The sequence below is a fragment of the Paroedura picta genome, chromosome 8 (genome assembly GCF_049243985.1).
Source record: "Paroedura picta isolate Pp20150507F chromosome 8, Ppicta_v3.0, whole genome shotgun sequence".
Classification (NCBI taxonomy): Eukaryota; Metazoa; Chordata; class Lepidosauria; order Squamata; family Gekkonidae; genus Paroedura; species Paroedura picta.
In genome coordinates, this window is record NC_135376.1 from 4,572,677 (window position 1) to 4,633,624 (window position 60,948).

Genomic DNA, 60,948 nt, shown 5'->3' on the forward strand with positions numbered 1-60,948 from the left:
AGGCTTCAGTGAAATTGTGAATAGATCATAGAATCATAGAATCATAGAATCATAGAATCATAGAATCATAGAATCATAGAGTTGGAAGGGGCCATACAGGCCATCTAGTCCAACCCCCTGCTCAACGCAGGATCAGCCCTAAGATAGGAGAAGAAGAACACCAGTTTTTTTACACCCTATTTTCACTACTTGAAGGAAGTCCGAAGCACCTTATAAACACCCTTCCCTTCCTTTCCCCCACTACAGGAACAATTTCTTTAAGATAATCAGTCAATTTAGTGGAACTAGCCAACTCCATAATTTTATACTGCCATTCATAAATTGAAGGCATTTCTTCCCATTTCCATTTTTTAGACTATATAATTTTCACTGCCGTGGAAAAATATCCAATTCCCCCCCCCCCACACACACATCTTTCTTCAACAAATTATCTAAAATACCCAATAAATAGAGATCTGGTCTAAATTTGACCGTTTTACCCATTTAAAAAATTGGGAATTTGCCACTAAAATCATTTTGCCTTTTGACAATTCAAGCACTGGTGATAGAATGTGCCTAGCTCTTTCTGACATTCCCAACATCTATTGTTGACTTTCCTACCCATCTTTGATATCTTAAATCGCATCAAATATCTTCTGTGGTCCATTTGAAAATTTGGAACCTTGTTCCTAAATGAATTGCCAATCTTGGAGTTGAATTTCATGTCCCACGTTCTTAGCCAAGTTAACCTGAAGTGCTTAATAATCAGTGTCAGAATTCAAGCATTCTCCATATGCTCTGCTTCATCAAATGTTCATTAATTTTCAATAAATGAGTTAGCAATAACATAGGTGTACTTACAAATCCAAATTCTTTTTTTGCCTTTAACAAATCTATCCCTTACTTGAGCATACAGGTGCCAGCCTTTTGATATGCTTTCCCCCCCATAATTATTCTAAGATTTTAGTTTGAATTCTGTCTTTCCATCGTCTGTCAGTTCTACCAACAATTCTTTGTATGTAAGTTGTGATTCCTGTATACCCATCTGACTCCTAGATGGACTTCATGAGGAGACAGCCATGATGGAATTTATGTCTAATCATTTCACCTTATATTTTCTCCACACCTCGTTTAATGCAAATCTTAGTATATGGTGACCATACTGTTTATTTATTGTTCTGTTCCCATACCAGATCTAGGCATGCCAGCCATAAATGGCCATCTGCAGTTGTCCACCCACCCTGAACCTTCAGCTGCCCAGTTTTCACCCCTCATTTTCCATCCAGCTTGATGTCATAGTAAAGAGCGGCTGCCTCTAATCTGGAGAAGCTGGGTTTGAGTCCCCACTCCTCCACAATCAGCCAGGGGTGACCTTGGGCTAGTCACAGTCCCGTTAGAGCTGTTCTCACAGAGCAGTCCTGTCAGAGCTCTCTTAACCCCATCTACCTCACAGGGTGTCTCTTGTGGGGAGAGAAAATGGAAGGCAATTGTAAGCCGCTTAGAGACTCCTTCAGGTAGAGAAAAGTGGCATCTAAGAACCAACTCTTCTTCTACTTCTCTCTCAACCTTACCTCCCTCACAGGGTGTCTGTTGTGGGGAGAGGAAAGGGAAGGCGACTGGAAGCCGCTTTGAGACTCCTTCGAGTAGAGAAAAGCGGCATAGAAGAACCAACTCTTCTTCTTCTTCTTCAGAGTAATATCAGGGCTCTTTCAGCCTCCCCTCCCTCACAGGGTGTCTGTTGTGCAAAGAGGAAGGGAAGGCAGTTGTAATTCACTTCGAGACTCCTTCAAGTAGTGAAAATCAGGGCATAAAATTCAACTCTTCTTCTTGACCACCCCACCAAGCTGGTAGTCGCTGTCGGAAAAGTAAGCGTGTGATAGAGCCTAATGCCCCACTTTTACGTCGGCTGTCCCCCTGATGTTGACATCTGTGAGCTAGTTATGGGGGAGGAGAAAGCAATTTAGTCATCAAGACAGTACTGACCTACTCAATGGAGCATTTGTATCTCCAGTTCCTGTTTGTTCGCCTTTCGCTGTGTGGGCTCAGATCCTTGGGGATAATGAGTCACATACATTTGACCGGGAAGGCTAAGAGCTGGAGCAGATGTTGAGGTGCTCACCCACAATGACAGCCGTACTCCACATTGTTGTCACTCGTCTATGGTGGAGCTCATCTCTATTTTGGGGTTTGTCCCCAATATTACAAGTCATGACACTAACTCAGAACCTTCTGTTGCTGCAAATCACAGCAGCCTGGTTGCTAATTGGTATAGACAGCAGTGAGCATGGGATGTCTGATCTGGAACAAATAACACCCTTTATTGGGAAGGGTTCCCAGTTGCCCACAGAGTGGGAGACCTCCAGCCGATTGCCGCTTTTCTCTGTCGTTGCTCAGCTGAAGGGCAGGTGGAACATGGGGTCAAAGGGAGGGCACAATTATCCTGGTACGAAAAATTAAAAAAAGAAAAATAATGCCTCATCTTTCCAAGATGCTGGTTTTCACAATATGGAACTCACATACTTGCAGTAGTAACTCTCTTAGTATAAACTTTAATACCTGCTTAGTTCCTTGGAGAAACTCCATTTACTAGTGTCCTTTGTCCAACAGACACGAACCTTCTCAGGTAGGCATTCTCTGTCTTCGTCTCATAGCGTGGGCTTCCTATAGAACGGTAGGCTGCCTTCCGACTGTCTTCCCATAGAGAGTATGTGCCTTTATCCTGTGCCTTCTGAGCTATGATGCTATTTTTGTGATCGGCAGTCTGTGAGAAACTGTGGTTGCATTTTTCTGTGTGTGCCCTCAGTTTCTGTGGTTTTAAGATGTTATATTTTAATTGATGGCTCTGGGAGCCATCTCCAGACCATGGAGAGATGGCATATAAGCGTTTCTACAAACAATTGTTTTGCTAAAGGTCTGGCCAAGACAGATTGGAGCAGCATATTGGGCTGGGATTAGAATGTATGTATGTAGCATGTACCAGAGCAACAGACATCTGTGTTTCCCTTGTCCTGCTTTGTTGTTTGGGGTTACATTTGACATTTAGAAGTCTGCACAGAGTGAGACAGAATCCCCCGAACTGGGAAGGAATATTGCATTAAGATAGTGGTATTCAATTTTCACCCAAGAGGCATCATGAACATCAGTAAAATTTTATTTGGAGTGGAGATATAAAATTCATGAATGTTAAATTTGTGGGTTCAGAAGTGGATGCAGACACTGGTATTGAACTGACCTCTTTATTAACACCCCAGCATGGTACAAGCAGAATGGAGAACTGAACCACATAACCCCACAAACACCTCAACAGATATACACAAGCCACACAATAGATCTTTCCACCACTATTGGTCAGTTTCACTTTAAATTAACTGGATCCGGCAGATGGGATCTAGCTGTGCCTTGGTCCCTTTTGTGCTGGCTAGGATCCTACCTCGGAACTCAAGCTTGGTCCTCGGCAGGGCTACAGAAACAACAATGAGAACAGAACCAAGAATAAGCACAGAGCATAGGGTCATGGGGGAGGCACCGAATCAGAGGAGAATTTAAAAAAACCCTTCTGTACTTAACAGAAATTGATGCAGGTAGCGAGAAGGGCAGCTCTAGGAATCACTAGAGACTCTGTGGTGAAATGAGAGTAGTTCTAGGAATTCTCAGAGACTCTATGGTAAAATTGTCAGAGACTCTATGGTAGCAAAGGGAAAACAAAGGAAATTGGCACAGGAATTGATGAGGGTAGCTCTAGGAATAATCAAGAGACTCTATGATAAAACTATAGAGTTTCTTGATGATTCCTAGAGCTACCCTCGTCAATTCCTATGTCAATTTCCCATGAGTATACAAGGCTGCTAATTTCCCCCTTTGTTTCCCCTTTGCTACCACCCCAACAGGCAGTAAGCAGTGAGAGCTAGGAGTGGGGGTTCCCCTGCTCCCACGAGGAGCTGAGCAGCACTGACAAGTCTCAGCTTCCGAGTAGGCAGGCTGTATCACATCATGCTGGAAAAACCAGACCATCCACCCTTAACGTAGTACTCCCACCACATATTCCAGATTTCGTAACAGATGGCAGAAAGGTTTTAAGGCTGGCTCACTGCACTGGCAAACACAGTAGCAACTGAGCCTGAGGGGAGTATCTTTGGTTAGAGAAGGTGAAATCAGGGTCTGAGGTTTGAGAAGAGCCAGGACTACACATTTTGCTTTCCACAATCTTATCAGGCGCTTATTATATCAGGAAGGAAAACTTTTGCTTGGCACAACTTGAATTTTTCAATGGCACAAATATGCTGGGGAAACTGTCACTGCCCTCTGCCCCCAAAACTGCACATTTTGTGTCTGGTTGACTTAAAAAAAAAACTTCTGGTAAGAAGTGCCAATTTATACATCTCACACAGTGGCCAACCAGTTCCTCTGGAGGGTCATCAATAGGATATAATTCAGAGGTGGTCTGCCTCAGTGTGGAGGCCCCATCTGATCACCATGGCTAGTTAGCTACAGATAGGCCTATTCTCCATGAATATATCTAGTCCTTTTTTAAAGCTGTCTATGCCTGAGTCCTAGAGCCTCTTGTGGCGCAGAGTGGTAAGGCAGCAGATATGCAGTCTGAAAGCTCTGTCCATGAGGCTGAGAGTTCAATCCCAGCAGCCGGCTCAAGGTTGACTCAGCCTTCCATTCTTCCGAGGTCGGTAAAATGAGTACCCAGCTTGCTGGGGGGTAAAGGGTAATGACTGGGGAAGGCACTGGCAAACCACCCCGTATTGAGTCTGCCATGAAAACGCTGGAGGGCGTCACCCCAAGGGTCAGACATGACCCGGTGCTTGCACAGGGGATACCTTTACCTTTACCTTTATGCCTGAGTCCATCAATACATCCACTGGCAGCAAATTCCACATTTTAATCACTCTTTGTGTAAAATAGTCTTTCCTTTTGTCTGTCCCATCAGATTCATTGGATGCCCTTGATGTCTTGTAATTTGGGAGAGAGAGAGAGAGAGAGAGAGAGAGAAAGTCCTTTTTGTCAACTCTGCTCATCCTGTGCATAATTTTATAGACCTCTATCAAGTCCTCCCCCTTTAGTCTACAGTGAAAAGTCCCGGACTCTTTCCTCATAAGAAAGATGTCTTCCTCATAAGACTCTTTCCTCAGCCTTTCCTCATAAGCAAGGTGCTTCCAAAGATAGATCATTAGCCAAAGCTCTGTGAACGCCAGCTGGAGAGGGAGCAATGCTTTCTGGTTAGGAGTGTTTGGGCACCTATGTGCCATCTCTCTTCTCTGGGGAGGAAGGATGGCGGAAGTGCTGTGGTTACACCGTGAAACTTGGTGTGGATCTGGTTAGCAAGCGTTCGCTCTCTGGCTCACTGTGTCGGTTGTTTGGCCTTCCAGTCAGGGCTGTCTTAACACAGGGCCACGCTGGGCAGTTGCCTGGGGGGACTCATGAGCATTGGGGCCCCATGCTAATCTATGCATGCACTGCAAAACGACACCTTGAAGACCATTGACTTCAAGCCAATTATACAGCAATTCTCTGCAAAGAAATTTTTACAAATGTTTGAACACTAGTAAGTTCATTCATTCATTCATTCATTCATTCATTCATTCATTCATTCATTCTATTTGTATACCGCCCTCCCCGAAGGCCCAGGGTGGTTCACATGAAACAGAACAGAAACAGCCCAGATAACTTAGATTAACAATGATGAATTGTGTGATCTTTGGCTGTATGATGTACCAACTGAGTACCATTTATATGGTGACATTTTTTTTAAAGACTCATGTTGTATGGTCCAAATGAGAGCCAGTTTGGTGTAGTGGTTAGGAGTGCGGACTTCTAATCTGGCATGCTGGGTTCGATTCTGCGCTCCCCCACATGCAGCCAGCTGGGTGACCTTGGGCTCCTCACAGCACTGATAAAACTGTTCTGACCGAGCAGTGATATCAGGGCTCTCTCAGCCTCACCCACCCCACAGGGTGTCTGTTGTGGGGAGAGGAAAGGGAAGGCAACTGGAAGCCACTTTGAGCCTTCTTCGGGTAGGGAAAAGCGGCATATAAGAACCAACTCTTCTTCTTCTTCTTCAAATGTTGGTGTTGATTAATCTTTGCCACACAGCACATTTTTAAACGTTTGAACACTGACTTTGTTGGTGGTATCGATAAACCTAAGTTTAAGTTTAGCGATAGTTTGATGTTTTTTTTTTACCTGTGAGTGGTTGTGCAGGTAGGACCTCAGAGTGCCATTCTGCATGGGGGCCTATAATGCTATTAAAATGGCCCTGCTTGCAGCCCAATTTGATTTTTGCCTGAGTCCAGAAACATTGAACCTACAAGGCTCTGTTTGAGGTTTCCTGTTGTTTGAAGTTCTCTAGTGATGCTCATACTTCTGTCCCTCCACGAGCAGATGGGACTCAAATGATAAGAGTGCTAAGAAAAGCTGAAGGCAGAAGGAAAAAAGGAAGACCCAACAGGAGATGGACTCAGTCAAGGAAGCCTTTGGCCCTTGGTTTGCAAGACCTGAACAAGGCTATGAACGACAGGATGTCTTGGAAGAGATTGATCCAAGGGTTCACCATAAGCCAAAAGCAACATGACAGCATGAAAACGCAAACATGCTGACTTCAGGGGGAGCATTTTGATTCGCTTACTTCATTTGCTAGTGCAACATATTTGTCAAATATGGGTGTGGCCTAGGTTTGCCAGCTTCAGATTGGGAAATACCTAGAGATTTTGCTAGTGGAGACTCAGGAGGGCAGGGTTTGGGGAGGGGAGAGACTGTAATGGGATGTAATACCATTAGAGCACACCTTCCGAAGTGGCCATTCTCTACAGGTGAACTGATCTCTGCCACCTGGAAATCAGTTGCAATGGCGGGGTTGGACTAGATGACTCTGGAGGACCCTTCCAACTCTATGATTATATGATTCTAGAGGCCGGCAACCCCAGGATGACCTGTTAGAATCATCAAATCATAGAATTGGAAGGGACCTCCAGGGTTATCTGATGCAACCCCCTGCAAAATGCAGGAAATTCACAACTGCCTGCCCACCACAGTGACCCCACTTACAATCTGCATAATTTCACAGAATCAGTAACACTGAGAGGTGGCATCTGCTTCAAAACTTCCAAGGAAGGAGAGCCCAGCACCTCCCGAGGAAGCCTGTTCCACTGAGGAACCGCTTTAACTGTCAGGAACTTCTTCCGGATGTTTAGCTGAAAATTCTTTTGAACTAATGTCAACCCATTGGTTCTGGTCCGACCCTCTGGGGCAAGAGAGAACAACTCAGCTCCATCTTCTCTATGACAGCCCTTCAAGTATTTGAAGATGGTTATCATATCACCTCTTCTAATCCTCTCCGGGCTAAACAGCCTATTCGTGGCTGGTGTCCAGCCAGGATTCTGTAATGGCTAAGTAACACAGAGGCCAGAGTGGTAGAAGGCAGACCGAGTCTACACTGGCCTAAGTTTGTCTCTGCCAGGCGAAGGGATTGTGGTGGGATTCTCATCTTGCACAGAGACATCCGTTGGGGATGTGATAGCTCTGCTAAACTGGCAGAGGGTTTGCTCATCATCTATACAATGAATCAGTGCATGATCATGTCAGTCTCGTGCTCCACCGAGTTGCTTCTGACCTGGGATGACCCTATGAATTAAAGATCTCCCAGATAGCTGGCTCATGAGCTTGCTCAGTTCTTGCGAACGGAAGGCTCACAGCTTCCTTTGCTGAGCCAATCCATCTCGTGAAGGAAGCCACGGCCTTCAGCTCGCAAGACCTGAGCAATGCCGCTAATGACAGGGCATTTGGAAGGCGTTATTGACTTATTGATTGATTTGCAGTCAAGTCATCCCTGACTGACGGCAACCTTGTGGGGTTATTAAGTCAAGACGCATTCAGCTCACGCCTTCTTCTGATGGCGTGATCTTTTTCTTTCGTTCTTTTTTAAAAAAAGATTGCCACCTTCTAATTCAAGGGCGGTCAAACTGCGGCTCTCCAGATACCCACAGACTACAATTACCATGAGCCCCTGCCAGCATGGTGCTGGGCAGGGGCTCATGGTATTTGAAGTCCGTGGACATCTGAAGAGCCACATTGTGGCCTCCCCTGTGTCTAATTGATCACACAGCTATTGGAAATTGGCTCTAGTGCCTTATTGGAGGCCAAACGTGCTGATCTTTATTTCTTCTTTGTATAGAGTTCAGCTGTTTGCTTATTTAGGCTTGCTATTTCACCTGCCACGGAATACAGTAGAGTATAAAGTAAGCTAAAGAATTAAGCTCTTCTCATAAGTTCCCTGCGGCTTTTGTTTTTGCTGTAGCTAAATCAAAAAACAACAACAACAAGAAAAGATTGATATGTTTTTGGATAACGTCACACTAGGCCAGAAGGACTGATCCTGCGTAGAGCAGGGGGCTGGACTAGATGGCCTGTGTGGCCCCTTCCAACTCTATGATTCTATGATTCTATGATTCTATGACCCTGCATATTCCCTGGCCCCAAGGAAGTACATCTAGCCTCAACTCAGTCCTGGCCCCCATTGGGTGAAATGAGCTCTCCAAGGAGATCAGGGCCCTGTCGGAGCTGACTCAGTTCCGCAGGGCCTGCATGGTGGAGCTCTTCTGCCAGGATTTTGGTTGGGACCAGCGATCTGTCACATCAGTTGGGGTCTCCCCAAGGAGAATTACGCCTGACAATTTGCATCAGGAAGGAACTGCATGGTTGCACTGAGATGTCGGTAGTTTTAATTTTACAGTATGTTTTATCAATATTTCAGTGTTGTGATTACCTCCTGTTGTTCACTGCCTGACAGGCAGACAGGCAGACAGACAGACAGGCAGACAATAGTAGCCCTGGGCTCCCTTGGAGTTCTCCATCCAAATACTAGCATGGGCCCACCCCGTTCAGCTTCCGAGATTTGATAAGATCAGGCTACCAGGTGTGGACATTAACTCATAGGATTGCTATAAGCTGAACGTGACACTATGGCAGATTACTTAATTGTAGGGTTAACGGGCTGACCCGCTGATAGTAGGCAGAGCATTTACATCTCTCATTTACAAAGTCATAATTGTGACTTTGTAACTTGTTTATGAGCTCGGTGGCAAAATGAAGAATACCATGTCGACCATTGATGGATCTGGATTGATTTAAACTTCAGGGTTTAAATCAATCCAGATCAATTTATTTTATATCTGATTTTGTCCAGAAGACAGCCCCAGCTGCCTCTATAAACCTAAGGAGAAAGCCATATTTGCATGTTGTTGTTGTTATGTGCGAAGTCGTGTCCGACCCATCGCGACCCCATGGACAATGATCCTCCAGGCCTTCCTGTCCTCTACCATTCCCCGGAGTCCATTTAAGTTTGCACCTACTGCTTCAGTGACTCCATCCAGCCACCTCATTCTCTGTCGTCCCCTTCTTCTTTTGCCCTCGATCGCTCCCAGCATTAGGCTCTTCTCCAGGGAGTCCTTCCTTCTCATGAGGTGGCCAAAATATTTGAGTTTCATCTTCAGGATCTGGCCTTCTAAAGAGCAGTCAGGGCTGATCTCCTCTAGGACCTACCGGTTTGTTCGCCTTGCAGTCCAAGGGACTCGCAAGAGTCTTCTCCAGCACCAGAGTTCAAAAGCCTCAATTCTTTGACGCTCGGCCTTCCTTATGGTCCAACTTTCGCAGCCATACATTGCAACTGGGAAGACCATAGCCTTGACTAAACGCACTTTTGTTGGCAGGGTGATGTCTCTGCTTTTTAGGATGCTCTCTAAATTTGCCATAGCTTTCCTCCCCAGGAGCAAGCGTCTTTTAATTTCTTTGCTGCAGTCCCCATCTGCAGTGATCTTGGAGCCCAGGAAAATAAAATCTGTCACTATCTCCATTTCTTCCCCTTCTATTTGCCAGGAATTGAGAGGGCCGGATGCCATGATCTTTGTTTTCTTGATGTTGAGTTTCAAGCCAACTTTTGCACTCTCCTCCTTCACCCGCATCAACAGGCTCTTTAGTTCCTCTTCACTTTCTGCCATTAGAGTGGTATCATCTGCATATCTGCATATTTGCATACAATATCAAAACTAAGAGAGCCTCTTGTGGCGCAGAGTGGTAAGGCAGCAGACATGCAGTCTGAAAGCTCTGCACATGAGGCTGGGTGTTCGATCCCAGCAACCGGCTCAAGGTCGACTCAGCCTTCCATCCTTCCAAGGTCGGTAAAATGAGTACCCAGCTTGCTGGGGGGTAAATGGTAATGACTGGGGAAGGCACTGGCAAACCACCCCGTATTGAGTCTGCCATGAAAACGCTGGAGGGCGTCACCCCAAGGGTCAGACATGACTCGGTGCTTGCACGGGGGATATCTTTACCTTTACTATCAAAACTAAAATAAAAATGTGTGTGTATGAGTGTATGTGTTAAACACACAAATATTAGACCTGAATGTCAAGGAAAAAAAAGACATTTGGGTAGAATCATAGAATCATAGTGTTGGAAGGGACCTCCAGGGTCATCTAGCCCACCCCCTGCAGAAAGCAGGAATAACCTACCTGCTCCCCAGAACGTCCAGCGAAGCGAGGTAATGTGTGAAGCAGCGCTTCTCTGAGCCAGCTTTCTGATGTGCCGCTGCATCAGCTTCTTGCGACACGATATTGCTTTGTCGTTTCCGACAGTGACTCAGTAAAAGAGCTTCACCTTGTCAAGCTCTTATCAGCCCATACCCATCTCCTGCCAGCTCAGTTGACGTAAACAGAATTAATAGCAGCAGAGAAGAAATCTCTCTCTCTCTCTCTGGTCTCACCTCCTGGCAGCTCGAGACATACTTGATGGGACAGTGTCATATCTCCTGCACAGATTCAGCCTACCTAGCCTCATCTGCTCGCCAAGCAACGGTTCACAGATTTCAAGCTGTTCCAAACAAAGAACAGAGAATCTGTCCCTGGAGGTACAGAAGAAGCAGCAGCAGCATGCCTGGCCTCAACCAGGGCCGGGGCCTTCTCGGTCCTGGCCCCGACTTGGTGGAATGAGCTCCTGGGTGAGCTGCGGGCCCTGCGGGAGCTTTCGGCGTTCTTCAGGGCCTGCAAGACGGAGCTCTTCCGCCAGGTCTACGGTCGAGGGCGGGGTAGTGAGGAAGATCGGCAGCCCTCACCCCCCCCCCCGGTGATAGGCAGCAGTCAGTTCTTGTCATCTTGACCCTGTTTTCCATCCCTCCAGAGGTTGAGCTGGGGAGTTTGGAGGTATTACTGCCAATTTGTTCTGTTTTACTGTGACTTTTATTAGCCGTTTTAATGGGGTTTTATCAGGGGTTTTACTGTACATTTGCAACCTGCCACAAGCTGGTTTCGGGAGTGGCAGGAAATAAACAAACAAACAACAAATAAATAAGCAAGCAAACAAACAAACAAATAAAATAATAAAAGAAGAGCTGGTTCTTTATACCATTTTTTTTCACAACCTGAAGGAGTCTCAAAGCGGCTTCCAATCACCTTCCCTTCCTCTCCGCACAACAGGCGCCCTCTGAGGTAGGTGGGGCTGAGGGAGCTCTGAGAGAACTGCCCTGCGAGAACAGCCCTAAGAAAACTGCGCCTAGCCCAAGGTCACCCAGCTGGCTTGCAGGGGGCGGAGTGGGAAATTGGGCCTGGTTCTCCAGTAGAGAGGCTGCTGCTCTTAACCGCTACACCCTGATGGATTCACGTAGGTCACACAAAAAGAAAATCCCGAGTCATTATAATGACGTCTATAAAAATATTTTTTAATCACTTGACTGAAGAGTCTGATGTTAATGATAGAAACCAACGCTGTTTGCTTGGAGAATCTTCGGTTTCATTCAAAAGAAATTTCGGTGCAATTATTCTTCACCACGGTGACTTTCACAGTGACTGCAGATCCCCAACACCCCACAAGAATGGGGCCACGTGTGATCAGAAATGAGATTTACTTCTTGTAAGACTCTTGTACCCGGTGCCCTTTTGTTGTCATGCATACATGTAGGTAGCAGAATGTTCTAATGGCCCCTGGATGGGCTGGCCGGGGCTAGCTTGAACTTGTGAAAGGCTGGCTGCTAAGCACGGTCGACCCTGCACAGTATTTGGATGGGAGACCACCAAGGAAGTCCTGCTACACAAAGGGAGGGCATGGCCAACCACCTCTGTTTGTCGTGTACCCTGAAAACGCAACAGGATTGCCATAAACCGGTTGTGTGAGTCAACACAGTACATTGCTTTAGGATGCTTAGGGCTAATCCTGCGTTGAGCAGGGGGTTGGACTAGATGGCCTGTATGGCCCCTTCCAACTCTATGATTCTATGATTCTATGGCCTGTATGGCCCCTTCCAACTCTATGGTTCTATGATTTCTTGGAGAGAGCTGTGATCGCCCGATGCCAAGAGACTGAGAAACCTGGGCCCCAAGGAAGCATGCTTTGCCCTGGCCCCTGCTTGGTGGAAGGAGCTCCCGGATAAAATCAGGGCCCTGACGGAACTTGCCGAATTCTGCAGGGCCTACAAGACAGAACTCTTCCACCAAGGTTATGGTTGAGGCCAGTGGAAACCCACCAACGCAATCCAGCAAGGATTTCCTTATCTGCCCCCCTCCCCCACAAAGGTGGCTATATTAAATTGGTTACATTTCAATTGTGATCAGAATGAGGTTTTAAATCATTTTAATGTTTATTTATCAAAGAATCGTTTTATTGTCCATTCGTATTTTAGGGTTGCACACCGCCCCGAGATGACTGGCTTGAGAGGGACAGTATATAAATTAAGAAATAAAAAAATAAAGAAGAGTTGCTTTATATACCCCGCTTTTCACTGCCTGAAGGAGTCTCAAAGCAGCGTCTAATCGCCTTTCCTTCCTCTCCCCGCAACAAACGCCCTGTGAGGGAGGGGAGGCTGAGAGAGCCCTGAGAGAAACTGCTCTGTGAGAACAGCTCTATCAGGGTTGTGACTAGCCCCAGCTCACCCAGCTGGCTGCATGTGGAGGAGCGGGAAATTAAACCCGGCTCTCCAGATTAGAAGTCGCCCCTCTTAACCACTGTACCGGCAGCATTTCCCACCAGCTGATAGAAGCTAAGAGACAGGCCGCTGTAAAGGGAAACCCCAGTATAAATCAGTAGGGCCTTGCTCCTTTTCCAAGAGGGCTGTGGGGATCACATAGGTAGAAGGACTGGGACACAGCACTGGTGCCGGGATCCAAATGTGGCAGTTTCTGGGCAGTGGAGGAGGAGGAGTGGAGGAGGAGGAGGAGGCACAGGTCACCTAATTAACGTGCGTTACTTCATCCGGCTAACCCTGCCATCTATTTAGCCTTTATAAACGTACATAGCCTGGCACTGTCCTAGATTAGAACAGAAAAACATACTCATCTGGAACAGAGGGGAAAGCTAGCCCGAAGAAGAAGAAGAAGAAGAAGAGTTGTTTCTTATGTGCTGCTTTTCTCTACTTGAAAGAGTCTCCAAGCGGCTTACAATCGCCTTCCCCTTCCTCTCCCCACAACAGACACTCTGTGAGGGAGGGAAGGCTGAGAGAGCCCTGAGATTACTGAAGAAGAAGAAGAGTTGGTTCTTAGATGCCACTTTTCTTTACTTGAAGAAGAAGAAGAGTTGGTTCTTATGTGCTGCTTTTCTCTACCTGAAGGAGTCTCCAAGCGGCTTACAGTCGCCTTCCCATTCCTCTCCCCACAACAGACACCCTGTGGGGTGGGTGAGGCAGAGAGAGCCCTGAGATTCCTGCTCGGTCAGAACAGTTTTATCAGTGCTGTGTTGAGCCCAAGGTCACCCAGCTGGCTGCATGTGGGGGAGCGCAGAATCAAACCCGGCTTGTCAGATTAGAAGTCCGCACTCTTAACCACTACACCAAGCTGTCTCTCTTTGACCCTTTTTGGGTCCAACTGTGAAGTAGGTGAGGCTGAGAGAGCCCTGACTGAACTGCTCTGTGAGAACAGATCTAACAGGACTGTGACTAGCCCAAGGTCATCCAACTGCATGCGGAGGAGCAGGGGATCAAACCCAGATCTCTAGATTAGAGTCCGTTGCTCTTAAACGCTACAGCAAGCAGGCTGGAAACTGAGAAGTGGAAACTGGGAGGCAGAAGGTTCGAGGGGGCAGCTGCACATGCCTGTCAGTAGCAAAGGTCAGGAAGAATGAAGGTATATCTTGTGGTTGCCAGCCTCCAGGTGGGGCCTGGAGACCCCCCAGGATGTAAGTTGATCTCCTGATTTTCAAGAGCAGTTCCCCTGGAGAAAACAGCTTCTTTGGAGGGTGGTCTCTCCTCTTCCCAAATGTCACCTTTCCCAGGACTCCCCCCCACAAATCTCCAGAAATTTCCCAGCTTGCAGTTGGCAACTGTAAGACAGGTTGATTGGAAAAGCTCTGACTGGTCGGATAATAACTCTTCTCCCTTTTGGTCTTGTCTGACAGCTGGCAAAGCAATATGGAAATATTTACACCATATGGATCGGAACTGTCCCTGCGGTCATCTTTTCTGGATTTGAAGCAGTCAAAGAAGGACTGGTGACCTATTCGGAATACTTTGTGGATAGACCGATGACTCCTTTGCTGAGGGCGATAACGAAAGAAAGGGGTAGGTTCTGAAAACGAAATATTCCAGCGAAATGTCTTCTTTTCGTGGGGCAAACTCCTTCTTGACTGGTTGGGGCACGTCTTCACTCACTCCAGGTAGTGCTATGCATATTTGCCTGCCTTTTCGGGACCAAAAGAGGATGACCTTTCTAGGCACACAGTAGCCAAGCTCCCCCCCCCAATAAATCCCAACATATTATAAAGTTAAATGTTCTTTAGTAACAGTCACCAGGATTTCAACAGCCCAACTCATAACATAGTTCAATCAAGCATGCAAGTGTAAACATGGAAAAATGTGAGTGGTAGACAAAATTGGAGGACCTTGCCCTACTGAATGGGAAAAAAAGCTTCAAGTAGGTCCAGTGTTTTGTTTTCCTTCAGTTGGGGAAGTCCTCTGTGAATGGTTATAGAATTATAGAGTGAGAGAGTTGGAAGGGACCTCCAGGGTGATCTAGTCCAACTGCCTATAGAATACAGGACATTCACAACTCCCTGCCCACCCGCAGCGACCCCAATTCCATGTCCAAAAGATGCCCCCCCAAGAAACCCAGAATCCCTGGTCAGTCTGGTCTGGAGGAAATTAGCCTTGTGACCCCAAAGTGGCATTTCCCTGGGCATGCGAGGAAGGGCACCGACACAATCCCTTCTGCCCACCCATTTTTAATCTGCCTAAATTCACCAGTTATGTAACCAGGCTTAACACAGGGCAGGCAAAGATTTAATTATGTGTTCATCCCAACACCCTTTGCCATGCGCACCTTCCGAAGGCAGTCTTGCTAGATTCCTGCATGCCAATTTTATAGCGCCGATCAAAGGTTGAGAAAGAAGATTGTGCAGCTGCTCTACAAATTTATTTGATGAGAGCCCTGAAGAAGTTGCTGCCCTGGTCAGATGGGCTGTCATCCTACCAGGTTGTCTCAGTCCCCTGAGATTCGTATCCCTGTTACATACAAACCTGATTCAGTTTGCTATTGTGGCTTTTGATACTTCGTGTTAAATCTATGGGTTCAGAGACCAGGGCTGATTCTGCACTTACTTTGTTTTTTTCCGGTGTGGATCCTGCTGAATTCAGATTGATTTGAACTCGGGTCTTCCTCTGTCTCCACCCCAACTGAAACAGAAAGTGTCCTGCACTCGACTGGGGAAGCTCAGAGTGGGGAGGGGAGCGAAGCGCAGCAGGAGTCTCAACTGAGTTGGTGGGAGTCGTACAAAATTCCAGGTAGCCAGTCCTGAAGCAGGCTGTCTGTCCCTTCTGCTGCCTTGTCTGTTACCCTAGAGGTAGCCCATAATGGAAAGTGGCCTCACACAGAGACACCTTCATGCACAGAAGCCCATGATTGGACTCTGAGCAGGTTGGTGCACACAGAAAACAACCTGCCAGATATAGTTTACATCGGTCTAATGTATAACTGAGCCCTTGGGAAGTCTTGGTGGACAATACGGATTTGGAGGAACACCTAGAGATGGCAGTCTTGCTTATGGCTTTGAAAAAAAAACACATAGACCAGGGATAGCAGTCCTCAGGTGGAAATTGGGAACCCCTGGATGACAGGTCACCTCCAGACTAAAGAGATCAGTTCTCCTGGAGAAAATGGCTGCTTGGGAGGGGGGACTCCCTAGCATGATGCTCCACTGAGGTCCCTCCCTGCCCCAATTCCTGCCCACTCCCAGCTTCACTCCCAAAGTCTCCAGGTATTTCCCCTCCCAGAGACGGGTGCACAAGGAACAGATTGGTAGATGGCACAAATACTGGGACTCGGGTCGCCAGCTCAGGATTGGAAAATCCCTGGAGATTTTGGGGGTGGAGCCCTGAGAAGGATGCGGTCTGTGGAGGGACCTCAGCAGGGTACAATGCCATAGAGTCCTCCCTCCAAAGTGGCCAATTTCTCCCAGAGAACTGATCACTGTTGCCTGGAAATCAATGTAATTCCAGGAGACCTCCAGCTGGTACCTGGTGCTTGACAACCCTGAGCCATACTGGAAGGGCGGGAAAGTAATTTAACAACAACAACAACAATAGGTGAGACTGAAGAGACAAATACGGTTGCCAGTGTCAGGTTGAGAAATTCCTGGAGATTTGGGGAGAGGGAGACCTCAGTGGGGTGCAATACCCTACTGTCCACCCACCAAACCTGCCATTTTCCTCAGGGGAACTGACCCTTTTAGACCAAAGAGCAGGCATAATTCCAGGATATCTCCAGGCCCCACCTGAGGTTGGTGACCTTAGAAACAAAGAAAAAAAAAACTAGGGGGGAGAGTCTGTGAGACAGAAAAGAATGAATAGGACTGAGCACCATATTTTTGTGTGTGTGTGTCACAAGAGAAATGGAGGAGAGTCTAGTTCAGTGGTGCTCACTCCACAGGTGATGAGTATTTTGAAATCACCATCCACTAAAAGAGACACATACCTGGGTGCTGCCTCATGTTTCTTTCCTATGGTTGACAGTCTCCAGGTGGGAGACGAGAAATGAATGGGCCATATGGTATAAGTGAAAACTGTGAGAGGCAAAACAGTGACAAACATTGAATGCCCTCCTTTTCTGGAAAAATGAACAGTACAGTAAAAAAAATCAGGATCAAAGATAGAATTAGCAGGACTTAATAAGGGCTTCATTCCTGTTCTGGAATGTCAATTAGAGTGGGGGTTGTCAACCCCTGGTCCGCGGCCCGATACCGGGCCGTGAAGGCCTTGGTAGCGGGCCGGCAGTGGCCATGCCTGCCTCTCCCCCCCACAGCAAGAAGCTCACCAGGCCACGAGAGAAGCGGCCGCAAAAGTGACCGCTTCGCTCGCGGCCCGGCTAGCTTCTTGCTGCTAGAGGGGGGGGGGGAGAGGCAGGCATGGCTGCCAGCATGCTGGAGGACACAAACGCGCATGCGCGGATAATCTGGGCATTTGAGTTAGCACCCCCTGGTGGTGAAAATGCACATGCGCAGCAGCTCCGCGCATGCTCGTTTTCACCACCAGGGGGTGCTAACACACATGTGTGGTGTCCGGGCTGCTGGCTCTTCCTCACTCCTGGAGGCGGTCCTCAACCTTCAAAAGGTTGGGGACCGCTGAATTAGAGGGCATTTCCGCACATCAGTAAAAATAGCGTTACACCAGCTGACTGGTGTAGCACTAAATATTATCGTGCCTCCCAGCCCCTCCTCACCTTTTTGCTGTATCACTCTTGTCTGCTGCCTTTTTGCACTTCTTACCCTCCACAGTGGCTGCTGAAAATAGCAGAAGAGAGCAACGTGCTTTATATGTGACTGTGTTCTACCTGTCAAGCAAGCCAGTCAATCAATCCCATTTCTCCTTTGTTTAAAGGCCCCGCAATTTCTGCTATTTTTTAAATTAATAGTTCTCTGTTCATAAACATAGATACATGGTGCTTTTTGAACGCCAGACCTTATGGAATCACGAGTCTTGATACTTTTAAATATTAATTTTGTTCCTGATTTGGGGGGTGGGGACTTTAGAGAGACATACTTTGTGTTACAACTTTGGGAAATATTCTTTTATTTCTGGAATTGCCTGCATGCTCGTCGCCTATTCATTGCTCCAGGAAGTTAACCATTTTAAAAAAGTTCCCATCCCCGGGAACAAGGGAGAGGGAGGTGACTGCAAGGGCGGGATGAGGCAGGCGCCTTTAGCTCATTTGAGCCTCCGTGCCTTCCCTCTGAGGTGGCTGGATGGAGTCACTGAAGCAGTAGGTGCGAACTTAAATGGACTCCGGGGAATGGTAGAGGACAGGAAGGCCTGGAGGGTCATTGTCCATGGGGTCGCGATGGGTCGGACACGACTTCGCACCTAACAACAACAACAACCTTCCCTCTGCTAGTTGCTCTCTGGTAGCTCTTGCTAAATAGGTTGGGGAATTCACTTAATGCAATTCCCCAATTAGCACTTTAAAATGGAGGATGTAGCCGGCTGGTTACTGCCCAGACGCTGGACGTTGGTGATGTCATATGGAGGGGCTGGAATATAATGACTACGCAAAATAAGCATTTCACTACATTTGAGGGGTGTGGAAATCCCCAGAGAATTAAAGCATTCATTCTTAAAAGGGGGATGGAGACCTCCCAGGATTACCACTGATCGCCAGACTAAATAGAAGGCCTATTTAAAAGGTTTAATCCACTTCTCCTGAAGCAAAGGGTTGCTTGGGAAAACGGACCATTTGGGCTACTACTCTACTGAGGTCCTTCCTCTGCCTAATTCCCTCCCTCCCCAAACATCAACCCCTCCCCCAGGTATTTCTAAGGCCAGAGGTGGCAAAGCTATTCTTCAAACCTCCGTTTCTCTGGCTTCACCTAGGCCTCCGTTAATATAAACATTTACATTTAAACAGGCAATTAACCACTCGATCTTGGGTTGCCTCAGGTATTGTCTTCTCCAATGGTCACACCTGGAAGCAGCAGAGGAAATTTGGGCAGGTCATCATGCGGAAACTGGGCCTGGGGAAGAAAGAGCAACAAATCACAGAAGAAGCAGAGCAGCTGGTCGAGACCTTTGCACGCTTGAATGGTAGGTGACACAATGGCAGAGTCTGCACTTACTTTCTTTATTCCATTGTCAATCCTGTTGAATTCAGATTGCTTTGAACTCTGGTCTTCCTCTCTCCCCCCCTTTCCCATTGAAACAGGAAGGTCTTCTGCACGTGGTTAGGGAGGCTCAGAGAAGAGAGGAAAAATCCAGGACCGACAGAAATTGAGAGAAATTTCTCTCAATTAGGGGCTTCTCCTTTAAGGCAAGCGTGTCACTTGACCAGGTGTAGCCTATCAGAGGTTCTCTACCACGGAGCAATATCCAATCTGGATATTGAGGATTAATAGCACTCTGAGATATCGCACAATAAAGGTAGGGTCACTCCGGATCAATCCTTCTTGCTGCAGAAGGAAAATTTAAATCGCCCAAAATCCAAACAGAAATCGCATTCTGTGTAGAGGGCAGGGACTTAATCGATCTGGGGTTGGAATAAAAGCTCCGTGCAGTTTACACCTAGGAAAGGACATGGGCACATCTCCCTGCCTGCATAAATCTTGGCCAGTAGAAAAGAGTGAGAGCCCAGCAGTACCTTAATTTGTGGCAGGCTGGGAACTTTCGTGAGTCACTGCTCACTTCTTCTATATATTCTTAGCTACCTGTGGTCCCCATCTGTGGAGAGCTAAATCCACAGGTTGGGGCAACATGGTGGCTATACAGATTATTCAGCAAATTTGGGGCACAGGTTTGCAGAAAAATCTGGAATAGACAGTAGAATATAGAGAGGGGTTTCAATCTCATCATCAATACAGGGGCACCCGAGAGCTGAAATGGGACAGGCTGCAATGGGTGAAGATACATGGGTGTTCAGGGGTGGCCAAATTGTGACTCTCCAGATGTCTGTGGACTACAGTCCCTATGAGTCCTTGCCAGTACGTGCTGCACATGCTGGCAGGGGCTTGTGGGAATTGTAGCCCATGAACATCTGGAGAGCCACAGTTTGGCCACCCCTGGTAGTCCCAATCCTGTAGAAGAGGAGGATATCTGGCAACCATGCCCGGACTTGGTAGTAGTGGGGGAAGATGCTCCAGCTATACAAGGATGAGCAGTAACAGACCCCGTAAGACAGAACTCTTCCGCTAGGCTTTTGGTTCTGGCCAGTGAGGCAGCAATACTTACTGGGCCCTCCCTGTCAAAGAGATGCCTGGAGACCATGCGCTTGTTCTGGGAGAGGAGAAGAAGAAGAGTTGGTTCTTATGTGCCGCTTTTCTCTGCCAGAAGGAGTCTCAAAGTAGCTTCCATTCGCCTTCCCTTTCCTCTCCCCACAACAGACACCCTGTGGGGTGGGTGAGGTTGAGAGAGCCCTGAGATTACTGAAGAAGAAGAAGAAGAGCTGGTTCTTATATGCCGCTTTGCCTTTGAGAGAGCCCTGATATTCCTGCTCAGTCAGAACAGCTTTCTCAGTTCTGTGGTGAGCTCAAGGTCACCCAGGTGGCTACATGTGGAGGAGGAGCGGGGAATCAAACCGGGCTTGCCAGATTTTATACTTATTTTTATATCTGAATTGTAAAATTGAATTGTTAAGGCACTCTTTTAATCTGTTTATATCTGAAATGTGATAAACGCCGCCCTAAGCCGGATTGCTGGGAATGCAGTATACAAATTAAATAAGATATATATATATATTTAAAACCCCCACTACAGCAATGCAGAATGGCTCTAAATAGGGCTGGCAAAACTTTATTTGCAGGGCAGCCAGTCGATCCGTCGTTTATCATCAGAAATTCCGTCTCCAACGTGATGTGTGCTGTGGCTTTCGGGCATCGCTTTTCTTCTGCCGATGATGAAGAATTCGTAAAGTTGGTCAATGCTGTCACCTACAGCTTGAACTTTGCAGCCAGTTTCTTTCACGGGGTAGGTCCTTGGATGGTAGGGTGATTATAACCTCTCTCCCCTCTGCCTTGCACTGCAGGGTTAAGGGCTATTAGTCAACATGGGTCTTATGACCCCGTAAATATACCTCCTTCTGATGGGAAAGGACTGGTGGGATCATGGGAATACTCCCTTTCTTTCCAGAGGGGTCGATGAATCTTTGCCACAATTACTGGACCATGCAAAATGTATTTCTTTGTTTAAATCCTCCCTTTCCCATCAAAGGAGATGACCATGATCTCCTCCCCTCCCTTCCCTTTCATCCCCCCAATACTTCTGTGGGGTAGGGGTAGGCTGAATTTACCTATGATAGCCATGTCATGCATAGCAAGAGAAGTCAAGAGGACAGAGACATGGGAGGGACCCTGACACGGTGACATGACTTCTCAGGAGGAAAAAAAGTGATGTCATTTCTCTCTAGGGCTGATCCTGCACTTGCTTTGTTTATCCCATTGTGGCTCCTGCTGAATTCAGATCGATTTGAACTCTAGTCTTCCTCTATCCTTCCACTCCCCAATTGAAACAGAAAGAGTTCTGCACTGAAATGGGGAAGCTCAGAACGTGGAGGGGATCCAAGCACATGAGGAGTCTCTTTCTTTTCTTGAAGGGGGAGGAATAGGATTAGAGACAGCAGAGGAGGGGGAATAATTCCAAGAGGCAAATCTCTGCTGAGAGAAGTGTGGGCTTCTGGAGCGCAGTCACTTTAAGGGAAGCCTTGCAACGGAGTCTTTGAACTGATGCCCTGGCCAATCAGGGAAGACTGCTTTGCTCCGAGGCACGGAGCAGTGAGTTAGCTTGAAAAAAGCAAAACTCTGCACAGTTACTCATGGCGGTTTTTGAAATATTGAAGCTTGTATCGACTCCAGGATATTGCGGGGGAAAGGCAGGGTCACCACGAATCAATCATGCATGTTGTGGAGGGAAAATTTAAAGCACACAAAATCAAAATGAAAATCAAATTCAATGTAGACTGCAGGGATTTAGTCGATCTGGGTGTGAGTAAAAAGCCTATACCTCAGAACAGCCTAGATGTCAGGGTGGGAGAGGGCCTGCTTAAAATGGTATGGAGCATTTTCTTAACCCTCTCAGGACAGTGACTGGATTTTGCTGTCCTCTTTTATATGCAGCTGTATGAAATTCTCCCCTGGCTCATGAAACGCCTTCCGGGGCCTCACCAGACAATATTGCAATGCACGGAAGCAGTAGTTTCTTTTGCACGGAAGGAGATCGAGCTCCACAGGCAGCAGGGGACAGTGCATGAGCCACAGGACTTCATTGATTACTATCTGTTTCAGATGGAAAAGGTAAGGCCAGGCTCGGGAAAGGTGGGACACACACTTTCTAAATGAATAAACAGGCGGCCACGGAGCACTTCAGGGAAAAACTGTCGCCTTCCAAGAGGGTCCCCCACAGAGCTTCTCGAAATGCATCTGATTCCATCACCCAGAGGTCCCCAGGGGGCTGGCAACATCTGTTCCAGTATATATTTCTGGTAAGGCCTTGAAGGAGGAGCTGGTCTCATGACTTAAGTGCCACTCAGCGCTTAACACCCACTCAGGGTGGCTATCCCGCCCCTGAGTGCCTCCTCCTCCAACCAGCTTGCCTGTCTGTCCAGCAGCCAGCCAATCGCCTTCCGTCCCCCACCCTTGACCACCCCCTCCTCCTTCCAGTTTCCTTTGAGGCTCGGAGGCTGCAGATCCCTGCCGTGTGAGAGTTGCCCCTGCCGGTGAGTTCCATAACAACTGCCTGCAGGGGCTGGGGGGGAGGACAGGCCATTTGCAGAGTTCTTCCATCCCACCCCTTAAATCTAGCACCTATTTTATTCCTGAATGCAACGGGCTTTGCCCCTAGTTTTCTAAATAAACATATCATACGGGAAACACATGAGACTGCCTTATACTCTTAGACCAGGGGTAGTCAAACTGCGGCCCTCCAGATGTCCATGGACTACAATTCCCAGGAGCAAATGCTGGCAGGGGCTCCTGGGAATTGTAGTCCATGGACATCTGGAGGGCCGCAGTTTGACTACCCCTGCCTTAGACCATCAAAATCAGTGTTATGTTCTCAGACTGGTTTCGGTTTCCAGGCTGAGGTCTTTCCCATTGCCAACTGCCAGATCTTTTAACTGGAGATGTTGGGGATTGAACCTGAGACCTTCTGCCTGCCAAGTAGATGCTCTACTGCTGAGCCACAGATCAGTCGATTCAACTCCTCTGAGTCATTATTGCCTTTCCTGTGAAGGGCATCACCGGAAGGGCGTTCAGCAGGGTCCTTCCCACTCAGTACTTTCCCATATTAGTCACTAAAGTGGGACAGCAGCTGGGGCTCCCTAGAAGTGGATTGGGAGTGCATTGTTGAGTGTGTGCATAAGTGCCCTGTGTGTAACAACAACAACAACAACATTGATTGATTGATTGATTGATTGATTGCGATTCTCCAGGCACGCACTCACCCTCTCAACATTCCACAGGCCCTTGCAGACTCATAAGCGTGTATAGAGTTGTGCGCTTTGGCGAGGTTCTGCCGCCTTGGTGATCACTGAAGCCCGAAGCGGCCAGCGGTGCGGTGCGTAGATGAGGGGCAGCAACCGCAGCATGCCAGCCGGCGGCCAGCCCCGCCATGCTGTGGCATTGGCCTTCTACATGCCACTTCGGGCTTCGGTGATCACCAAGACAGCCGAACCACGCCAAACCAACCACACAAGCCTAGTACAGATATAAGGAGAAAGTTAACTAGTATTAAATCAGCAAACAGTGCTACAAATACACAGCAGGATAATGAAGATCAGATAATTCCTTGCTGGAAGACCAAAACCAGTCCTTTAGGCTCAGTTGTCGTTTCCCAAAACATAGGGGGAATAAAAATGTTCATTTTAGTGCTTAATGGCAGATGCTTTTCCAGTTGTGGAAAGAAGTAATTGTCTCATGGGGGGGGGATGGCATTTGAGTGGGGGTCACCTGGCTGTGCCTCCCCATGGCCTCTTATGGAGGCCCCCTTCTAATGGGGAGCTGGTGCACAGGCTTGGCCTCCCTCCAATACATCCGCCCCATGCCCCCAACCTGCAAGCTGAGACAATATTTTGAAAAACCCAAACCAAAACTTATAACAATGTATATGCATAATACCACCAGTTCATCAAGGCAGGGTTGGGTGGGAGCCTCAATAGCAAGGGAGCACAAGAGGTCACGTAACGTGCGTGGGCCCCTTTAAAGGGTGCCTGACTGGGTGCTCCTCCCTCACTGCCCCACACAGCACACCCATGCATTTCCCCACTGTCCTGGGGGATGCTGGGACTGGCAGTCCTACAGCCTCGCTCCAAGCGTGGTCCCTCCAGGTACAGAATCCCCTGTGGCAACAACCGCAGTCAGGGTAAGTCCTGGCTATGCATTAAAAGAGACCCTTTTAATGGGCCCTTTAAAAAATTGCGAAATGGGATTGGCTGCCTGGCTTGATTGACAGGCGGAAGAGAGTCACGTGTAAGGTGCATTGCTCTCTTCCGCCATTTCCAGCAGTGCTTACGGAGTGTGAGAAGCGTGAGAAGGTGGTAGATGAAAGTGAGAGAGCCAGAAGGCGAGGAATGGCCAGAGGCGCAATAATTGTTAGCGCCACGCCTTTTCGCTGGCGTTACACTGTTTTTTTCAATGTGCGGAAATGACCTTGGTTTTGAAAAGCAAAACGCCACATTTGCAAACTTTATTTCTGTCTCGGTCTTGTCAAAACAGAGCAAAACTGATCCTGACACCACGTACAACGACGACAACCTGTCTCAGTGCATTTTTGACCTGTTCATCGCTGGATCAGAGACAACAGCAACTGCTCTGCAATGGGCCCTGATCCTCATGGCAAGCCATCCAGATGTCCAAGGTGAGGAGCATTTCTCCGAGGTGAACAAGAGCTCCCTTGATCGGCACCGATTTATAGGCTGCCCCTCTCCTCAAGATCTCGGGGCAGCTTATGCAATATGTTTAAAACCAGTACAATAAAAAAGCAGAAATCTGCACACTTACTGATGGCGGTTTTTGCAAATATCGAGGGTTAAATCCGCTTTTGGATATCGTGGGGGAAAGGTAGCGTCACTCCGGATCAATCATGCATGTTGCGGAGGGAAAATTTATAGTGCCCCAAATCAAAGTAGAAATAAAATTCAGTGTAGATGGCAGGGATTCATTCGAACTGGGAGTGGGTGAAAAGCCCAGTGCAGACTACACTCTGGTCTCAAAGGTAGCTGTTCAGCTGCATATCAACATGTCTACCCTCTGGAACTTCTTAATTGCTAGTTAGCACCGGCCCAACGAGGCTTCCTTAATATCAGGCTCCTCCATTCAGCCCTTGATGGCAACCAATATTGAAGCTTCTTTAATACGACCACCTGGATTCATTTCCTTTTGCAGTACATCTCTCCCTGGGGTGGCTCTCCTTCTCCTAGCAAACATGTCTTCTCCTTTCTGCCATTCCCTCCAGAGAAAGTCTACAAGGAGATGGATGAGGCTTTCGGTTCAGCCCATTCTATCTGCTATCACGATCGGAAGAAGCTGCCCTACACCAATGCTGTGATTCACGAAACTCAGCGTGCCGAATTTATGTTTCTCTTTGGAGTCCCTAGACAGTGTGTAAAGGATGTGAACATTAACGGATTCTTCATTCCAAAGGTATATGGAATTGTTACAGCCGTGCTTCCGGTTTGACAGCCATGGCATGTGCAGTTGCCGCTCATGTTCCTTGAGACGGAGAGAACACAGAGCATTGGCCGGCGCATCTTATTCTGTCCATAGATTGTTTATTTAGTGGGCAGATTGTGAGTAGGTGGGCAGAAGGGATTGTGCTTGGCTCTTGAGGATCTTCCTTGCATGCCCAGGGTAATGCCAATTGGCACTTTGGGGTCGGGAGACAAATTTCCTCCAGGGCAGATTGGCCAGGGATTCTGGTTTTGGGAGGGCATCATCAGAGCATGGAATTGGGGTCATTGTGGGTGGGCAGGTAGTCATGGATTTCCTGCGTTCCGCAGGGGGTTGGACTAGATGACCCTGGAGATGACAATTCCAGCTCCATGATTCTATGACTGATGAAGCTTTACTGAAACAAGTAATTAACCGGGAGTTGTTTGTTATCCTGTTGGAAATTGGAACCCTCCATTGGGAGTCCTGCAGAAATGAGTTCAGGGACAGAGAGGAGCAAGCATGAAATGTCCTGATCTGGATGCGTCTTGAGCCACTGTTTTCTTCTTGGCAGGGAGCCATTATTGTTCCAGACCTACGCTCTGCGGCTATGGATCCCAAGCGCTGGGAGACACCTGGGGAGTTCAACCCAAGTCATTTCTTGGACCAAGACGGCAATTTTGTAGCTAGAGAGGAATTACTATCATTCGGTGCAGGTAAACTGAGAAGTCTAGACTAGCCTCTGATGAAGGATCGGTGTCTCACAAATCTCATATCCTACCACTCTTCCTATGTTACATCCTTATGTTATGTTATGGAATTATTCCCTTAGCACCCTTGAATAATATGAATAATATGAATAATTAATAATAACAAACGTGGGTTTTTACACCGCACATTTCACTACGAAAGTGAGGAGGCCAGGCACATCTTCCTTGGGAGCTTCTTCTATAACAGCGGGGCAGCCACTCAAAAGGCCCTGTCTCATCTTCCCACCAGATGAGCTTCTTTGATGGGCTGGACCAGGGGTAGTCAAACTGCGGCCCTCCAGATGTCCATGGACTACAATTCCCAGGAGCCCCCTGCCAGCATTTGCTGGCAGGGGGCTCCTGGGAATTGTAGTCCATGGACATCTGGAGGGCCGCAGTTTGACTACCCCTGGGCTGGACAATCGGGGGCGGGGGGCTCTCTTTATGATCTTAATTCTTGGATGGGGACCATAATGGAGAAGACAGTCCTTCAGATATACCAGTCCCAAGCCATGTATAGCTTTTAAGGGTCAAAAACCAGATCTTGAATTGGGCTCAGGGGTAGATCAGGAATTCCAGTAATACTGAGGTCACACACTGGCCAGGGATTCTGGTTTTTTTTTGGGGGGGCATTACTTGGGCATGGAATTGAGGTCAATGTAGGTGGACAGCTAGTTGTCAATTTCTGGCATTCTGCAGGGGGTTAGACTAGATGACCCCAGGGTTCCCTTCCAGCTCTATGATTCTATGCTCCTGGTAGCTGGCCCCAAGCTGCAGTCTAGCCACAGCATTTTGAACCACCTTCAACTTCTGAACATCCTTTGGGAAGAGAGGATCTAAATTCCCCAGCCCACCACCCAAACCAGCTGTTGACCAGGGGGAAACATGCTAGAGACAGGAGGAAGAAATGCACACCTTCTGTTCCCCTTTATTCCTTTGCAGGTGCCCGAGTATGTATTGGGGAGCATCTGGCACGGGTTGAGCTTTTCGTCTTCTTCACCAGCCTGATCCGAAACTTCAAGTTCAAGCTGCCAGACGGAGTGAAAGAAATCAACAGGAAGCCGGTCATAGGGCTGACCATGCTTCCCCGTCCTTATAAGATCTGCGCCGTTCCGCGCTAGAGTGCCCTGCAGGCTGTCCAGGCAACTGGTTTAACCATACCGCCATCTTCTCCCTCCTGCTCTCTCACTGGAGCTGTGCGTTGAAGAATTCGTTACCTCCTGGAGAACGTCGCCGGTGTCCCGCTTAGAGGGGAAACGGCGGTCGCTCAACAACGTTCTTGGCAGCGGAATCGATCCCCGTCTCCTCGACGTGTGCAATTCATTCTAGTTTCTGCACAAATGCTCAGGAAGGAAGTCTGGTTATGCGTCAGACTGGAAGATGTTCATTACATCAGTGTTGCTTTCCAAGATTAACAGGGAACCTATTTTTTTTTTAAAAAATAAAACAGTTGATACCATTGACTGGCTGATTTGAATTCTGTGCCCTCTGAGAAGGGGTGAATGGGCTGCCAGCAAGGATGAGGTCAAAGGATCGTTTGGGGATCTATCGTGGCTCAGTAGCAGAGCATCCACTCTGAAGAAAGTTTGTTAGGCCTCCTGCTACGGCAGCAGACCTCTTGTGCCAGCAACCTACAAGGAAATTGCGGTTGGGATGCTAGTGTGGTGTCACTGCTGGGGAAGACTTAGAAGAGATGCCGCGCTTCTCTAGTAACCACCATAGAGTTTCTGGAAGCTCCTAGAGAGGCAGAACGTCACTTCTTGGTTTCCCCTGGAAGTGACATCACCCTATTGCTGATGTTGCCCATGTGTACTCTTGGACTCCTATTGCTTCCCAGGCTATGTCTGACAACTCTTCTACGGAGGAATAAAGTGACCGATAAAATCTTTTGTCAGACAAAAAGTGACCCATAAAATATTTGTCGGAACAGGCAGAGATCTTGTAGCACCTTAAAGACTAACTTTTAAAATTGTACAATGCGCTTTAGTTAGGGTAGCCAGCCTGAGCCCGGCAACCAGTGGGTGGGTCAGGGGTGAGGTCACTGGGGTGTCTGTGACATTGCCAACATAATTACATCACTTCCAGGCACAGCCATAGATCTTCCTGCAATCCCTAGACAATCCCATTGTCAGTTCTTGGTTTTACCTAAAGAACGCGGCTTTATTATTTATTTATTTATTTATTTATATTTATAATTGGATTTATATACCGCCCTTCGCCAAAAGGTCTCACGGCGGTTCACAATAAAATATAAAATCAAAGTAAAATCACATAAAATCCCATAAATACCCCATTATTACAATAAAAGATGGCATTCTATTCTATAACTTTCCCCACTTTCCCCGCTTGTTCAGAGAGAGGTCGGGCGTTAATCCTGTAAGAGAGAGAGGAGAGAAAGACTGGCCGACGGATTAGGGATCTTGATTGGAACCCGGGCTCTGCCCTGGCCTCAACCATATGCCTGGCGGAAGAGCTCCGTCTTGCAGGCCCTGTGGAAAGATGGTAGTTCCAACAGGGCCCTTAGCTCCTCCGGGAGCTCATTCCACCAGGTTGGGGCCAGGACCGAAAAGGCCCTGGCCCTGGTCGAGGCCAGGCGAACATCCCGGGGGCCCGGGACAGTCAGTAGATTCATAGCCGCAGAGCAGAGAGCAACCAAACGGTCCCGCAGGTAAGTAGGACCCAAGCCACGTATGGCCTTAAAGAATGAGACACGAAACAAACACGATGCAATTACACGAGCACATTCATTCAGAGAGAAATAAGAAAGGAAATGGCAAGGTTGCCTGGAGAAAAGTGGGTCAGCAAGAGTTATGCAATTACCAATCTGGATGGGGAGTGTGTAGGTGGAAAGGATTCAGAGCCACGTGAACCATCCGGCACCTGAGTTGGGTTTCTGAGAGGGATCCCTATCAGGGAGGCTGGTCACCAGAGAGAGGATTGGGGAGCCCTAATGAAGAGTTTTTATACCCTTTCCCTACCCAAATATGGGGTAAAAAGTCACGTAGGCTGAGGTGGGCTTTAGGCAAAAGGTGCAGATGCCCTTATGATGTGATGATCAAAAGATACGATGGATCAAGGGGGGGGAAAGGTTCAAAGTGACCAGCGAGGGGGGTTTGGGGGAACTCCAGACTAGGCTTGTGTGCTTTGGTGCGGTTTGGCCGCTTCAGCAGCCTTTCAAGCCCAAGGCGGCCAGCTGGGCCTGTAGAGCAATGGGGAAGTGGGCTCGGGGACATCTAGTGATGTTAATGGTCCTCTGAACTTCTGGGAAAGGCTATGTAACCCCTAGGGGGGCTCTTGGAATACCAGCGTTCGCTGAAACCCTGGTTGGGCATCCCTGTCCTACACTAAGCCCACGGGGTTCCAGAAACAGAGGAATACAGGTGGAAAAGACCTTTGCTGCCATCTATAGTCTGAGGTAGGACTTGACTCATCCACAAACCAAATACAAGTTGAGCAAGTTGAGCACAGCCTGTCAGTGCAAGTCATGGGAACACATCAAGCTGCCTTGTACTTAGCCAGACCTTGGGGGCATCAGCACTGTCTACTCAGATTGGCCGTCAGGTAGAGATCTTCCACAACTGTTGCGGATGTAGGTTTATGCCCCTGGCAGGCACAAACGCACATGCACGAACGCTCTGCGAATGCGCGTTTGCGAATGTGCGTGCGCAGCGCTGCCGGGCCACCCTCTCCCTTCCACCGCTGCTAGTGGTCCCCAGCCTTAAAAAGGTTGGGGGCCGCTGGTCTAGAGGACATGTGGTTGGCCTCATTGAAATGAACAGCCTGTTGACATCAGCCTGCACAAGACATAGGGAATTGTTAAAGCACTCCTCCAGAGCTTGGTCTGTTGAGCCTGGAGAGGAAACGACTGAGCGGGGACCTGATAACCATCTTCAAGTATTTAAAAGGCTGCCATATGGAGGATGGAGCAGAGTTGTTCTCTCTTGCCCAAGAGGGACGGACCAGAACGAATGGGATGAAATTAATGCAAAAGGAATTCTGTCTAAACATCCGGAAGAAGTTCCTGACAGTTAGAGCGGTTCCTCAGTGGAACAGGATTCCTCGGGAGGTGGTGGGTTTTCCTCTTTGGAAATTTCTAAACAGAGGCTGGATAGCCATCTGACAGAGAGGCTGATTCTGGGAAGGCTCAAGGGGGTGGCAGGTGACAGTGGACGAGCGATAGGGGTGTGAGTGTCCTGCATAGTGCAGAGGGTTGGACTAGATGACCCATGAGGTTCCTTCCAACTCTTTTATTCTATGATTCTACGATTCTATATTCTTTATTTAATTAATTAATTTATTAATCACCACTACCGAGTGGCTCGTGGCGGTTTACAAAAGTCCGATTAAAAACCCATTAAAACCCCCGTTAAAATGGACTATATTATTATCCTATGATTCTATGATTAATATGTGGAATTCACTGTTAGCCAGTGTAGTGAGGGATACAGGAAGGAACAGCTTGAGGCAGGGATTCGATAGATTCATGGAGGAGAAATCTATCAATGGCTATGGTTACTAGCCATGTTGACTGAGGGGAGCCTCTAAATCGTGGGCGCTGAGCCTCTGAATCCCAGAGCCAGGAGGCCACATCAGTGGAAGACCTCCGCTTCTATGCCCTGTCATTAGCTGTCCAGAGAAACTGGTTGGCCACTGTGAACGTGAAACAGGAAGTTGGACTAGATAGTCTATTGGTATGATCCATTGGTACGATCTTCTTATGCTCTTATGAAGGCCTTGGCCTCTCCGCCCTGTTGTTGGATCTCAGGAGGAATAGGTTGGTCCCTATGTGGACTAGATCAGGGGTAGTCAACCTGTGGTCCTCCAGATGTTCATGGACTACAATTCCCATGAGCCCCTGCCAGCATTTGCTGGCAGGGAATTGTAGTCCATGGGCATCTGGAGGACCACAGGTTGACTACCCCTGGACTAGATGAACTGCTGGTCTGATTGGCTCTCTTTGCTCCTGTTCTTACGACAACCTTGGTCTCCTTGTCATTGGATATCCAGAAGAACTGGTTGGCCACTGCGTGAGACAGGATGAGTAAACCACAACTGCGATGGATGTAATTACCATCAGCTCGAAATAATAGCAGCAATAACAGCAATAATTACAAGATGAACAACAGCAGTTGCGGTTCTCAACGGTTTGCTGCAGTTTGTTTCCTGGGGATGCTTTGGTGGTTTGTTTGTTTTTTTCGCACGAGCAATTTGTTTAGTATTTAAACACACAATGTGATTAGCTCACATGCATCGTATTAGTATAACACGTAATGCTCGCTTACCGACACAAAATTAATGCTTTCTTTGTACGGAAACAGGCAGGGGCATGAAAGAACAGTTTCTCGTCCTTCGGGGTTGGAGTAATAGGCAGAGGCAGGAACGAACGGTGACAGATCTGACGTAGTAAATCAGGGCGAAATCAATTCAGGGGGTGGGGCAAGGATCTGGGAGGTCCATAACAGTAAACAATTGAAAGTGGATGGGAATGTTTGGGAAATTAACTCTATTAATCATACAGGCAGATGTTGTGTTGCCACAAGAATGGCAAGGGTGTGGATTTTGGCTTCATGATGTGGAGACCTCATGAACACACTAAGCTGCTACTGAATCTGCCCACATCAATATTGTCTACTCAGACTGGCAAAAGCTCTCCAGGGTCTGCGGTGGAAGTCTTTTGCATCACCTCCTACCAGGTCCTTTAACGGGAGATGCCAGGGATCGAACCTGGAACATTCTGTATGTCAAACATGCATTCTATGAAGGAGCCACCCCACCTCTCATTGCCTTGCACCACTTAGCTGGGCTTTGAGGAAATTCTCAGGCAAAATGGTGGAAGCACAATCGGCAGCCCTGGCAAGGTGGCATCACTTCTGGTGTTATTCACAAGTGATGTCATCGTGTCCTGTGGCTCTCTAATACTCACCTAAATGTTACAGTGAAACCATAGAGTTTTACGGTAAATTCTCTAGGGGTGGTCAAACGGTGGCTCTCCAGATGTCAGTGGACTCCAGATGTCAGTGGACTACAACTCCCATGAGCCCCTGCCAGTTGGCAGAGGTCCATGGGAATTGTGGTCCTTGGACCTCTGAAGAGTCACAGTTTGGCCACCCCTGTAAAATGCGACTATCACCCTGGCAAGATGATGTCACTTCTGGGTTGTGCCGGAAGTGACATCATTGCAACAAGGATTCTGATTTCCCCCTCAAACAGAATTCTGCAGCTGGCAACCCCATGTAGGGGAGAAATGTACAAGCATTCAGGGTTATGTTGTCAGTTAGGCCTTGTATTCAGTTCTTGGAATGTAATTGTATTGGATATTTGGGTACATCTCATTTAGAATCCAGTTACACTGAATCTGCTGTTCTGTCAGATTCAGGAGTACTGGTTTTACTATTGTAGTAGAGAGTTTGTTACTCATTAGAACAGGAATGTGCAACCCATGGCTGCAAAAGCAAAGGTGACCTAGCTTGGAATGGAACCTTAAAGAAGAGAGTGAAATCTTTGATTTAAGAAGTTGTTTTTTTCATATCTCGCTTTTCACTACCCAAAGGAGTCTCAAAGTACCTTACAATCTCCTTTCCCTTCCCCTCCCCACAACAGACACCCTTTGAGGTACATGCTGCAGGTGTCTCTGATGGACAGAGCAGAACCTTCTTCAGTCTTATGTGGACTTTGGGGAGAGGCTGTGGCTCAGTGGCGGAGCACCTGTTGGGAATGCAGAAGGTCACAGGTTCACTCCCTGGTGACTCCAGTTGAAAAGACCAAGTTGTAGGTGAGACCCCAGAGAGCCAATGCCAATAGCTGATCTTGATGGACCAAATGTTTCATAGAATCATAGAATCATAGAGTTGGAAGGGGCCATACAGGCCATCTAGTCCAATCCCCTGCTCAACGCAGGATTAGCCCTAAGCATCCTAAAGCATCCAAGAAAAGTGTGTATCCAACCTTTGCTTGAAGACTGCCAGTTTGATTCACTGTAAGGCAGCTGCATATGTTCATGAATTATATGTGCTCATTAATATTCTCATAGGGCAGAGGTGGCCAAATTGTTGTTCTCCAGATGTTCACTGACTACAGTTACCATGTGCCCCTGCCCAGCACCATGCTAGCAATCTCATGGTAATCGTAGTCCATGGACATATGGAAAGCCACAGTTTGGCCACCCCTGTCATTGGGCTTTTTTGCGGAGTGGAGGGTTCTTCATAGTAACAAAAAGTGACATTTGAGAGTGATAAGCCTTTCTCCTGGCTCTCTGTAGCCGATGCAAGAAGATAAACTTGTTTCTGAGAGAGACAGGCAGACTTTGTGCTTCTCAGAAAGACAGAGGGGCCTAGAAGATTCTAAAATGGCTACACTTTGGTCAACAGAGAGGTTTAGCTGAAGCATTATTGTAGCTCAGAAAACACAAGAAGAAGAAGAGTTGGTTCTTATATGCCGCTTTTCTCTCCCTGAAGAAGTCTCAAAGTGACTTACAGTCACCTTCCCTTTCCTCTCCCCACAACAGACACCCTGTGGGGTGGGTGAGGCTGAGAGAGGCCTGATATTCCTGCCCAATCAGAACAACTTTCCCAGTGCCGTGGGGAGCCCAAGGTCACCCAGCTGGCTGCAGGTGGGGGAGTGTAGAATCGAACCTGGCTCGCCATATTAGAAGTCCACACTCCTAACCACTAGGGAGGCTTAATCCAACCTACCTTCTAATCAAGGATTTGCCACTAGTGTTTGGGCTGTGTACACTTTACGGATCAACCTATTAGTGGTTATTTATGGTACAGTGTATGTTCTCAGATCTGCAAATGGGTGTTGTCATAAAGGCTCCTCGATGACCTTTTGCACTGGATTTTGATGTGGTTTCGCTCTTTAATTATCCAAGGCTGCTGGCTCCTGCCATAAGAACATGCTTCAGAATCCAGCCTTGTGTCTTCCTGCGTTGTTTAGAATCATAGAATTGGAAGGGACCTCCAAGATCATCTAGTCCAACTCCCTGCAGAATGCAAGAAATGCACAACTATCTGCCAACCCACAGTTTATATGACTGAAGGCAAAATATCTTGCCAGTTGTTTCCGTTCGGTGGAGAGGAAGGTATACAAATCATTTGTGCCTGAAGGTCTGCCCACAGAATCGAAGCCATCCCCCCCACCCCCAGGGCTTTGTGCATTTTCTAATAAAGCATACTGATTTGATCAGCAGCTTATACAAATCAATGGAATTAGTGGCTTTGCGATGTAAACTAAGTTTGCAGTTGCAAGGTATATTTGTTTTTTACTGTGGGGATTAAAAGGCAAGTGATGTTCAGAGATGGACCATTTCTGCACGGGAGGCTTTGCACTGGGCTGCAGGCTGGAGTTTGAGTCAGGGCAGGTTGTTCCACCTCTTCCTGCTCCTGCACAGGGGAGCATTTGGCTGGGTGCACCTCATCCACCCCAGATTTGTGCTCCCACACAGGAGCCGGGGCAGTGAAGTCCCCAGTATGGAAATGGGTTTGCTATTGCCCACCTCTGCATCACCAACCTGGTACTCTTTAGCAGTCTTCCTTCCACATATAGACCAGGGCCGACCCTGCTTAGTTTCTGAGATTTGACAAACTAAGCCTAAACTGGGCTATCCAGGTCAGGGCTCTATAGTCCATAGAAAAGGTCCTTCCTTCCTTCCTTCCTTCCTTCCTTCCTTCCTTCCTTCCTTCCTTCCTTCCTTCCTTCCTTCCTTCCTTCCTTCCTATTCCAAACAGCGGCTGGAGATTTCTTAAAAACATCTGTGCTTACCAGATGTTAGTACTGGAAGTGGGAAAGGGTAGCTCTAGGAATTTCCAGGAATTCAATGGTTTTACCATAGAGGTTCAAGTGATTCCTAGAGCTACCCTTTGTCACTTCCAGTGAGAACGATACGTATAAGAGGCTGAATTTAAAAACCTCTCACAATGCTATGTCCCACCCCAACCCTCCCACCAGTTGCTAGACAGTGCCTGGCAAACCTCAGCCTCGGCCCTTTCACAGGGTTATTAGGATTATTGCATGGAAAGAACCAATAGGAGCACGGAGAAGGAAGGGTGGATAAAATGTGATGGGGGTGAGCTACAGATAAATAGATAAGATGGGCAGGTGAACAGATTTGTGATAGTGTGTGCTGTACTGTGACAGCATGTGTGGTATTATTAATGATGCATTAGGCAATTGTAATGATGTTTCCTGGGTAGATACGGAAATATAATTGGTATGTGGGTTAATTATAGGGGAAGGACATCAGCAGGGTATTATTTATTTATCTATCGATCTATTTATTAGATTTTTAGGTTAAAACCCATACATTAAAAAATCCAGTTAAAACTAAGCTATAATTAAAAGGTGCTCCATCCCTTCCCCCAAAGACTTCCTGGCACGGAAGTCGTTCTAATTTAGTTTAATTCCCAGGTTCAGATGGAGGGGGGCAAAAGGGGGCATTCTGATGTCAGTGAATTTCGGCATTGGTCTCAACCACGCGCCTGGCTGAAGAGCGCCATTTTACAGGCCCTTCAGAAGTTTGGCAGCCGCTGTAGGGCCAAGATCTATCTGGTCGAGCCCCAAAAGTCTTCTTTGGGGTCAGGGACAACCAGCAAGATCACTGAGTGGTGAACTCTTCATGGAACATAATTGGAGAAGTGGTCCCTCAGAGACACAGGGCCTGGACGGCATAAGGCCTTGAAGGTTAAGACCAGCTCCTTAAACCTGATCCAGAACTCAACCGGTAGTGTGTGCAGCTGCTGGAGGGCAGTTCAAATGTGGGCTCTCCATGCAGTCTTTGGTAGTCTCCCCAAAACTGGATGAGTCCTGCAGGGCCTGTGAGCCATCTGATAGTGGGTTTCCCCTGGACAGGACCACCATAAAGAAGTATGTCTCCCTGGTAGATGGCAGGTGACTATCCCAGGGACCAGGCACCATGAGCAGGTTGCAACTTTAAGAAAAAAGGTAAATTTAAATCATCCTAAATATGGAGGCAATCCTTAAGAAGATCATTCTGAAAAATCCAACAGTAGCAACGTAGTAATAGCAGTTCTACAATGACAATCAATCACAGATCTCCTGTGTTTAGCCCAAAGAATTTCCCACCCATGGCTGTCCCAGAAGAAAAAAACTTGGAGAAGAGAAATGGTGTATATGGGGTCCCACACTTTTTAACATCTTTATGTGCCCTCTGGACCAGCTGGTGTGGAGCTTTGGGCTCGATTGTCATCAGTATGCTGATGACACCCACTCTATCTCCTGATGGACGGCTGTCCAGACTCCCCCCTAGAACCATTTGCCAGATGTTTGGAAGCGGTGGCTGGATGGCTAGAGCAGAGTTGCCTGAAACTCAACCCCTCCTAGACGGAGGTCCTATAGTTGGGAAGTAGTGGGACAAAGCAGGAAGTCCGTTTGCCCTGCCTGGCAGGAACACACCATTGCGTCCCAGGCCAGGAATTTGGGAGTGCATCGATGCTTCCATAACTATGGTGGCACAGGTCAAGAAGGTAGCTGGCCAGGCTTTTTTCCATCTTCGCCAGGCCTGGCTACTAGCAAGGGACTACCTGTCCCCTGACCACCTAGCCGCAGTGACTCACGTGACAGTCACCTCCAGGCTAGATTTCTGTAACTTGCTTTACAAGGGTCTACCCTTGTCGTCCTTGACCCAGAAATTACAGCTGGTGCAAAATGCAGCTGCTAGGGTCCTCACAAGAACATCTTGGAGAGCCCATATCCAGCCTGTGCTGAGGCAGCTGCATTGGTTGCCAGATATTGCACAGAACAGGTTCAAGGTTTTGATTTTGACCTTCAGGGACCTAAGTGGTCTGGGCCCCACATCTGAGGGATTGCTTGTTGCCCTATGCCCCCCACAGTGCTTTACGCTGTGTGAGCACTGATTTGTTGGTGATTCCCAGCCCAAGAGAGGGACGTCCGGCTTTGACCAGGGCCAGGGCCTTTTTGGTCCTGGCCCCAACCTGGTGGAATGAGCTCCCAGATGAGCTGCGGGCCCTGAGGGAGCTTTCCGCATTTTGTAGGTCCTGAAAAGCTTCTGCCAGGTCTTTGGTTGAGGCCAGGGCAGTGAGGAAGATAACTGGAAAATCACGCCCTCCCCCCCCCTACCAGAGCTGGTGTTAGCACCAAGCCAGCTAGGCCTTCTCTCCTCCCCGATAGTGGTTATTAGCCTTGGGCATTGCCTGTTCACTGTGTATTTTTATATTGTAACAGTATGTCCTTTTAACGGGGGTTTTAATGGGATTTTTAATGAGGACCTTGTGACTCGCCACGAGCCATTGTATGGGGGTTGTGGGATATAAATAAATAAACATACAAACAAACAAACAAACAAATAAATAAAGACTGGAAGACATGGATGTGGGATGTAACTTGGACCTAGGTTAACATAAGAAGAAGACCCCTGCTGGATCAGAGCAATGGTCCATCTAGTCCAGCATCCTGTCTCACACAGTGGCCAGTTGGTCCCTCTGGAAGGTCAACAACATGGCATAGAATCTGAGGCCTTTATAAGAACATCAGAAGAGCCCTGCTGGATCAGACTAGGGGTCCATCTAGTTTAGCCTGTCCCACACAGTGGCCAACCAGTTCCCCTGGAGGACCAGCCACAGGGCATAGAGGCTGAGGCCTTCATAAGGACATCCGAAGAGCACCACTTGATGAGATCAATAATCCATCTAGTCCTATGGTCATAAACAATTCCTTGGCTCTACTATTAGGGCAGCAATAGCAATGAAGCACGTGCGACATTACTGGGGAGGTGTTTCAAGGGTTCATTTCATGAAAAAAATTTTCACAGTCGGAGTAGTTCAACAGTGGAATAGGCTGCCTAAGGAGGTGGTGAGCTCCCCCTCACTGGCAGTCTTCAAGCAAAGGTTGGATACACACTTTTCTTAGATGCTTTAGGATGCTTTGGGCTGATCCTGCGTTGAGCAGGGGGTTGGACTAGATGGCCTGTATGGCCCCTTCCAACTCTATGATTCTATGATTCACAACTACCTTTTGGATCTCGGATGTGTCTTTATCATGGACTTTGCTAGCTGGGCTCAGCTCGGTTCCTGACAATATCAATATGCGGTTTGGCATGGTTCGGCCGCCTCCGTGATCACCCAAACCCGAAGCGGTGCATAGGAGGCCAGCGCCGTGGTGCGGAGAGGAGGGGTGGTGTGGAGAGGAGGGGCAGCGGTACAGAGCTCTGTGTGCAGCTACCAGCTGGCGCTCCGCTACCGCTCCTCCTCTCTGCACCATGGCGGTGGCTGCCTCAGGCTTTGGTGATCACCAAGGTGGCCGAACCGCGGCGAAACACACAACCCTAGTTTTAATAGAACTTGGCGTTAACAATGTAAACACTTTAAGATTACTGTTTTGATATGTTGTAATCCATTTTGTGCTCCCGGGGAAGGGTGGCATAGAAATGTGATAAATAAAATAGAAATGTGATAAATAAATAAAACCTATCGAATCCCCTTTTCATCATGTTTTTTTCCTGTGGCCATCACTCAGTCCTTTGGCCATGAATTCCACGTTTGAATCACTCTCTGCATAAAGTACTATTTCCTTTTGTCTGTCCCGAACATCCTGGGATGCCCATGAGCTTACGCTCAATATCTGGAACAGAGACCAGAGGCTGCCTTCAAGTAGGAGCCAAATTTCTTAACATTTTAATCCTGCCCCCAGTGGGCCGATATCTATCCAGTACAGCAGTACAGGACAACCTTTCAATTTCCACAGTGAGAGATGGTAGAAGATGGGGAAAGGACCATAGTTGGGAGTGTGAGATAAGGGATGAGATACGTTGGGAGCGTGAGTTAAGCATTTGGACCAGGGGTAGTCAAACTGTGGCCCTCCAGATGTCCATGGACTATGATTCCCAGGAGCCCCTGCTAGCATTCGCTGGCAGGGGCTCCTGGGAATCGTAGTCCATGGACATCTGGAGGGCCGCAGTTTGACTACCCCTGATTTGGACACTGAAGGGAAGGAGAACATGCCAGATGGCAGTAACCAAGAAGCAGAGAGGGCTGGGGCTAAGGAACAGGAAAGGAAGGAAAGAAGAAAAGTTTGCAAAAGTAGAACAGGAGAAGTTAGATCATGGTCTGTCTCTTCTGTAGGTTTGCCCAGTCCATCAAACCAGCTGGTGGGTAATGGGGGGGGGGCAACTTACTGGGAGAAGAGAAGAAAGAAGCAGGAAATAAACCTGATAGGGTGTTTTGCCAAACTCCAGAACCTCACCGCCCCCAATGTGCCCAGATTACTACCGGGTTATGTAGAAACATTGCATTTACTTCATGCTTCTTCCCTCCCCATTTGCAGCAAGTTCCCACAGTTCCTGGGAGTCCTGGAATACACAGAGAGGCTTCAAACTGGGTGGGGTGTTCCTGCTTGGGTAATCCTCCTTTGGTTGTTTGAGGAAGATGTTGCTGGGGCCAAGACATTAAAATGGAATGGAATTTGAGGAGCAACCCCCAGCAATATTTAGCATGAAATAAGTGCATCTAGTCAAGGCTATGGTCTTCCCAGTTGCAATGTATGGCTGCGAAAGTTGGACCATAAGGAAGGCCGAGCGTCAAAGAATTGAGGCTTTTGAACTCTGGTGCTGGAGAAGACTCTTGTGAGTCCCTTGGACTGCAAGGCGAACAAACCGGTCAGTCCTAGAGGAGATCAGCCCTGACTGCTCCTTAGAAGGCCGGATCCTGAAGATCCTGAAGATGAAACTCAGATACTTTGGCCACCTCATGAGAAGGAAGGACTCCCTGGAGAAGAGCCTAATGCTGGGAGTGATTGAGGGCAAAAGAAGAAGGGGACGACAGAGAATGAGGTGGCTGGAGCAGTATCTCCCATCCCGTTGGCACACGTTTCATTTGTATGACTCAGATGTCATGACGTCGCTTCTCCGGATTGAATTGCATCTTGTTCTCACTTGCCCACTTTCCCAGCATGTTCCGAAGTTGTTTGAACTCTTTCCGGCTGCTTCTCCTAAGCTCATGTCATCCGCAGATTTAATGAGCAGTCTCTCCAACCCCTCATCTGGGTCACTGATAAATATGTTGGAAAATAATGGACAAGTGCTGAGCCCTGTGGACCCAGCTCCCCTCCCACCGTCCTGATGAAACACCATCGACAACTGCACTTTGGGTACGGTTTTCTAACCACTTCCCTATCTGCCCAAGTATCTGAAAATCCAATCTGCGGCTCTCCAGTTTACCTTTCAGAAGCCTTGCAGAAACCCGCGGAAATGACATCAGCTGGATTGCCGTGGTTTGGTAAGCTCCTGATTCGGCCCATCGCCCGAGACCTTCAGGGTTCTTGGGCAGCACAAGGAGCAACACAAGACCCAAAGGGGGGCCTCAGAGCAGTGACCTGCTTTCTTAATGCCATGCGGATTGCTCAGTCGTTATTGCTCAGCCTTTCCTGGGAACGCTATCAAACTTGACATCTGCATTCCTTACTCAAGTGCGACCGTGTCCGTAGCTAGAGAAACGAACCTCAGCATAGATTAAACTCTCTGGGGCCCAATTGCTGCAGTGACACATGAGCAGCAGCCACGTTGGCTGCACATGCTCCCGAAACACTCACCTAGAGGAGGATATTTTGCGAGCCGCTTGTTCATGGGACTGGCAGTCATGTTACTTGGCATTCGAGGAACATATAAAAGGCTTCCCGTGGCAAAATGAAGAGGCGTTAGTGTCTGCGAGGGAAGCGGAAGCCGCCGAAGAGAGAAGAGCCAGCTTGCCTGGCTGTACTCGCTAGGGACAGAGACGTCGGAGGAGAAGGCAGAATCATGTCAGGGGTGATATGGGGGATAAGGGTATTTTTGATCGCCACCGTGGTGTGTCTACTGACTTGGATCCTCTGGAAACGGCTCCAGGCCCGCAAATCCTACCCTCCCGGGCCTCTTCGTCTTCCTTTCATTGGAAGCCTATGGCGAATTGGATTCAAATTCTCTCATGATACATTAACCAAGGTACGTCTTTTTCAAAATTATTCGACAAACTACGGGGATGGATGAAGAGAATTTTGAATTATTTCATTCCTGTGGTCAGACCGGCAGAACTTAATGGCCCAGAATAGCTTGATTTCATCAGAGCTGGAAGCTGAGCAGGGATGGATGGGGGACCACCAAGGAAGACCGGAGCTAGAAGCTGAGCAGGGATGGATGGGGGATCATCAAGGAAGACCGGAGTTGGAAGCTAAGCAGGGATGGATGGGGGACCACCAAGGAAGACTGAAATTGTTGTGTGGAGGAAGGCAATGGTAAACCATCACTGTTCATCTCTTGCTTTGATACCTTCATGAGGTGGAACTTCATTAGGTTTCCATGAGTTAGTTGTATCATTCAGTCAAATGTAATGAGTATAGCTGAAGGCTATTGCAAATATACAAACAGATATCCGCTAATCCTCTCAACAGTCGATTGTGACTTTACCTTACCTTATGGTTCACCCAGGGTGCTCCCCTATGATGGATATCCTTCATGCGGAGTCACTCATTAGGGTTCTGATCCTGTATATAAGTTCTAGAATCAGCTGTGTGGCTGCCAAATTGACTTAAGGAGATGATGGCACATTGATCCTACCCCTGGCAGGGCTGTATGTTCACATGAGTATTTGTCAGCTTCAAATGGATTTGCATTTTCTATAAATGTGTTGGTTTATCGACTGATTCAGAAAGAAACCCAGGTGAGGAAACAGCACAAGGGAGTTGCTATCTTGGCTAGTGTCTCCTGATTCTGCCCTCTAGGAAACAGCTCTACTCATTTAGATCTTATCTTCCCCAACTTCTTTTATTTTTTGGTTGCTAAATTCAGTGATGGTACGATGGCCATCTTTAAGTATTTAAAGGGCTGTCATATAGAGCAGTGGTCCCCAACCTTTTTATCACCATGGACCGGTCAACGCTTGACAATTTTACTGGGGCCTGGGGGGGGGTAGTCTTTTGCTGAGGGACGCTGCCGCCGTCTGAGCCCCTTCTCCACTTGCATTCCCGCTGGCGCCCCTGACTTCCTGCCACCCAAGGGGGTCCCATGCCGAGGGGGAGCCCCAGCCATGGTGGCCGCCAGAGAGCACCTAAGGTGAGCCGGTAGCAGAGTGGCAGGATAGCCCCCGAGGCAGCAGCTGGGGAGGAGGACGAGGAGGAGCCGCGGCCCGGTACCTACTGATCCACGGACCGGTACCAGTTCCCAGACCGGGGGTTGGGGACCGCTGATATAGAGGATGGGGCAGAGTGGGTCGAACCAGAGAGGGTCGAACCAGAACCAATGGGTTGATATTAATTCAAAAGAATTTTCAGCGAAACATCCTGAAGAAATTCTTGACAGCTAGAATGGTTTCTCAGTGGAACAGGCTTCCTTGAGAGGTGATGGGTTCTCCTTCTTTGGAAGTTTTTGAGCAGAGGCTGGAGAGCCATCTGATCCTGAGAAGTTAGGCAGATTGTGAGTGGACGGACAGAAGAGACTGTGTTGGTAGTTGGCTCTTGTGGCCCTTTCTTGCATGCCCAGGGAAATGCCAAATTGCTACTTTGGGATGGAGGCATACATTTCTTCCACGCCAGATTGGCCAGGGAATCTGTGGGCATTTCCGCACATTGGTAAAAATAGCATTACGCCTGCTGAATGGCAAAGCGCTATATTTTATTGCGCTTCCCAGTCTCTCCTCACCTTTTTGCTGACTCACCTTAGTCTGCCACCTTTTCACATGTCTGACCCTCCTCATCTCCTGCTGGAAATGGCGGAAGAGAGCAACACAGCTTATACACATCACACTTTCGTCTGTCAATTCACGCAACCAATCCCCTTTCTCCATTGACTACAATGGGAATTTTGGCTTTTCTGCTTTCCCAGGGCCTGGGGTGGGGGTGGGGGTTTAAGTTACAGCTTCCAAACTTCCAGGGTACCTCTGGGAGGCTCTTCCCTGACTTCCCTCAAAATTTCAGAATGATTGGTCCAAGGGATCCATGATTAGGGGCTCCTGAAGAGGATTCCCCTATCCACTCAGTTATATCCTAAGGGATGGACTATCCTTTGGATATAATGGAGGGATGGGGGCATCCTATTTGGGGGTCCCTAGACATGGACCCCTTGGACCAATCATTCTGAAATTTGGAGGGGAGACAGGGAAGAGCCTCCTGGAGCTCTCCTAAAATTCTGGAGGATTTAATGTAACCCCCTACCCACCAGACCCTAGGAAAGGTGGAAAAGCCAAAATTCCCATTATAGCCAATGACCACATTGACTTTAATGGGCGCCGAAAGGGCCTTAGTGATTCACAAGTCCTTTGATGGGGCGGGGGGGGGGGGAGGGAGGAAGAATTGTTTCTGACTGGGGGAGAAAGAAAACTTTCAAGAGGTACGCTTTGTTCACAACACAGAAAAAACATTTTAGTTTATTTCTGGCATTGCCTACATGCGTGTCCACCTATTCATTGCTCCAGGAAGTTAGTCATTTTTAAAAAGAAATTCCCATCCCCAGGAACAAGGGAGAGGGCGGTGCTAGGGCAGGATGACACAGACTGACTCTAGAGTGTTTGAGCCTCCATACCTTCCTTCTGCTGGTTGCCTGCTGGTTGCTCTCTGGGCGCTAGCTCTTTTAGATTGGTGAATCCACTTTATGCGATTCCCCAACTCGGGCATTAAAATGGAGGATGTGGTGAGCTGTCGGCTGGCCAGACGCTGGATGTGGGTGACGCCATGTGGAGCAGCTTGAATATAACACCTACATTAGGTGAGCATTTAAATATATTTATTGTGTGCAGAACAGCCCTTTTTTGGGGGGGGGCATCATCTGGTCATGGAATTGGGATCACCATGTGTGGGCCAGTAGTTGTGAATTTCCTGCATTCTGCAGAGGGTTGGACTACATGACCCTAGAAGTCCCTTTCAACTCTGATCCTAAATTAATGTTGGCTCTATCACTTTCTATGACCCTTCGTCTCTTCTCTCTCTGGTCCCTTCTCACTGCTTAGACCACTCTTTCTGTAACTCGTTTATGTATTTATTTATGTATTTATTTATGTATTTATTTATGTATTTATTTAGATTTCTATTTATTTCACTTTCCCAATGCACTACTTGGTACTTGCCCCTCAGCCGCTTCATTTATGTTGTCACGAAGCACAATGCCTTTGAAACACTTGAGGTCAGATGTCCCGTGAAGCTCACTACGTGGCTTTCGACCAGTCACACTGTCTCAGACTAATTTACTTTGCAGGGCTGTTGTGAGAATAAGATGGGAAATGAAGGGAGGGAGGGATAGGAATCTATTAGCTAGACTGTAGGACTTATGCATTGAGAGCAGCTAGCTCCTTCCGGGGACATCTCTCCCACCCAGTCCTGCACTTCCCATTCCCTATTTGATATCTCTAGATGTCTCAGCTTGGTATAGCGGTTAGGAGTGTGGACTCCTAATCTGGCGAGCCAGCTGGGTGACCTGGGGCTCGCCACAGCACTGATAAAGCTGTTCTGACTGAGCAGGAATCTCAGGGCTCTCTCAGCCTCTCCTCCCTCACAGGGTGTCTGTTGTGGGGAGAGGAAAGGGAAGGCGACAGGAAGCCACTTTTAGACTCCTTTGGGTAGAGAAAAGCAGCATCTAAGAACCAACTCTTCTTCTTCAGCAATTGCTCATCCTCACTGCTGAAAAGGAAGCTGGCTTCGCGCCTCCCGATGCGTCAGGCTGCCGGCAAGGGAGCAACTGCTTTGCGCCTGCCGATTGGCCCCGCCGATGGTCTGTCTGGAGGAAGGGGCCAATCGGCACCCTTCCTCATCCTGGACAGAGCCCGCCCTAACTCCTCCCCCCAAGCCCTTACGGCTTTATTTAGTCCGCAGCGCCTGTGGCGCCGCGGGCGGGGTTAAGATAATATTTATATGGGTTTTTAGTATGGCTTATTTTAATCTGTCGTAACCCACCCAGAGCTACCAGGAAGGGGAGTAAATAAAAATAAAGATTATTCTTATTGTTGTGATTATTATTGTTATAATAGTATATAGGAGAATATGAGGCAGCCGAGGCCTTAACTCTTCTCTTTGCTCTTTTGATTCCCTGGCAGCTGGCTAAGGTGTACGGAAATATTTATATTTTGTGGTTGGGTTCCACGCTGGCTGTGGTGCTTTCTGGATTTGAAGCAGTGAAAGAAGGGCTCATAAACCACGCAGAACATTTCTCTGAGCGACCGGTGAACAGCGCAACCAAAGCCTTATTAAAAGAAAAAGGTTAGTTGCTTTGAAACGGAAAAGATCTTACCTGTCCTCTCACTAGCGGCCACTAGAGGGCACAAAACGCATGCAGAAAAAGGGGGAAGATACAGTATGGGCACACAACTAAGGATTAATCCAGGGGTAGTCAAACTGCGGCCCTCCAGATGTCCATGGACTACAATTCCCAGAAGCCCCTGCCAGCGAATGCAGTTTGACTACCCCTGGATTAATAGGTGTGGAAAAGCATATAGGTGGGGGAAAACATGAGGGGGAGTTGGGAATTTGCAATGGACAGGGTGAATCAGTGAAACTCGCCCCCTTTCTGCTGGTGCATATTCTTTTGCTGACTCCAACCCATTTAATTTTGCATTTTCTCCGTTGGCAACCTAAACAATATTCATCGAGAAAATTTGTGCAGAACAGAGTAATTTCTCCTAGATAATTATCCTTTGGAAGGTCTAATTTTGTTTCAGTAAAGGAATTGACATTTGAATATTCCTATTTTGAAAGCGATAATTTTCGAATGGCATAAGGTGAAATCTATACGGAGCCTTGGACTCTTGGCCTCTCTTTTCTATATTAGGCCATCACAACACATTTGGGTTTTAGGTGATTTTAAGGTATGGAAGAAGAAATGTTTTGATACTACTTGGTAATGAGCAGACTTTGAGCTCTAAGGAAATTGCCTTTAGACTGGGTAAGAGACCATCCCCATTTCATTCCCACCCCAGATTAGATAAGGTAAAGGTCAAGGGATCCCCTGTGCAAGCACCGGGTCATGTCTGACCCTTGGGGTGACGCCCTCCAGCGTTTTCATGGCAGACTCAATACGGGGTGGTTTGCCAGTGCCTTCCCCAGTCATTACCGTTTACCCCCAGCAAGCTGGGTGCTCATTTTACTGACCTCGGAAGGATGGAAGGCTGAGTCAACCTTGAGCCGGCTGCTGGGATTGAACTCCCAGCCTCATGGGCAAAGCTTTCAGAAAAGATTTCTGCTGCCTTACCACTCTGTGCCACAAGAGGCTCCAGATTAGATAGTGGTTTAAAATCTAAGACATTGTTTGAGGTGATAAATAGGGGGTTTTTTTACCAACAAGTCACAGTTGACTTATTGTGAACCGAGGCTTCAGCAGGCTGCACCAGGGCTTTTGACTTTGTGGGGGTAGGGTGGGCAGGGGGGTGACCTGGTGTGACTCCCCACAACCAAAGGCCCCACCAAGCCTCAGAGATGCCATGGAAGACAGCCCCTCCAGTCACAGCTCCCTGAGGAGATCAGAGCCCTGCCCGAACTTCCACAGTTCCGCAGGGCCTGCAAGACGGAGCTCTTCCACCAGGCATCTGCTTGAGGCTGACCGACTCAGAACATCTGCTGGTCCCCCCAGACGTTATTATATTATAATTGTGGTTTTGTAATCTTTTGATGTTTTTTAAAGTTGTTTTGATGTTATGTAATGTTCCATGTAAGTTATAATGTTCTGTGTAAACCGCCCGGAGCTGCAAAGAAATGGGCGGTATAGAAATCTAAATAAATAAATACAATAAATAAATAACAGGTGAGTGTGCGGATTGGGGCTGCCTGCCACAGCATCTCCAAGGCTCGCTGACCCTTTTCTGGCCAGAAGGGGGGAGGAGAGGAATTCCTCCCCTCCCACCCTGAGAGGGCCCGCTGAACCTGGAAGATGCAGTGGAAGACAGCCCTCCCATCCACAGGTGAGTTCAGGCAGCGGGGCTGCCTGATCGCTGGCCCTTTTCAGGTGAGGGGGGGGGAGAGATTCCTCCCTCCAGAAAAAGACCTGCTTAGCCTGGGAGATGCCCTGGCAGCCCCTTTCCCCTTTCTCTCTCTCCTCTCTCTTTTTCACTTTTCTTATATCTCTCTTTCTCCTTTTCTCTGTCTCATTATTTCTCTCTTTCTTAATCAATCTCTTTCTTTCTACCTCTCTCTCTTTCCTATATTTAACACCCTACCCCCATACCAGTGCCCGTTGTATTAAAACCTACAACGAGCTTTAGTTCTAGTATATATATAACTTAGAAAGAAATACAAAGAAAGGAAAAGGAAATTATATACTACAAATTTAGTTTTTAGAAAAGAAATATTCATAGAGCTTACATTTAACAATACATATCTTGTTCTTTTCCATCACCTAGAAGTTACAAACCACATACTGCTTTATCCCCGTGGTTAACATATGCAGTCTGAAGATAACTTTTTCCATTTCATCTTAGATTCTACTGTTCAATATAGTCTAATATAGGCCTCCATTTTCTTCTGAACTGCAATGTTGATTTGTTGTGGATAAGATATATAAGTTTTGCAGTTGTCCTGTAGTCCATCAGTTTATTTAACCAATCTGTAATATCTGGTGAAGATTCTTTTTTCTATTTTGATGCATAAAGGACCCTAGCAGCCATATATTTTATAAGCTAATTATAAATAATTTTAATATTATTTGGTACAATTTTTAATAATATACATTTTGGATACACCAGAAATTTGACTTTTAATATCTTTTGCATCTTGTCTTGAATCATAGCCCATTATATCCTTTCTTTCTGGCACATCCACCACATATGTTAGAATGGGGCATTTCTATTTTGACATTGCCCCTCAAGATCTTGCAAGAATTAATATCAGCTATAATGACAAATTTCACATTGATTCTTGATTGTTTTAGGTATTATATTGTCAAATGGCCACAACTGGAAGCAACAGAGGAAGTTTGGATTAGTCACCATGCGGAAGCTGGGACTGGGGAAGAAAGGCATGGAGCAACAAATAGAAGAGGAGGCCCGTCAGCTTGTTGAGACTTTTGCACATGCAAAGGGTATGCATGAACAAGGGATTATGCAGACACATTTCCAGTCCACAGAAGTCTTTGGGTAGACTATCTCTTATAGTATCGCTGGTTGCAGTTTCACAAATGGGCAGCATGGCCATGACCTTCCAGAAGTGCGTGACCTTTGAATTCCCCCTGCCTCCTGTACTGAATGAGGATACTACAAATCCTATGTTCCCATTCAGAAATGATGCACAAGAAGGCTCCTGAATATCCTTTGGAATTTAGAATGAATTCCGGTGAACCCTTCCTGCTACTAGTTATCTACAGGAGGGGTTGGTCCTCCAGATGTCCATGGACTACAATTCCCATGAGCCCCTGCCTGCTGGCAGGGGCTCATGGGAATTGTAGTCCATGGACATCTGGAGGACCACAAGTTGACTACCCCTGATCTACAGGATTTGGGTGGGTTACTTGGGAAAGAAATTGGAGGTGAATTCTATGGTGAGCTGCTCCCTGAATTCAGAGGCATTTGGTGAAGTTTTCTGATCTTGGAAAATTCATACATGTTCAGAACTTTTCCGGTTCTGATTACATTGCCACCATTATTGACAAACTTCGAAGGTCTCTATGAGCCAGTGCGGCCAAGCCCCTGCTTGCAATGTTCTTTCACTTCTAGTAAAAAAGTGGAAGTGACAAAGGGTTGTTCAAGGAATTGTTAGAAACTCTATGGTAAAAACCATAACATTTCTGGGATTTCCTAGAGCTACTCATGCCACTTTTTTTTTTTTTAAATAGAAATGACATCACATCACATCCTGAGTCATGCCCCCCATATCCACACCCTCAGGCCTTCCATCACTTACCAGGCATCCGTACTATGAACCCAGTATTCCCAGATGCCCAATAATGTATTTTATATAAAAGGGGGAAAAGCTCCATGAACTCCTTTTCCCTTACCAGCTTCACCATAAAATCCTACTTGCAAAATTCCATTGAGAGAAGCCTACGCTTGAGCACACAAAATCTGCTCAAGATCTCTGGCCCCCCCAAAAGGAAACTGGCCTCAAGCAGAGCCAGGGCTTTCTCTTTCCTCGCCCCTGGTGGAACACACACGGAGGATATCATGGCCCTGTGGGACTTAAAACAGTTCCGCACGGCCTGCAAGACAGAGTTGTTCCACCAGGCCTACAGATTGCCAGCAAAACTCACCTCCCTACACAGAAATCATACAGGAAATAACAACCAGGCACCAGACAATCACAACAGCATAGCTCTCCCTCCCAACTACACACATTGGAGAGAGGGCGGTAGAGTCTGGGGTTTTAGAATAGTTTAAGAAAAATAGAGTCCAGTAGCACCTTTAAGACCAACAAAGATTTATTCAAGGTGTGAGCTTTCGAGTGCAAGCACTCTTCGTCAGACTAAATGAACAACCACCATAACTGTGGAGATGTAAGGCAAAAGCAAATTATGGCAACTTAGTAAACCATGAAACAATATCCATATTCAGCCATATGATGTTGTTGTTAGGTGCGAAGTCGTGTCCGACCCATCGCGACCCCATGGACAATGATCCTGCAGGCCTACCATTCCCCGGAGTCCATTTAAGTTTGCACCGACTGCTTCAGGGACTCCATCCAGCCACCTCATTCTCTGTCGTCCCCTTCTTCTTTTGCCCTCGATCGCTCCCAGCATTAGGCTTTTCTCCAGGGAGTCCTTCCTTCTCAAGCCATATGATGCCACGTGATAATTCTTTGTCAAAACTGCCAATCAGTCTTTTTGAGTTCAGCAGTTCACAAAAATATCGGAGAAATAAAACTGTCCACATTAGTAATTAATGTCAGACACTTTCCCAGTTTTTTCTGGCCACTCGCAACTATCTTATCCTGAGAACAGAGAGTTAAATTCAAAATTACATTACACATTACTAACATCGCATTACAGACACTTCGTCCCAAATAAAATAAATTTTTAAAAGGGAGAATTGTAAGGAATGTGGATATAAGAGCTGAACAAGGCTATGCATAGTGAGATAAAAACCTACGTCCTTATTAAGTCCCGGGTATGCCACTGTTTTGAGTTTTGTAATAGATTGATGGATACTTTGTTTAATTCTGTTGCTTAAAATATGTGAGCTGCCCTGAGTCTTCCGGGAAGGGCAGCACAGAAAGATGAAAATAAATAAAAAGAACTCAATGAATATCAACAGGAGAGGCAAAACTGTTAACACCCTGTCAATAATGTTGTTTTCAGGGCAGCCCTTTGACCCTTCGTTACCCATCAGAAATTCTGTCGCCAATGTGATCTGTGCCGTGGCTTTTGGACACCGCTTTTCTATGGAGGATGAAGAATTCCTCAAGTTGAAGGAAGCTGTCGAATTTATCTTAGCCTTCAGCATGAGCTTAATGAATTTTGTGAGTAGTCGCTTTCGTTGGGACTGGGTCAGACCATTCTCATGCCTTCCATACGTTCAGCATTCTCCTGGGAACATCCTTAGACATCAATCAGGTTGTCTCCTGACAATGAATAACCCAAAAGGCTTGGATGATGGACTGGAATTCTAATACATCCAATGACAGTGATGAAGTTTTCTTTTCATGTTTCCTGCAGATGTACGAAACTTTTCCGTGGCTCACAATAATTATCCCAGGACCTCACCAGAAGGCGATTGCTTTCACGAATGTTGTGCTGGAATTTGCAAGGAAGGAGATAGCGTACCACAAGGAGCATCATGCGCTGTATGAGCCGCAGGATTTTACGGATTACTATCTATTGCAAATAGCACGGGTAAGGGCTGGCTTTGTGTTCCTCTCCTCTGAGCCGTCTCTGCCCTCCCCTTTCTTATGGAACAGTGGCACCTGGGCAGAGTCTGCACTTACTTTCTTTATTCCATTGAATTCAGATCGCTTTAAACTCAGGTCTTCCTCTTCTGCCCCCTCCCCATTGAAACAGGAAAGTCTTCTGCACGTGGCTAGGGAGGCTCAGAAGGTGGGGGGGGGGGGATCCAAGCCTCTTTCTTTCTTTTCTTGAAGGGGGGGGGAAGGAGCCAGGCAGGGAGCCTCTTTCTTTTCTTGGAGGGGTGTGGGAGAGGATTGAAAAAGGCAGAGGAGGGAGGAAAAATCCAGGACCGACAGAAGTTGAGAGAAATTAGGGGCTTCTCCTTTAAGGCAAGCGTGTCACATGACCAGGTGTGGCCTATCAGAGGTTCTCTACCACAGAGCTTTCTTTCCCAAATGGATATTGAGCATTAAAAGCACTCTGAGATATCGCACAATAAAGGTAGGTTCACTCCGGATCAATCCTTCTTGCTACAGAAAGAAAATTTAAATCGCCCCAAATCCAAACGGAAATCGCATTCTGTATAGAGGGCAGGGACTGAATCAATCTGGGGTTGGAATAAAAGCTCCGTGCAGTTTACACCCTGGAGGGCCAGGAACAGCATTATCTAAGCCTCACACAGTATCTAAGCCTCACTAGGACATCTCGGAGGGCCCATATTCAGCCTGTGCTAAAACTACTGCACTGGCTGCCAGTTTGCTTCCGGATCAAGTTCAAGGTCTTGGTTCTTACCTTTAAGGCTATATGCGACCTGGGTCCTGTTTACCTGAGGGACTGCTTATTTGCTTATGCCCCTCTCAGAGCTCTCTGCTGTGCGGGTATGAATCTACTGGTGGTTCCGGGCCCCCAGGATATTTGCTTGGCTTAGACCAGGGTCAGGGCCTTTTCAGCCTTGGCCCTAGCCTGGTGGAATGAGCTTCCGGAAGAGCTAAGGGCCCTGATGGAGCATGTAAGACCAGGGATTTGGTTGACTCTTTGGGGGGGGGATGCCTGGAGTGACAAGCTGGGGGTCCCACCCAATGAGGTCGCAGTCACATCTGCTATAATTACATCTGGCACAATGAGCCTGGTGGGATTAAGTGAAGTAGTTGTTGGAATGTTCCATCTGCTGTGGATTAGTTAAAGAGGGACTTCTTTGCTGTCATTCTGTGAGCTTCTGTTTTTGATAATTCAATTTAAGGATTGTATTTTAACGTATTAATGTTTTATGGGGTTTTATGGGATGTTTATTATTGCAACCCGCCTTGGGACGACTCAGTCAAGAGGGGCAGGGTATAAATTAAATAATTAATTAAATAATTAATTAATTCATTAAATAAATAAATAAATAAATAAAATAATGTTTTTATTGCCCAACACGTCCTCCAAACTCAACTCTATCATTACAGTGGATTATAAATAAATAATACCATATAAAAAATTCACTTGGGGCTTTTCTGCATTCTCATTGTCCTTGCTGGTAAGTTCCCACTTCTCTCCCCCACACTCTATTCTGAACATGTTTTGCACCCTCTTGTGTTTGATTCCATATTACATCTGGCATAAAAACATGCATCTTCAATCTGTACGGAGATATGGCGGACACAAACCAATGTAACATTATATTGACCTCTAGAGGGAGCAAAACACAAGCAGAACAGAGTCCCTCCACTTGAAAAAAAAACAGGAATTTATGGGGAAAATGAGAATGTTGAAAACCCATGCACATGCATTGAAATGTCTGAGCAACTGGTACATCTGTTGATGAAATATAACACATGCATGATGCAATCCAAATTGCCCCACATATCACAGCTCTCTTCTCTTTCCTCCTAGAACCTGGTCACTCCTCCCATGGCTAGTTATGATGGGTTTTAAGGCTTCTTTTAATGCTTCTTCTGCCCTAACAAGGATGGTCCAGACCAGTTCAAACATGGAAGCTGAGCAGGGTTGTGCCTGCTCACTATGTGGATGGAATCCTATAACGGAAGTCCAGGGTTCCTATGCAGAGACAGACAATGGCGGACGACCCCTCAATGTCCCTTGCCTAGAAAACCCTACAAGGTCACCATAAGTTGGCTGTGACTTGATGGTACTTTCCACCACCAATGCTTCTTCGGTACAGTTTTATTACAATCGTAGATCCAGGGCTATTTTCCAGTTTGATGAATCTATGCCCCAGCATCCCTTTCATTCAGCTTCCTACCAGAAGTCTTTAGGGAGTGTTCTGAGAACAGCGGTACGTTTCTCGTAGACTCTATTTCATTTCTTCTGTCTCTAACCACAGAGCAAGAATGACCCCAATTCGACGTTCAGTGAAGAGAACCTGGCTCAGTGCATTTTTGACTTCTTCATTGCTGGGACAGACACAACCACCACTACTCTGGAGTGGGCCGTGTTCTTGATGGCGACTTACCCTGAGGTCCAAGGTGAGAGATAGTTATGCATTATGAGTGAGGGATCTCTTCATCCTTGTGGAAAATATTTTTCTCTCCTCCAGATATTTCCCAGTTACTGCATTTATTTTAAGATTGCACAGTGCCCTCTGGCTAGACGTCAGCGGAGGGTTAGTTACCGTGTCCATCCAGCTGTCCTAGCAAAGGGGCCCCAGAATACACAGCATCTGCTTAAGCAACTCAGGGGGCGGCATTCACTGGCTGTCTTTAACCAGTGACTGGGAAGATCCTTCTGGATGATTGAGGCTGATCCTGCATTGAGCAGGGGGTGGACTAGATGGCCTGGATGGCCCCTTCCCACTCTAGGCTTCTAGAAGTCTAGTTCAGCAGTGGAAGGGGCTGCCTCAGGAGGTGGGGAGCTCCCCCTCACTGGTGGTCTTCAAGCAGCGGCTGGACAGATCCTTCTCCTGGGTGCTTGAGGCTGATATGCACTGAGCAGGGGGTGGACTAGATGGCCTTCATAGACCCTTCCCACTCTAGGATTCTAGGAGTCTAGTTCAGCCGTGGAATGGGCTGCCTAAGGAGGTGGGGAGCTCCCCTTCACTGGCCGTCTTCAAGCAGTAGCTGGACAGAGACTTCTCATGGGTGCTTATAGGCTGCTTTTCCCTACCCGAAGGAGTCTCAAAGAGGCTTACAGTCGCCTTCCCTTTCCTCTCCCCACAACAGACACCCTGTGAGGTGGGTGAGGCTAAGAGAGCCCTGATATTCCTGCTCGGTCAGAACAGTTTTATCAGTGCTGGGGCGAGCCCAAGGTCACCCAGCTGGCTGCATGTAAGGGAACGGGGAATCAAACCCGGCTCGCCAGATTAGAAGTCCGCACTCATCACCACCTCACCAAACTGGCACCAAGATGCCAGGTTTCTTCATTTGGCAGCTAATTTAATGCTCATCTAGATTTGAATCTGGTGGCACTTTAGGAACTATCAATATTTTCAGGGTGTGAGTTGCTCTCTCATGTATTTCTGGACTTTAATCTAGAAGTTCCTTTGCAGAGTGCAATGGCTGCCCTTTGAGATCATTCAAAGTTCATATTTCATGAACTGAAAGATGCAAAGAATCCTGTTGGCATTCAACATGGCTCATGGTTTACCGACCACTTTGATTGATTGAGTCTTACTCTTTTCTTTAGAAAAAGTCCAGAAGGAGTTAGAAGATGTCTTTGGTTCCTCATATTCTATTGGCTATCAGGAGCGGAAGAAACTGCCCTATACCAACGCTGTGATACATGAGATTCAACGGTTCCAATACGTCTTTTTATTTGGGGTCCCCAGACAAAATGACAAGGATTTGGAAATACTTGGATTTCACATTCCCAAGGTACAAAAGACTGAACCCCAACAAAAATGAGATTTAGATCATGGAACTTTAAGAAGAGTCTTGAGTGCCTCTGGAGGACACCCACACTGGCGGTCTTCAGGCAGCAGCTGGACAGATCCTTCTCCTGGGTGTTTGAAGCTGATCCTGCGTTGAGCAGGGGGTGGGACTAGATGGCGTCCATGGCCCCTTCCCACTCTAGGATTCTAGGAGTCTAGTTCAGCAGTGGAAGGGGCTGCCTAAGAAGGTGGGGAGCTCCCCCTCACTGGCCGTCTTCAAGCAGCAGCTGGACAGATCCTTCTCCTGGATGCTTGAGGCTGATCCTGCATTGAGCAGGGGGTGGGAGTAGATGGCCTCTATGTACACTTTCCACTCTAGGGTTCGATGAAGAAGTGTTTTTGTACCCCACTTTTTACTACCCAGAGGAGTATCAAAGCAGCTTTCCTTCCCTCTCCCCACAATATATACTCTGTGAGGTAGATGAAGCTGCGAGAGCTCTGAGAGAACTGTGACTAGCCCAAGGCCACCCCAACTGGCTGCACCCCAACTAAGTTCTGCAGCTTAGAGGCTGATGCTCTTCACTACCCTTAAAAGAGAGCTGACACAGTTCCTGTTCTATTTCCTGTTCTATTTCCAAGGTATTCTATTGCAGGGGTAGTCAACCTGTGGTCCTCCAGATGTCCATGGACTACAATTCCCAGGAGCCCCTGCCAGCAAATGCTATTGCACAGGGGTTAGTCTGTCATCCCTCACAGGTGGCTTGCAGCATATGCGCTGACCTCTTTACACATGTATTGCATGGCTTCTGGCGACATCTTGAACTGCCTAGTGTTCATGGATTTTACACTTTCCCTACATCATTGTTCCTACTATGAAGTAGGAGCAATGGCTGAAATCTTAAGAACCCTTTCCTGAATGAAATGGGAATTGCTTCTGAGTAGACCTGCTTGGGATTCCCCTTCTGTTTCACAAAGAGAGAGAGCCATCTGACGGCGAGGCTGATTCTGTGAAGGTTCAAAAGGGTGGCAGGTGACAGTGGATGAGCAAGAGGGTTGTGAGTGTCCTGCACAGTGCAGGAGGTTGGACTAGATGACCCAGGATGACCCTTCCAACTCTATGATTCTATTATTCTGTTCTAATAAAATAGGAGCTGTGGAACTCAATGTGGCCAAGAAAAAATTATTGGGCTCTTTTGCATTCTCATTTTCCTCACTTGTGTGTCCTTCTTGCTTTGGGGTGGGGGTGGGTCTCAAGTCTGCATGTATTTTGCCCCCACTAGTGGTCAATTTGTTATTACATTTCTTTTTGCCTGATATCTCTCCCTGCAGATTTAGAGCGCAGGTTTTTATGCTGTAATATCAAATCAACCACTAGAGGGTGCAAAACACACATGGAACAGACCCCCCCCCCCCCAAAGTAACAGGAACTTACAAGTGAGAAAAAAACGAGAATTTCCCGGGAGTGAAATTTGCTTGTCTCCCATGAATGTAATTTTTTCGAATTGTTAAAAATTGCATACAGTTTATCAGGGCATATTTTGTATTTATTTATTCACGTATCATTATTCAGTTTGCATCTCCCCATTGGTTCCAGTGTGGTTTCTAGAAGCAGTCCCCCAGTATATACTGGATTTGTATTGTATATAACTCTCTCAGTATACTCTGAACAATTAGCTTGTGTGCGGAATACAGATCTATAAAAGGAAACTTGGGGCAGTCACACACTCTCAGCTTAACCTATTTCAGAAATAGATTCAAGTGGATAGCTGTGTAAACATAGAAAGTCTTATTTCTTCTATGTTTTTGTGAACTACAACTGAATTCGAGGGGACTGATTGGCTGTTTTAGCAAAGAATTATCCTATGGCTGTATTTGGATGTTGTGACACAGTTTACTAATTTAACGGGATTAATTTTTGCTTATATATTCCCACTGTCATGATGGTCAGTTCGTAGTCTGAGGAAGAGTGCTTGCACTCGAAAGCTCACGCCTTGAATACAGCTTTGTTGGTCTTAAAGGTGCCACTGGCCTCTGATTTTGTTTTGTTGTGCTATCTCAGAGCGTTGTCATGAGGACAAAACAGATGAGAGGAGAACGATGGGAGCCATTTTGGATCCCCTCTGGGGAGGAAGGCAGGATATAAATGAATGAATGAATGAATGAATGAATGAATGAATGAATGAATGAATGAACGGACAAACAAACCAACACGTGAGCTCTGCTGTTTTCCAAGCACTGTGTCTCAATTCGTTTTTTTTCTTCTTTACAGGGATCATTTATTATTCCAGATCTACGCTCTGTCCTTGCTGATCCAAAGCTATGGGAGACACCTCAGAAGTTCAACCCAAACCATTTTTTAGACAAAGACAACAATTTTGTGGCTAAAGAAGGATTCCTTCCGTTTGGTGCAGGTAAAATCACAGCTCAGGGTTATCATTTACTCCCGGCGTCAGCTCTAATCTCCTTAGTTTGAACAACCATTTCATCATCGATCGTGAGCAGCGCCCTTGAACAACTGAAAACAAGTTTGCTGTTTTTTCAGTGCTCTGAAGTGTTCTCAATAATTTTGCATACGTAAACCTTTTGATTGGTCTAAACCAGGGGTAGTCAACCTGTGGTCCTCCAGATGTTCATAGACTACAATTCCCATGAGCTGGCAGGGGCTCATGGGAATTGTAGCCCATGGACATCTGGAGGACCACAGGTTGACTACCCCTGGTCTAAACAACTGCTTGTCTTATGTTGTAAAATGATCGGGGCAAACCTGGAACACTCAGAGGGTATGGGTGAAAAGGTAGGTCCAGTTGTTGAAAATCCTGTTGGCTATTCCCAATCCTGACCTCGATGGCCAAGGTTAACCCAATGACAACAGATCTTGAAAATAAAGCAGGGATGATCCAGGTTACACTGGTATTGGAGACCACCAAGGAAGTCCGGGGATGCTACCCAGAGGCAGGCAATGTCAAGCCACTTCTGAACATGTCTTGCCTTGAAAACCCTAGGCAGAGGTGGCCAAACTGGCTCTTCAGATGTTCATGGATTTCAATTCCCAGCTGCTGGCCAGGGACTTGCCACTCCCAGGACTTGGCTCGGACCTGGTGTTGTCCATGGCAATACTAGGGCTCTCGCAATTTGTTGCTGGACCCACCCATCAGGCTGGCCACACCCCTGACTTGATCTTTGGCACCGGGATACAAGTGAGTCTGGAGAGGGCTTTAGCCATAACATGGTCAGACGACTATGCCCTGCAGGTCTGGCCTAGGAAACCACCCCCTCTCCAGTTGGGTGGCAGACGTGTTTTTGCCTGCCTGCAGAAACTTATGGAAACTTATGGAAACTTATGGATCCACTTGGTTTCTGGAATGGTCCACCGGACCCGCTGCCTCCTGGCATCTCGCTGGTGGCTCTGGTGGAGGAATAGCAGTCCTGCCTGGGGGCCGCTATGAACAAGATTGCCTCTAGATGTCCTCTCTACCCCCGACTCAAAAGGGCCTCTAGTTTCCCAGGGTGCTTCGGGAGAAGAAGAGGAAAGTGAGATGGCAGAAAACTTGTGACGAGTCGGCAAGAACATCTTATCGCACGCTTATGACAGCGTATGAGATGGCAGTGAAAGTGGCAAAATGGGATTTTTTTGCCATGGAAACTGCATCCACAAGCTACCGCCCGGCCCAATAGTTTAGGGTAGTTTAGTCTCTTACCGCCCTGGAGGAGCGGCGCCAAAATATTAGTCAATTGGATCATCGAGGAACGGCTTGGCTATGGATCACCTGTGCCCTCTCTTCCCACTTCCTGAATTAGATGTTATGGGGGGGGGGGTTTGGGAAGTTGAATTCACTGCTGTGTTCCTTGGGATTTTTTACTCTTGTTATATGACTTTTATGTCTTAGTGTGTTTTAATGGGGGTTTGATTGTGGACAAATTGTACCCTGCCACAAGCTGGTTCTGGGAGTGGCGGGAAATAAATCTAAATAATAGTAATAGTAATAGTAATAGTAATAGTAATAGTAATAGTAGTCTATGGACATCTAGAGAGTCACAGTTTGGCCACCCCTGCCCTACGAGATTACCATAAATTGGCAGTTAATGAGTTATCCCAAACACTCCGTATTGTATGTTTTTCTAGGTGAAGCAAATACAGAGTAGTTGTTAAGGGATAATGAAAAACGGGTATCTTCCCCCCCCCCAATAACATCAAAACCAAGAGCTTTATTCTGCTCACGAGATAAGGGTTCATTTGCTGTCCCCTCGCTTATCTCCCCTGCAGGGACTCGTGTGTGTCTGGGAGAGCAGTTGGCCAGGATAGAACTCTTTGTCTTCTTCACCAACCTGATGAGGGCCTTCACCTTCAAGATCCCAGAAGGAGTGAAAGAACTCAACCTCGAGCCTGTTGTAGGGTTCACGGTTCATCCCCCTCGTCAGAAACTCTGTGCTGTTCCCCAAAACGTTGCTTCATAAGCCACTGAAACCATTAAAATGTTTGATTAATGTTTGTTGATTCCCCAGTTGTTTCTTTTCTCTTGGACTGACGTTGGGCTGTGACTGGGGGGGGGGGGCATCTCTGGGTTGGGAAATTCCACATGCGTCGATTTTGCTGGCCCTTTCCTCTCCCCATAACAGACACCCTGTGAGGGAGGTGAGGCTGAGAGAGCCCTGAGATTACTGGAGAAGAAGAAGAATTGGTTGTTAGATGCCTCAAATACTTTGGCCACCTCATGAGAAGGAAGGACTCCCTGGAGAAGAGCCTAATGCTGGGAGCGATTGAGGGCAAAAGAAGAAGGGAATGACAGAGAATGCGGTGGCTGGATGGCGTCCCTGAAGCAGTCAGTGGAAACTTAAATGGACTCCGGGTGATGGTAGAGGACAGGAAGGCCTGGAGGATCATTGTCCATGGGATCATGATGGGTCGGACATGACTTTGCACCTAATAACAACAATTATTGTTATTGTTCTTGTTATTTCAATGTATTCCCCGCCACTTCCTAATCGGCTCATGGCGGGTTACAAAGTCTTATAAAACCCCCATTAAAAAAACCATTAAAAAGTCAAAAAAAGATTCCAACATGGCGGACCCCCCCTCTTACTACAGGAGGAGTGAGGAAGGAGGTTGACGATGTACTACTCATACCCAGGGTGCGGGGACATTGATCTACCTTCCCGACCCCAGCCTCAACCATAAACCCGGCAGAAGAGCTCCGTTTTGCAGGCCCTGCGGAACACCAAAAGCTCCCACTTCAGCCATGCATGATGATGTCATTTCCAGCATCACAGAATCATAGAGTCACAGAGTTGGAAGGGATCTCCAGGGCCATCTAGTCCAACCCCCTGCAGAATGCAGGAAATGCACAACGACCTGTCCACTCGCAGTGACCCCAATTCCATGATAGCACAATTATCATCCATCAAGGTTTGGCCAACCACATGCACAGGGTCAACCACATGCCACATTCCACAGGGTCAACCACATGCAATGATATCACTGCAGAGTGACCCAGAGGTGATGCCGTCATTCCGGAGGACAATGCCAATGATGTAAGTTCCCCCACTCCATCTCCTAGTGATCACCAATGATAGGCTGGCAACCCAACCCAAAACACGCAACCCAACCGATGGAGATTCAACTGGTGTGGGAAAGGTCTGGCCCAGGACATGTGTTATCCCCTATTCTTGATGGGGTTGCACTAGCAGGATCATAGCTGGGGGAGCTCCTGGACCCAGGCCTCCTGCTGAAGCCCCCTCCCCCTTAAGACACTTTCCCCGATAACATCTGGATCTGACAATCAATATGGGAGAGCAAGGTAGAATAGGCCTGGAAGGAAGGATACTGTTTTAAGATAGCTTAATAGATTTCGGTTTTAACTCATGTTGATTTTAAACTGATGTACACCTCCCCAAAGAGCCTCTTGTGGCGCAGAGTGGTAAGGCAGCGGTCTGAAAGCTTTGCCCATGAGACTGGGAGTTCAATCCCAGCAGCCGGCTCAAGGTTGGCTCAGCCTTCCATCCTTCCGAGGTCGGTAGAATGAGGACCCAGCTTGCTGGGGGGTAAACGGTAATGACTGGGGAAGGCACTGGCAAACCACCATTGAGTCTGCCAT

The 60,948-nt window shown here is 47.4% G+C and overlaps 2 protein-coding genes across 2 annotated transcripts; both read left to right on the plus strand.

Moving 5' to 3' along the window:
• Window positions 1-14,369: 14,369 nt before the first annotated feature.
• Window positions 14,370-27,550, plus strand: LOC143842559 (cytochrome P450 2J4-like). Its single transcript, XM_077347809.1, has 8 exons — window positions 14,370-14,518; window positions 18,884-19,027; window positions 20,736-20,899; window positions 22,045-22,221; window positions 24,640-24,781; window positions 25,379-25,566; window positions 26,147-26,288; window positions 27,264-27,550. The coding sequence occupies exons 1-8, from the start codon at window positions 14,482-14,484 to the stop codon at window positions 27,440-27,442; spliced, it is 1,173 nt and encodes a 390-aa protein (XP_077203924.1). The 5' UTR covers window positions 14,370-14,481; the 3' UTR covers window positions 27,443-27,550.
• Window positions 27,551-40,949: 13,399 nt separating this feature from the next.
• Window positions 40,950-59,345, plus strand: LOC143842560 (cytochrome P450 2J2-like). Its single transcript, XM_077347810.1, has 9 exons — window positions 40,950-41,268; window positions 45,344-45,506; window positions 48,166-48,315; window positions 50,524-50,684; window positions 50,881-51,057; window positions 53,375-53,516; window positions 54,673-54,860; window positions 57,126-57,267; window positions 59,121-59,345. The coding sequence occupies exons 1-9, from the start codon at window positions 41,086-41,088 to the stop codon at window positions 59,309-59,311; spliced, it is 1,497 nt and encodes a 498-aa protein (XP_077203925.1). The 5' UTR covers window positions 40,950-41,085; the 3' UTR covers window positions 59,312-59,345.
• The last annotated feature ends 1,603 nt before the right edge of the window (window positions 59,346-60,948 follow it).

What these genes read in the sequence shown, in the direction of transcription:
- LOC143842559 (XM_077347809.1), top strand. Translation starts at nt 14,482, where the DNA reads ATGACTCCTTTGCTGAGGGCGATAACGAAAGAAAGGG. An exon ending in GGCGATAACGAAAGAAAGGG is followed by an intron (nt 14,519 to 18,883) that starts GTAGGTTCTGAA and finishes GGGTTGCCTCAG; the next exon opens with GTATTGTCTTCTCCAATGGT. An exon ending in CAGCCAGTTTCTTTCACGGG is followed by an intron (nt 20,900 to 22,044) that starts GTAGGTCCTTGG and finishes TTTTATATGCAG; the next exon opens with CTGTATGAAATTCTCCCCTG.
- LOC143842560 (XM_077347810.1), top strand. Translation starts at nt 41,086, where the DNA reads ATGTCAGGGGTGATATGGGGGATAAGGGTATTTTTGATCGCCACCGTG. An exon ending in TTGGATTTCACATTCCCAAG is followed by an intron (nt 54,861 to 57,125) that starts GTACAAAAGACT and finishes TCTTCTTTACAG; the next exon opens with GGATCATTTATTATTCCAGA. An exon ending in ATTCCTTCCGTTTGGTGCAG is followed by an intron (nt 57,268 to 59,120) that starts GTAAAATCACAG and finishes TCTCCCCTGCAG; the next exon opens with GGACTCGTGTGTGTCTGGGA.